At 44.5% G+C, this 72,089-nt stretch overlaps 1 long non-coding RNA gene across 1 annotated transcript; it reads left to right on the forward strand.

Annotated features, from left to right (window-relative positions):
* Positions 1 to 40,327: 40,327 nt before the first annotated feature.
* On the forward strand, positions 40,328 to 59,143 carry LOC143984463 (uncharacterized). The gene is made up of 3 exons (XR_013274873.1): positions 40,328 to 40,382; positions 45,111 to 45,227; positions 58,749 to 59,143. It is a non-coding gene; the product is annotated as an uncharacterized LOC143984463 (long non-coding RNA).
* Positions 59,144 to 72,089: the final 12,946 nt, after the last annotated feature.

Genomic DNA, 72,089 nt, shown 5'->3' on the forward strand with positions numbered 1-72,089 from the left:
GATGGCTGAGCATGGATTGATGGATAGATGAGTATTGCTGAGTATGGATGGATGAGCATGGATGGTTGAGTATTGCTGAGTATGGATGGCTGAGCATGGATTAATGGATGGATGAGTATTGCTGAGTATGAATGGCTGAGCATAGATGGATGGATGAGTATTGCTGAGTATGGATGGCTGAGCATGGATGGATGGATGAGTATTGCTGAGTATGGATGACTCAGCATGGATGAGTATTGCTGAGTATGGATGGCTGAGCATGGATGGATGGATGGATAAGTATTGCTGAGTATGGATGGCTGGATGAGTATGACAGAGGGATGGCTGAGAATAGATGGATGGCTGGATGAGAATGATAGAGGGATGGCTGAGCATGGATGGCTGGCTTGATAAGTATTACAGAGGGATGGCTGAGCATCGATGGCTGGCTGGATGAGTATGACAGAGGGATGGCTGAGCATGGCTGGATGGCTGGATGAGTTTGATAGAGGGATGGCTGAGCATGACTGGATGGCTGGATGAGTTTGATAGAGGGATGGCTGAGCATAGATGGCTGGCTGGATGAGTTTGACAGAGGGATGGCTGAGCATGGATGGCTGGCTGGATGAGTATGACAGAGGGATGGCTGAGCATGGCTGGATGGCTGGATGAGTTTGATAGAGGGATGGCTGAGCATAGATTGCTGGCTGGATGAGTTTGACAGAGGGGTGGCTGAGCATGGATGGATGGATGGATGAGTATGATAGAGGGGTGGCTGAGCATGGATGGATGGATGGCTAGATGAGGCTGCAATGGGCACAAATTAACAATATCTCTCCTCTCTCTACTCACACTGTAACGATCGGTACAAAGGGGAGAAAGGAACTGGACATGACGCAGGTTTGTTTACAAGTGATCGCTCCATCATTTGAGACATTTTACTGAGTCAATTGATGGAACGATCATGTGGTAAACGGCCACTCTCAGCGGCCATTTAATGTGATCCGTAATCAAGGATACTCCCGTGTGCGTGTCCTAGGGGGGCGCGTGGAAGTGCGATTCTGGGAGCACGTCAATGTAGCCGTCATTCAGCTATGGCGCGGTTGTTAAGTGGTTAATATTCTTTCTCACGCCAGAAGACTGGGGGGCATGACTACTATACAGGAGGATTGGAGAATTGTAGTTGGTGGAACTAAGCTATATATTCAGGGAAAGTCAGGCCCTTAACATTAACACCCCTTTCACACTGGGGCGCTTTGCAGGTGATACAGTGCTAAAGATAAAGCCTGCAAAGTGCCCTGAAACAGCCGCTGCTTTCTCTCTAACGTGAAAGCCCTGAGGGCTTTCACACTGGAGTGGTGCGCTGGCAGGACGCTAAAAAAAGTCCTGCTAGCTTCTTTGGAGTGGTGAAGGAGAGGTGTATACGCCGCTCCTAAACCGCTCCTGCCCATTGAAATCAATATAGCCACACTATAGTTTTTTCTACTCTCACTTCTAGTAGAAAACACTAGAGGGGGCTACATGAGTAATAAAGGCACATCTTCTGATGTCTGCTCTTAGGCAGGGTATATCCTTTTTATTTTTTTATTTTTTTTTATTTTTTTTATATATAAAATTTATAAAGGAGTACAGATCACGTTTACACAATTTCCCTATTTCACACTTTTTAAACAAAAAATCCCACTGGTTTTCTTTTCGATATTCATTAAAGCAGAATTGAATTTTCAATATTCTGATTTAGCTGTTATAACAGACCTCAATAACAAGGTGAAACTAAAAATGAAGGGTAAAGAAGAGTATTAATTTTCTGGATAATAAAGATAATAATATGCATCTTGTGGAGAGTCTGATCCTAAGCAAAAATGTTACTTTTAAAACGAAAAAGTGAGTACAGGCTTGGTTCTGGAGGCCTAACGGAAGACTATTCTGTAATACATCAATATCAACACACGGTGGCAGTAAAAGAGAGAAAATGATATGCAGTAACGATGGCTGATGGTGAATGGAAGACAAAAATGTAATACACTAGTACTATATTGCCTAGAAAGGCAGGGCACAGAACAATTCATGAATGTTGGTACTGAAAACACAGAAAACAGCATTTTATTTTTAAAGACAACATTAGTATGCTTTCTGCATAATCTAGTTCACTAGAACTTCAGATAAAAGGACAGTATGGAATGACTATGCATAGTTGTCTTAGGGAATGATAGCAATAAACCCAGATACCCAATACAGTTTACCAATCCTTGGTAATGGATTCCAATAATGTATGTTGCCCATTATAATATAATGTGTCACTTGTTAATTGCTCAATTTTCAGAAATAAAAAATATTATTTTGTTAAAAAAATAAATTCAGTCTTATTAGCAGTGCAAAAGACAATAATGATGTGAAAAAAAAAATGACAGCCATAGAACACTGTAAATAAGACCAAGGAAGCATCAAAGAATTATGAAATAACCCCAAATGTATAAAACTACAAAACAATATCTTCCCTGGGTAGGGTGATGAATAAGCAGACGGTTTTCTGATGAAATTAAAAAATAAGAGGGTTCTATGCAGAAGTATCAGCTTTACAATCAAATCCAATGTATCAGCAGCTTTAAGGCTACATTCACACTGGGGAAGGGGTGCGTTAGCGGTAAAGCGATGCTAGTTTTAGCAGGGCATTTCCATTGTTTTAGTGGCGCTTTTAGACCCCCGCCAGCGGCCGAAGAAAGGGTTAAAAGCGCCCGTGTTGCAGTGATGCCGAAGCGCTTTGTAGGCACTTTGGCAGTGCTGCCCATTCACTTCAATGGGAAGGGCGTTTTGGGAGTGATGTATACACCGCACCCAAACCAACCCAAAGATGCGGCTTGCGGGACTTTTTTTCCCGTCCTGCAAGCGCACCGCCCCAGTGTGAAAGAACTTGGGCTTTCACACTGGGGAGACATGCGAGGCACTTTTCAGGGGCTATTTTTAGCGCTAAAATGCCTGAAAAGCGCCTTAATGTGAAAGGGGTCTAAATGTCGTTATTATTGTAGCCCTTACCCCCACAAGAGTCACTGGTGATGATGAGTCCTCTGTTCTTCCCCAACTCTCAAAACCGTTCATGCCCCAGTGACACACCAACTTACACACCTGTGTAAAACTTAAGCATTAGTACATCACAACTATATAATAATGCACTGGGATTAGACCACAGACTACCAGACAGTAGTAGGTTAGGTAAATGTATTACATAAAGCAAATAACCAGTACAGGACCTGGCTTCATGCAATATCACACTTCTAGATTGCAAAACTAAATAAAGTGAACACTAGATTATAAACTGAAGGATTAATGGTATTATTAAATCAAGCTTTAACTGAAATAACTAATAACCAATGGGATCAGACCCACTTAACGCAATGATAATGTTCTTACGTGTACTCTATACTGATACCACAGATGTGGGGCAGTGTTCCCAAGCGGGGTACCTCAAAATGGTAGCATTTCAAGTCTGGCGCCTTAATATTGGTGTTGGCCGGTTTTGTGGTGGGGCCCTCTGTCGGTGGTGCACAAGATTTCATCTCTTTAAGAGTGGGTAGTGTACAGCTGCTGGCCTGTCACACACATGGCCAATGGCTGCAGAGATCCGCACCCCTGCTGAGGGGGAAGTTTCAGTATAAACACGCGACTGCCGAATCTCCCTCTGTGTGCAGCTCCTAGGGGTGGGGGGCAGTGGGGAGAAACAGAATGACCGAGCCTGCTGACCCGGCTAAATTATTATAACCAAACCAAAGAAAACTACACATAACACCACATGGATTTTTTTTTAATCATTTCTATTACACATTGATAGACAGAATAGGTCAAATTATAATATACATAATTAAAGAGGAACGTCACTCAGTTCAAGTAAATTAATCCACAGATTTGTTTAGAGAGAGAAAACCACAGCTCCAGGCCGGTCCACCAAGGCAAATGCTTATCTTCCAGACAGAGAGCCTCAGGTGCCGGCTAATACATGCACAGGTAGAAGGGAATAAGAAATTGGATGTAGGTTCCCCATATCCAATTCGCATTAGCAGGAGATTTTGACTGGCTCTCTATGGAGCCGGCTCACATATCTCTGCTGCGAATTTGCAAAGGAGCCCCGTGTGTCTTTTGGTCTGTTTCAGGTCCGAATTCAGCCAAAAATTTGGGCTGAAATCAGACCTGAAACGGTGAACGAGCACGCATGCAAAGATGGTGTGAACCCAGCCTTCTTTACCAGCTCACATGATAGGCGCAATGTAAGCTGCATCTTTCTACGTGCAAAACCACATATCACATTTAGATTTGCATATTATATTTTCTATGGGACTAGAAACTTTGACAAAACCATATGCAGTTTTTCTACCATGCTGCACCACAGAAAAATAATGCAAACTAGCTGCATAGCACAATATTTGTTTTAGTGTAGAAAAGAGCTAGGGGTAGTAATAGGTACTAGACCAGGGGTGTCAAACTCCATTTCATCATGGGCCACATCAGCATTATAGATTCGCTCAAATGGGGCTGGTTGTGTCCACGGGCATCCGCAAAACTTTTTTCAAGGGGGGGGGGGCATAGTTTTAGGGTCACCCATGCACCGCCCCTTTTTGACAATGTCATTATGACATTATCATGGTCAGAGACTGCAGACGTAGTACAGTCCCTAGGATAAGTAATGGATAATGGCTGATAGACCCGCTTACCAGACCCAGCAAAACTACAACAGTGATTCCTCTGGCTGCATGATCGCTCACTGTGGGTTCCCCCAGGGGCAACTCTGGTCAGTAGTGTAGTATATCTGTACCCTGGCAGTGGATTAGTCTCTCTCTGGTGGCACTGGGCAGCGCGGCTCTCTCTCTGGTGGCGCTTAGCAGCATGGCGCTTTCTCTCCGGTGGCGCTGGGCAGCGTGGCTCTCTCTTTGTTAACACTGGGCAGTGTGGCTCTCTCTCTCTGGTGGAGCTGGGCAGCGGGGCTTTCTCTCTCTGGTGGCGCTGGGCAGCAGGGCTCTCTCTCTGGTGGCAATGGGCAGCCTGGCTCTCTCTATGGTGGCGATGGGCAGCCTGGCTCTCTCTCTCTCTCTCTGGTTGCGCTGGGCAGCGAGGCTCTCTCTCTCTCTGGTGGCGCTGGGCATCGTGGCTCTCTCTCTAACTTCAGCCCAGCACACTCCTCATTCTTTGTCCTGTAGTACTCTCTCCCTCAGCTTTTTTCCAGGCTGCAGTCTCTCAATCTCTCTCTTGATCGAGCTGTAGCCTCCTCCCTGTGGAAAATGGGGCTGCCAATCTTTGGGACTACATGTCCCATGATGCTCTCCTCTCCTAGTCTCCTTTGATTGGCCCTCAGTTATGGGCAATGGGGAAGGAGCGGAGCAGGCAGGAAGCTGGGCAGGGAACATAGTGAGAGCCACTGTCTCTCCTCCTTGACAGGAGAAAGGGGGGCAAACGGGGGAAACCTCTGACAGCCTAAAGCTCGTCTTTCTCCTGTCACAGCACCAAGCTTTCTGCTGGACTGAGCAGGGAAAAGAGCCCGCAGTCCCACTACACTGATGGGGGGGCTTGACAGCACCTTAATGGTGTTACTCCACTGGCAGGTGGTACTCGGGTGCGGGCTGCCCAGACCCATATAGCGACACCATTGTGCTGAATTTAACAGTGCTGATCCGATCTCTGATTCCGGGGGGGGGGGCACTTGACCCCCCTTGCCCCTACCTGCAGATGCCCATTGTTGTATCTGTAAGACCATATACATTTATTCAGGGCTATTTTTCTCAGAGAATAGGTGCAGGAACTCAACCACAAACCCCACAAAAGTGTACCGAATTGTGGGTGTGGCCAAATAGCACTAACCGTGGGAGGATCCTAAAGGGGCAGCGGGGGTTATTTACTAAAGGCAAATCCACTTTGCACTACAAGTGCAAACTACAACTGCAAAGTGCACTTCAAATTGCACTGAAAGTGCACTTGGAAGTGCAGTCGCTGTAGATCCGAGGGGGGAAATAAAAAACAGAGTTTTAGCTTGCACATGATTTGATGATAAAATGAGCAGAGCTCCCGCTCATTTCAGATCCACCTCTCACATTTACAGTGACTGCACTTCCAAGTGCAATTTCAAGTGCACTTTGCACTTGTAGTTTGCACTTGTAGTGCAAAGTAGATTTGCCTTTCATGAGTATGAGTGCAGAGTTCAGGAATGCGCTACGTGCAGAATTCAGAGGTGCTCAGGTTCAGCTCTCTTTTACAGGCTGTCCTCATCTCCCTACCATCCTTGCCCCTAGGTGCAAGGGCCACATGAAATGACCTGGAGGGCTGGATTCCACCCGCGGGCCTTGTGTTTGACACATGTCTGCTAAACCATGAGCAGACAACTCAAAAAAAAAAAAATCCTTAAAGTGGTGTTGCCACCAAAAAAATAAAAATAAATAAAAAAGCTTAAAATTCATAAATAAAATTAAAAAAAAAAAATTGGAAAAAAAAAATGTACTCACCTCTAAATTCCCGTTGCTAGGGGGTCCCTCGTAGTCTGCCTCGTTCAGTGCCCAGGCTAGTGACATCACTTCCCCTCGGCGCCGCACTGTCATCTGGGACCTGTCACGCGTCCCAGATGACTGTGTGGCGTATCACGGAGAGGGAGACGAGGGGGGGCTTCATTCCCCCGCATCGCTGGACCCTGGGACAGGTAAGTGTCCAATTATTAAAAGTCAGCAGCTGCAGTATTTGTAGCTGCTGACTTTTACATTTTTTTTTTTTTTTAGGGGGCACCCCACTTTAATTCTGTTCAGAGCCCATCAAGAGGCATTGTCTTCAATCTGCAGAAAAACTTTTACATCAGTTTTTAGCACTCATATGGCTTGTTTTATTTTCACAGCATTACTTAAAGCTAAAGAACGACATAAAACCTCAAAACTGCAGTCACTGACACTTTTTTTCTGCCTTGCTAATCTGCTGACCAGCTATCATTCATTACTATGCTGGCTGGATCCAGCTTTAGTGATGGACGAACTTCCGACGGGACGTTTCGCGAACGCGAAACGCGAACGGACACAAACGTTCGCGAAAACGACCGTTCGCCGCGGGCTCCATTGACTTCAATGGGAGGCGAATTTCGCAAACCTTTAGGTCGAATTTGCGGCCACGGGGTAATTATTAGGGGGTAGCACGTAGTCCCACCACCTGGACAATAGCATAATACATGTATGAGGTGAATTTGGGATCGATAACTACAAGCATTTTTTTTTTATTTGGGAAATTGTTCTGACAATTCAGGACTATGGAGCTAATGAAGGCAATGGAGGAGAGGGAAGGTCAGGGACCAGGGTAGGCAAACAAGAGGGTGCAGGAGATACAGAGCACTGACAGCAGCACCGTAATACAGAGCACTGACATCAGCACCGTGACATACAGCGCTGACAGCAGCTCCGTGACATACAGCGCTGACAGCAGCTCCGTGACATACAGCGCTGACAGCAGCTCCGTGACATACAGCGCTGACAGCAGCTCCGTGACATACAGCGCTGACAGCAGCTCCGTGACATACAGCGCTGACAGCAGCACCGTGACATACAGCGCTGACAGCAGCTCCGTGACATACAGCGCTGACAGCAGCTCCGTGACATACAGCGCTGACAGCAGCTCCGTGACATACAGCGCTGACAGCAGCTCCGTGACATACAGCGCTGACAGCAGCTCCGTGACATACAGCGCTGACAGCAGCACCGTGACATACAGCGCTGACAGCAGCTCCGTGACATACAGCGCTGACAGCAGCTCCGTGACATACAGCGCTGACAGCAGCTCCGTGACATACAGCGCTGACAGCAGCTCCGTGACATACAGCGCTGACAGCAGCTCCGTGACATACAGCGCTGACAGCAGCTCCGTGACATACAGCGCTGACAGCAGCTCCGTGACATACAGCGCTGACAGCAGCTCCGTGACATACAGCGCTGACAGCAGCTCCGTGACATACAGCGCTGACAGCAGCACCGTAAGCAGCCCCAGGAGGAAGTCAGCACAGCACAGGGATGGTGTGATCCCCTCATAATAAGAACCCCCAGGAGGAAGTCAGCACAGCACAGGGATGGTGGGAGCCCCTCATAATAAGAACACCCAGGAGGAAGTCAGCACAGCACAGGGATGGTGGGAACCCCTCATAATAAGCAGCCCCAGTAGAAATATGACACCGCTCAACCTCTTCAAAGAGGAGGGTAGGGGCATATAGTACGGTGTGCTTTTTTGGGTCAGGGAAGTGAGCCAAATGAATTAAGAAGGTCTGTGTGCTTGATTCCAAAAATTGTTTATAGACATATACATGGTCTACTGATCACATGTGTTGAATTCCTCCGAGATCCATGCCTCATTCATTTTTAGAAATGTGAGGTAGTTAACACTGTGGTGAGCTAGGCGAGTACGCTTATCGGTCACAATCCCCCCTGCTGCGCTGAACGTCCTTTCGGACAGGACACTGGATGAGGGGCAAGCCAACAGTTCGATTGCAAATTGGGCAAGCTCTGGCCAGAGGTCAAGCCTGCCCACCCAGTAGTCTAGGGGTTCATCACTCCTCAGAGCGTCCACATCGGCCGTTAACCCAATGTAGTCGGACACCTGACGGTCTAGGCGTTCCCTGATGCTGGATCCGGATGACACCTGTCGATGGGTCGGCTGAAAGAATGACCTCATATCCGAAGTCACCAACACATCTTCAAACCGGCCTCTTCTTGCAGGCGCTGTTGGATTGGTACCCGCAAATCCTTCTCTGGGAGTGGGAATTGCTCCTCTGCCAGCGCACGCAAAAGCAGAATGCAGCATTTCTCGAAGCAAGGCCTGGAAGTGCTGCATTCTGACAGCCCTCTGCGACGGCGGTAACATTTCCGCCATTTTGTGTTTGTACCGGGGGTCTAAGTACGTTGCCACCCAGTACTGGTCCTTGACCCTCATGCTTTTTATACGGGGGTCCCTATTAAAACACTGGAGCATGAAGGCCCCCATTTGCACTAAAGTGGAAGCGGTGTGGTGGCCTGGCTCCTGCTCATCATCCAGGATAATGTCGTCCTCTTCATTCTCCTCTCCCCATCCTCGCACAACAGGGATCCCAGAAAGGTTTAAAGCATGCTCTTCTTGCTCCTGCTCATCCGCCCCGGCACCATCCTCCTCTGACTCCTCATCAGACTCCTGTTGTTGACTTGTCTCAGATAGAGTAGCCCCCCCTGGGAATTCATCCAGCATTGCGACTTCCTCATCTTCCCGCTCCTGCTCCTCCACAGCCTGATCAATGACACGACGCAATGCACGCTCCAGAAAGAAGGCATAAGGTACCATGTCACTGATGGCGCCATGGCTGCGACTGACCAGTTTGGTGATCTCCTCAAATGGCCGCAGAAGTCTGCATGTGTCGCGCATGAGCAGCCACTGGCGCGGTGAAAAAAAACCCAGCTCCCCAGAACCGTTTCTTTCGCAGAGTTCATACAGGTAGACGTTAACTGCACGTTTCTGCTGGAGCAGCCTATCAAGCATATAGAAGGTTGAGTTCCATCGCGTCGGGCAATCGCAAATAAGACGTCTGACCGGCAGATGGTGTCGCCGCTGAATGTCAGCAAGGCGAGCCATGGCCGTGTAAGATCTTCTGAAATGGGCCGAGATTTTCCTTGCCTGCCGCAAGATGTCCTGGACCCCAGGGTATTTGACAAGGAATCGCTGCACGACCAAGTTTAAGACGTGTGCCATGCACGGCACGTGCGTGATTTTGCCCTGTTTCAATGCGCTAAGCAGATTGGCACCGTTGTCACACACCACTTTACCAACTGTCAAATTGAGCGGTGTTAGCCACTCATCTGCCTGTGAACGCAAAGCTGAAAGGAGTGCCGGGCCAGTGTGGCTCTTTGCTTCCAGGCACAACAGACGCAGCACGGCATGGCAACGTCTCACCTGGCATGTGGAATAGGTTCTGGGGAGCTTGGGCGGTGCAGTGGAAGAGACGCTAGCAGCGGAAAAGGAGGAGGCAGCTGAGGAGGAGAGGGAGGAGGATGGAGTAGGAGGAGGAGAAGAAGAGTCAGGCCTGCATGCAATCCGTGGCGGTAAAACCAAATCTACACGGGTGCCACGGGTTACATGCTTGACGGCCGTCAGAAGGTTCACCCAGTGGGCAGTAAAACTGATATACCTTCCCTGCCCGTGTTTGCTAGACCACGTGTCTGTGGTCAGATGTATCTTGGCACCGACACTGTGTGCCAGAGATACATTCACTTGCCGCTGAACATGGCCATATAGCTCTGGGATGCCCTTCTCTGAGAAATACTTCCTTCCTGGGACCTTCCATTGTGGTGTTCCAATGGCCACAAATTTGCGAAAGGCCTCCGAGTCCACCAGTTTATATGGCAGTAGTTGGCGGGCTATGAGTTCTGACAAGCCAGCCGCCAACCGTTGGGCAAGAGGGTTATCCGGCGTCATCATTTTTTTACGCTCAAACATTAGGCCCACGGAAGCCTGCCTTTTTGCAGAAAAATGTGAGCTTGGCGTGATGGAAGGTGGAGTGGAGGACAATTGTGAGGAGAGAGGAGAAGGAGAAGTAGAAGACGAGGCTGGACGGTGAGAGCCTGCAGTGTGGCTTTGTGTGTTCCGTTGCTCCCACTGGGCTCGGTGATGGCTGCTCATGTGCCTTCTTAAGGCGGTCGTCCCTAGGTGAGTATTGGGCTTACCGCGACTAACGCGTTGACTGCAAAGATTGCAGATGGCAACGCTATTGTCAGCAGCGGACACGTTAAAAAAAGCCCACACTGCGGAGCCATGTGCCGGTGTCCTGGGAGCGCCAGATGTGACCGTACATGGTCGATGACTCGCTCCTGATACATTTGCAGTCTGCTTTGTCCCTGCTGTGCAATGTAAGTCATTGCTGCTTCTCCTCCCTATCTGCTGGTCCATATCTCCCTCTGAACTCCCCTCCTCTTCCTCTCTTGTGGGCACCCACGTGACATCACTAGACACGTCATCATCAACGTCACCTTCCCCACCGCTATAAGTAGAGTAGGCAGCAACACCGGGGACCAACCTCCTCCTTGGGCTGATCTGGGTACTGGCGTCAGACTGCTGAGTAGCGCTTGTTGCTACCTCCTCTTCCTGATCCAATACCAAGAGTGGCTGCGCATCAGAAATGTCCTCTTGATATGGATCGGAAAATAATTCCAGTGACTCAAGCGGAAGGTATGTGGTGGTGGTGGTGGTGGTCGTGTTGTTGGTGGTAGTGTCTTTGGGGGTGCACATAGCAGAGAGTGAAGAAGAGGGTGCAGATCGAGAGGATGAGGAGGGTGCAGAAGAGTAAGGCTGAGCGAGCCACTCAACCAAGTCTGGTGCATCCTTTAAAGTAATTGAACGCACCTTCTGCAACTTCCCACTTTGGCTCAAGCCTGTTGCTCCTGCCCTACCCCTACCACCCCTGCGGAAGGGCCTGCCTCTTCCTCTGCATGTCATTTTTTAAATGACCCTGTGACAAAACTCTTAGTCCCTATACCGCTGAAGGACTGCTGCAGTATAGGTGAGCGGTCAGCAGTGGTGCACGTCAACCCTATCTATTGTGGACCTATAGCGGTCCTTACAGAACAGCAGACTGTACCGCACTCAAGCCTATGTACCGTAGCACCCTATACCAAGTTACCAGTCCTTATAAGAACTTTTGTGGACCAAGCAGGTTGTGTATTAGTGTTTAGCAGACTGTACGTCAGTCCCTATACCGCTGAAGGACTGCTGCAGTATAGGGCAGCGGTCAGCAGTGGTGCACGTCAACCCTATCTATTGTGGACCGATAGCGGTCCTTACAGAACAGCAGACTGTACCGCACTCAAGCCTATGTACCGTAGCACCCTATACCAAGTTACCAGTCCTTATAAGAACTTTTGTGGACCAAGCAGGTTGTGTATTAGTGTTTAGCAGACTGTACGTCAGTCCCTATACCGCTGAAGGACTGCTGCAGTATAGGGCAGCGGTCAGCAGTGGTGCACGTCAACCCTATCTATTGTGGACCGATAGCGGTCCTTACAGAACAGCAGACTGTACCGCACTCAAGCCTATGTACCGTAGCACCCTATACCAAGTTACCAGTCCTTATAAGAACTTTTGTGGAACAAGCAGGTTGTGTGTTAGTGATTAGCAGACTGTACGTCAGTCCCTATACCGCTGAAGGACTGCTGCAGTATAGGTGAGCGGTCAGCAGTGGTGCACGTCAACCCTATCTATTGTGGACCGATAGCGGTCCTTACAGAACAGCAGACTGTACCGCACTCAAGCCTATGTACCGTAGCACCCTATACCAAGTTACCAGTCCTTATAAGAACTTTTGTGGACCAAGCAGGTTGTGTATTAGTGTTTAGCAGACTGTACGTCAGTCCCTATACCGCTGAAGGACTGCTGCAGTATAGGGCAGCGGTCAGCAGTGGTGCACGTCAACCCTATCTATTGTGGACCGATAGCGGTCCTTACAGAACAGCAGACTGTACCGCACTCAAGCCTATGTACCGTAGCACCCTATACCAAGTTACCAGTCCTTATAAGAACTTTTGTGGACCAAGCAGGTTGTGTATTAGTGTTTAGCAGACTGTACGTCAGTCCCTATACCGCTGAAGGACTGCTGCAGTATAGGGCAGCGGTCAGCAGTGGTGCACGTCAACCCTATCTATTGTGGACCGATAGCGGTCCTTACAGAACAGCAGACTGTACCGCACTCAAGCCTATGTACCGTAGCACCCTATACCAAGTTACCAGTCCTTATAAGAACTTTTGTGGAACAAGCAGGTTGTGTGTTAGTGATTAGCAGACTGTACGTCAGTCCCTATACCAATGAAGGACTGCTGCAGTATAGGGCAGCGGTCAGCAGTAGTGCACGGCAACCCTATGTATTGTGGACCGATAGCGGTCCTTACAGAACAGCAGACTGTAACGCACTCAGGCCTATGTACCGTAGCACCCTATACCAAGTTACCAGTCCTTATAAGAACTTTTGTGGACCAAGCAGGTTGTGTGTTAGTGATTAGCAGACTGTACGTCAGTCCCTATACCAATGAAGGACTGCTGCAGTATAGGGCAGCGGTCAGCAGTAGTGCACGGCAACCCTATGTATTGTGGACCGATAGCGGTCCTTACAGAACAGCAGACTGTAACGCACTCAGGCCTATGTACCGTAGCACCCTATACCAAGTTACCAGTCCTTATAAGAACTTTTGTGGACCAAGCAGGTTGTGTGTTAGTGATTAGCAGACTGTACGTCAGTCCCTATACCAATGAAGGACTGCTGCAGTATAGGGCAGCGGTCAGCAGTAGTGCACGGCAACCCTATGTATTGTGGACCGATAGCGGTCCTTACAGAACAGCAGACTGTACTGCACTCAGGCCTATGTACCGTAGCACCCTATACCAAGTTACCAGTCCTTATAAAAACTTTTGTGGACCAAGCAGGTTGTGTGTTAGTGTTTAGCAGACTGTGCGTCAGTCCCTATACCGCTGAAGGACTGCTGCAGTATAGGGCAGCGGTCAGCAGTAGTGCACGGCAACCCTATGTATTGTGGACCGATAGCGGTCCTTACAGAACAGCAGACTGTAACGCACTCAGGCCTATGTACCGTAGCACCCTATACCAAGTTACCAGTCCTTATAAGAACTTTTGTGGACCAAGCAGGTTGTGTGTTAGTGATTAGCAGACTGTACGTCAGTCCCTATACCAATGAAGGACTGCTGCAGTATAGGGCAGCGGTCAGCAGTAGTGCACGGCAACCCTATGTATTGTGGACCGATAGCGGTCCTTACAGAACAGCAGACTGTAACGCACTCAGGCCTATGTACCGTAGCACCCTATACCAAGTTACCAGTCCTTATAAAAACTTTTGTGGACCAAGCAGGTTGTGTGTTAGTGTTTAGCAGACTGTGCGTCAGTCCCTATACCGCTGAAGGACTGCTGCAGTATAGGGCAGCGGTCAGCAGTAGTGCACGGCAACCCTATGTATTGTGGACCGATAGCGGTCCTTACAGAACAGCAGACTGTAACGCACTCAGGCCTATGTACCGTAGCACCCTATACCAAGTTACCAGTCCTTATAAGAACTTTTGTGGACCAAGCAGGTTGTGTGTTAGTGATTAGCAGACTGTACGTCAGTCCCTATACCAATGAAGGACTGCTGCAGTATAGGGCAGCGGTCAGCAGTAGTGCACGGCAACCCTATGTATTGTGGACCGATAGCGGTCCTTACAGAACAGCAGACTGTAACGCACTCAGGCCTATGTACCGTAGCACCCTATACCAAGTTACCAGTCCTTATAAGAACTTTTGTGGACCAAGCAGGTTGTGTGTTAGTGATTAGCAGACTGTACGTCAGTCCCTATACCAATGAAGGACTGCTGCAGTATAGGGCAGCGGTCAGCAGTAGTGCACGGCAACCCTATGTATTGTGGACCGATAGCGGTCCTTACAGAACAGCAGACTGTAACGCACTCAGGCCTATGTACCGTAGCACCCTATACCAAGTTACCAGTCCTTATAAGAACTTTTGTGGACCAAGCAGGTTGTGTGTTAGTGATTAGCAGACTGTACGTCAGTCCCTATACCAATGAAGGACTGCTGCAGTATAGGGCAGCGGTCAGCAGTAGTGCACGGCAACCCTATGTATTGTGGACCGATAGCGGTCCTTACAGAACAGCAGACTGTACTGCACTCAGGCCTATGTACCGTAGCACCCTATACCAAGTTACCAGTCCTTATAAAAACTTTTGTGGACCAAGCAGGTTGTGTGTTAGTGTTTAGCAGACTGTGCGTCAGTCCCTATACCGCTGAAGGACTGCTGCAGTATAGGGCAGCGGTCAGCAGTAGTGCACGGCAACCCTATGTATTGTGGACCGATAGCGGTCCTTACAGAACAGCAGACTGTAACGCACTCAGGCCTATGTACCGTAGCACCCTATACCAAGTTACCAGTCCTTATAAGAACTTTTGTGGACCAAGCAGGTTGTGTGTTAGTGATTAGCAGACTGTACGTCAGTCCCTATACCAATGAAGGACTGCTGCAGTATAGGGCAGCGGTCAGCAGTAGTGCACGGCAACCCTATGTATTGTGGACCGATAGCGGTCCTTACAGAACAGCAGACTGTACTGCACTCAGGCCTATGTACCGTAGCACCCTATACCAAGTTACCAGTCCTTATAAGAACTTTTGTGGACCAAGCAGGTTGTGTGTTAGTGATTAGCAGACTGTACGTCAGTCCCTATACCAATGAAGGACTGCTGCAGTATAGGGCAGCGGTCAGCAGTAGTGCACGGCAACCCTATGTATTGTGGACCGATAGCGGTCCTTACAGAACAGCAGACTGTACTGCACTCAGGCCTATGTACCGTAGCACCCTATACCAAGTTACCAGTCCTTATAAGAACTTTTGTGGACCAAGCAGGTTGTGTATTAGTGTTTAGCAGACTGTGCGTCAGTCCCTATACCGCTGAAGGACTGCTGCAGTATAGGGCAGCGGTCAGCAGTAGTGCACGGCAACCCTATGTATTGTGGACCGATAGCGGTCCTTACAGAACAGCAGACTGTACCGCACCCAAGCCTATGTACCGTAGCACCCTAGACAGACCAAGTTACCAGTCCTGATAAAGAGCTTTGTGGAACAAGTGAGTTGTGAATGATTAGCAGACTGCAGCAGAAGGGCAGCAGTCAAGTATAATATTCTTTCTATATTTGGAAGAAAGAATATTATACGTGTACAAGCCTATTACCGTACCACTGATACCAGTCCTGAAAAGAACCTTTGTGGAACTAATAGTAACAGCAAGTCTTTAAAATTATCCTCACTGCCTGACACACTGCTTCCTGCCTGTCCCTATACAAATTGGCAAAAAAGAGTAGGCTGGAACGATTAGCTGGAACAGCTCTTTTGTGGACCTGATAGTAACAGCTAATGATGATGATGATGATGATGATGAAGAAAGACTAATCTGGCTGAGCTGTCCCTAAAATAGCAGCATACAGCGCTCTGTCCCTTTATCTAAACTGACAAAAGAAACTCAGGCTGCTGACCTAACACCTATACCAGTCCTGAAAAGAACTTTTGTGTACCAAATAGCTAGCGTTTTCTCTGTCCCTACTCCACACAGGATCCTTTCCCTACAGTGACAGAAGAAAGAATGTAAAATGGCCACCGGATCGGGTGTATTTATAGGTTAGGGGGAATGTCCAAGTGTCCATGAGCTGTCATGTCTCAATTGGTTGTCCTGTAACACATGATAAACGTGTCACGAAAGGTTAAAGTTCTTGTATACATTAAACACGTAAGTCCGCCGGGGCGAACGACGGAAAAAGGCGTTCGAACCCGCGGACGGCGAAAGTCGGAAATTCGCCGCGAAACGACCGCCGGGCGAACCGTTCGGCCATCACTATCCAGCTTGTCTCTCTCTTGCTGTATCACTCATACTTTCTCTAACAGGGACCACACCTATATTTTTTCACAGTTCTTGTTGACTAGCTGCTCTCTTGTCTCCCGTGTCCCTCGCACACCTGGCTGAAACCATGATTTGCCCTTACAGAAATGTGACATTGCCCCAACACTGTCTCTGCAACTAACCATCTGTGACCTGGCTTGAACCAGGCACAAAGCTGCATTGACATAATCCACAACATTTTTCTAAAAAAAAAAAATGGATAAATACTTTCCTGCTATAGGTAAAAGCAACAGTATGCTGCCTGCCTATGAGAATCAATGAGAACTGCAAAATATAAGTCTCGCCTGCACAAAGTGGGACATTGTGACACTTTTCTTCAGCTGCTGACATCCTAGATCTCAAACGCTGACCAATTAATCCTGCAAAGTTCTAGACCTGATGAACACAAAAACAAAAAGTTTGTGTTGCTCAAAGCAATTAATCAGCTTTTACCTGTCAATTTTACAGTCCAGGTTTAAAAGAAAAAAAAAAAAGGAATGTCAATTGCTTAAAGTTAGCAAGAAGAAATGTTGCCTTTAGGACACTTTTCATACATCAGGGCCTCTGCTTGCCAACCGCCTAACTGTAAACGTACGTCATTAATTTATGGCTGCAGCTAGATGCCATAGCCACACTATATTTTTTCCTTAATCGGTCGGCTTTCTGATTGGGCTGCGTTCACACTTATGCAAATTGGATGGTTTCTCCGCATTCAATTCGCATGACAGGAGACTGTGACCGGCTCTCAATGGAGTCGGTTCACATAACTCTGAAGCGGCCACGGTCCGCACAGGAAAAGGGTCCTGTGCATCTTTAAAGTGGAAGTAAACCCATTGATTTAAGCAGTTAAAAAAAAAAAAAAGGCATGACGGGAATGCTAACTGCCCATTGGCTGTGCTCTCAGCCAAACTATCAAACCATCCAATGGCTGGTGTCATAATGAATCACATGTGCAGCACCATAGCAGTTGAAGATTAAACAGAGGCAAAGATGGCAGCTTCCTTGGCTGAAAACGATAGGGGAGTTTACTTCCACTTTAACTCAGTTTTAGGTCCGAATTCAGTCAAAAATTCAAACCTGATTCGCCCCTGAAGCGGAGAACAGGGATGCACCGGACCGCCTGCTGCAAGCTTTGACCTCAGCGAACCCAGCAGCAGATTCGCCGTGAGATCCGGTGCAGTCGAAGGCTAGGCAGGAAGTTGAGTGAGGGCAAGATAGCCCCCCACTTGGCTCTATGCCCTTAGAGGACTGGAGTGACTTTTGACGTCACTTCCTGTTCTCAGGCAGACATAAAAAGGATTATTATTTTTATTTTTATTTTTTTAAGGCAACATTTTTTATTTTTTTTTGCTCTTAAAAGGTATATGAGAAGAATGTTTACATTCCTTGTAATAGGAATAAAAGTGATAAAAAAAAAAAAATTAAAAGGGACATTGTAAAAATAAAAAGTAAAATGTATAAGAATTTTTTTTTTAAAGCTCCCCATCCCTTTGAGCTCACGCGCAGAAGCTAACGTATACATAAGTTGCACCCACATATGTAAACAGTGTTCAAACCACACATGTAAGTTATCGCCCCAATTGTTACAGTGAGAAAATTAATTCTAGTGCAAGACCTCCTCTGTAAGACCCCTTTCACACCGCTCAGCCTATAGTGTCGGCGGTAAAACGCCGCTTTTTTTAGGGTTTTGCAGAGCATTTCAGCCGCTAGCGGGGCGCTTTTACCCCCCGCTAGCAGACGAGAAAGGGTTAAAACCGCCCGCAATACACCACAATAGCGGCGTTTTGTCGGCGGTAATACAGCGCTGCCCTTTTGATTTCAATGGGGAGCAGCGGTGGAGGAGCAGTAAACACACCGCTCCTTCACCCTTCACCGCTCCAAAGAAGCTGCTGGCAGGACTTTTCCTGATGTCCTGCCAGCGCAACGCTCTGGTGTGAAAGCCCTCGGGGCTTTCACACTGGAGACAAAGGAACAGCAGTTTGAGGATGGATTGCAGGCGCTATTTCTAACGCTATAGCGCCTGCAAAACGCCCTCAGTGTGAAAGGGGTCTAACTCTAAACAGGTAACCTGTAACATTTTTGAAAGTGTCACCTATAGAGATTTTCAAGTACTGTCGTTTGTCGCCATTCCACGAGCGTGTGCAATTTTAAAGCATGACATGTTAAATATTTACTCTGCGTAATATCATCTTTCACATTATACAATAAAATTGGGCTAACTTTACTGTTTTTTTTTTTTTTTTATTATTTATTAAAGTATATTTTTTCCAAAAATATTGCGTTTGAAAGACATAAAATATTGTGACATAAAATATTTCAACAACCACCATTTTATTCTCTAGGATCTCTGCTAAAGAAAAAAAAAAAAAACATAATGTTCTGGGTTCTAAGTAATTTTCCTCCAAAAAAATACAGATTTTTACTTGTAAACAACAAATGTCAGAAAAGGGCCCAGTCAGCAATTGGTTAATTAATGTATGAGAGACATATGGGTTGCCCTCACTGACTTCTCCTTCTGCAATTACTTTGGCTATAAAACTTTGAGCCACCACCCTAAAACCATTAATGTACACATTAGGGATTCTAACTTTTATAAAACTGCCGCCCTGCAATGACAGTCTTCTTTTGTCTTTCATAACAGGTAAACTTTAGAGCTGAACTACGGTATAAACAAATGTTGTCTAAATACAATTGTAGCAAGGTCCTAGGCCTACTTTAGTCTAATGAGAACCTCAAGAGCCAGGGACAGCTGACATCCTTCTGCATAGAGTGGGTTACAAGGCATAATGGATGTAATGTAAGGTAGATTCAGGGGCGCCAGACGCTTCTTGAATGCAAAGAGATTTTTTTTCTCTTAAACAGAACGGTGGGGGAGAGGGTCTAAGGCCAGGACACCCTTTGGTAGTTGCAACGTCAATTTGCAGACTCCGAGACTTCTACAGGTAGACAGCCATGCAGGGAAAGGCATCCAGCAAGACACCACATCTGCATGTGTAGGAGAGCTGTTGTCCTATGGCAACAGTCTTAGAACAGTTCCTAACACAAACTGTATCAAACTCCTTTACTTTTATAGATCACTTCTTGTAGATTCTCAGCCCACTGAGCTCTCAGTCTCTCTCACTAGACTTGCTGATTCACTGCCACTGAATCCTGTGAGCTCTTCTAATCTTCTTACTTTAGTATGTTCCTCACCCCTGCTTCCCTGCTGGGTCCCTGGCTTGGTACTCCAGATATTCCTGAAGCATCACCCCACTGGCTGGGTCCCTGGCTGGGTCCCTGGCTTGGCACCTGCTGAAGTTTCCTGATTCTTCACCGTCTCCAGTTGGTGAGAATACTGCTCCAGTACTTGCCTCAGCTACTCACTGTGGTCCCTAGTAACAAGGTGGTTGGTCCCTTAGTGGTGACAGCCTCCCCTCTACCTCCGACCACGATAGGTTCTCCGGCTGGCAGAACCATCACTTCTGGTTGGACTGCAAGCCACAATCCCAACCCTACACTGCTCTCTTGCTTCTGGATAGGCCCTCAGACAGCCTCAGCCTAGCAGCCAGATATGCAGCAGTCTAGGTGGCACAGAACACCGATTACTTGACCCCACCCAAATATATAGGTTCTCCAGGCAGGCCACGTGATTTGTCCTTGCTTTGCCCTTTTCTTATCTAATGTCACTAGGTACCTGGCCACCTAGCGGGAGAAGAGAGAAGTGCAGCAATTCCCAACTTAAGGTAAACTCAAGTGATCCCTAACAATTGGACAAGGCCAATACACCTGGCAGGTAAATTTAGGAGTAACCCTGGCTAGACATCAGGGTGCTACACAAGGGGCATTTGTATTCTTCCTCGACTCTTGATGCGCTTTAATTATTCCTTCCAGATTTGTGCATCAATCCAGTGTGACACTTTGGGGTTGATTTATTAAAAGTGGAGAGGACAGTCAGAGACCTGTCAGAGCGCCGCTCTCCTCTATGCAGGATCGGATGAAGAGAGACCGTAGAGTTCGTAGTCACCCAATCCGATGACGAATGGAAAAATAGTTTTTTCCGCTGTCACGCTTTTTTGGATCGGAGCAGGTCGGATGTCAGCGGACATGTGACCGCTGACATCCGTCCCTCCATAGACCTCTATGGAATGTCCATTCAGGTCTGCCTAAAAAATTGGCAGACGGACCTGAGCGGATTGTCCGTGTAAAAGGGGCTTAAGTCATTAATTGGGAAAATATCAGCTGCAGGGGTCCCACAGACGATACTGGTGACTAGGACTTTTCCCTCTGCCTGTCTTTTTGCACATCTACCACAGTACAGGTCCTCTTTAAGTAGATTGACTACCACAGCATCAGAGGGACAACTGTGAAGAGGAGATGGCGGCAAACAGATGGCAGTTGGGTCCTGAGAATGAATGCAGGGTGACACTGATCCATGTACATCAGTTTGATCATGTTTAATGTGTAATGAATTTATGCATTGATAGTAAAATAAGTCATGTTAGCTCTTGATCTTTGCTATGTTATGTGAAAAGCCCTCAGGAAGATATACATGCTTATTCGATAAGGTAGTATAAAGCACAGCATCCTCCAGCCACCAATCTGATTTCATTGAACTTAGAAATCTGATTGTACACTACTATTTGCACATAGCTATGGAAAATTAGAATGGTCAATTCTAACTTGCATGCTCCAGGGACGTCATCCTTATCCTTGCTACAAGAGTGAATCACTGGTGTGGAATAAGCAAAGTGTACAGTACATGTTTGTTCCAGGCTAGCTACTCCTCAAGTAGTAATGAAATTACATGACAATCCCAGAGCTTAAACCTTTAAAAGATGGCAATGGTAGCTCCCATATTTCTATTACATTTTAAATGCCTTTCTCCCAGAAAGGCTCACAGATTAGGCATAATAAAGCAAATTAAAGCATTCGATTGGATGAGGTAGAGATTGTGACATCACCACCCCGCCTCTCCACCTCATCCAAGTGGAGAATGCCTTGCATGCATTGAGAACATGCAAAGTGTTCTCTGAATGGATCTCCTGGAAAATTGAGAGGGGTGCTCTCATCTGAAATGACCCTAAGTTAGGTTATTTCCAAAGTTCCATATCCATTGTAAACCAAAAATGGACTAATACTTCAAACTCTTTCCTATGGTCACATTACGGAACAGCCAGGGCCGTCTTTAAAGTGGTTGTATACCCACTTTTTTAACTTTTACCTACAGGAAAGCCTATAATAAGGCTTACCTGTAGGTAAAAAAAATATCTCCTAAACCTGTACGGTTTAGGAGATATTCCCCTCGGTATGCGCCGCTGACTGCAGCGGCGCATGCGCACAAGGGGGTTCTCTCCGTGAAAATCCGGCAGCGCTCGTCCGGCCGGATTTAAATCTCCCGCGCGCATGCGCGGGAGTGACGATATCGCGGCTCCGGCCACTCACAGCGCCGGAGCCGCGATACCCGGAAGAGACGCCGAGGGAGCATGTCGGCTCCCTCGGCGTGGATCGGGCGAGATGTCGGGGCCTCGTTCTAAGGTAAGTATTTCATAATGAGCTAGTATGCGGTGCATACTAGCTCATTATGCCTTTTGCTTTGCAGGTTTAAAAAAAAAAATAAAAAATTGCGGGTTTACTACCGCTTTAATATTGATTGGGCCATGGGCAAAAATTTGCTTAGGGCCCCCCTCCCCCCACGCAATTTCGCTCTCCACCTTCTCTGAGACATACAATAAATAGCAGCTAGACTTAAAATCAGTTTACTGTAGCAGATCAGGCAGCGATTGCGATTGGTTGCCAGAGGTTACAGCATATCATTACTGCTTACTGACTGGTTACTAGAGGTTACAGCACTCCTTAAGGCTCACTGATTAGTTGCTAGAGGTTACAGCACATGATTTCGGCTTGTTGATTGGCTGCTAGAGATTACTGTACAGTAATACTGCTCACTGTTGGCTGTAGGTTACAGCACATCATCTCCTCACTGCAGGAGGCATGATATATATATGAATGCTGCCTTATTTACATAACAATGCAGTTGGCCTCAGCTATTTACATATGCATGTCACTGCTATTTACATATGAATGCTGGTTATTTACATGTAAACACAGGGTCTGCAGGTGAGTTGTCTGTACACAACAACAGGACTAAAACCTCAAGGGACAAGGGAATGTAAACTGGGATAGTTGGCAAGTATGAGGCAGCTGCTTTGGGCCCCACAACAATGACAGGGCGCAGGGCAGCTGCCCCTTTTGCCCTGCCTTAAAGACGGCCCTGGGAACAGAAAAAAAAAAGCCGATCACCGGCGGCCGTGATCGGGACATCAGTCCCGATCACGCCCAGCCCTGTCAGTGCCCACCTGCCCCCTGCTTTGCCTGCCTGAATAAAAAATGTGTCCCCCCTGTCAGTGCCACCCAGCAGTGCCCATAGTGCCACCCAGCAGTGCCCACAGTGCCACCCAGCAGTGCCCACAGTGCCACCCAGCAGTGCCACCCAGCAGTGCCACCCAGCAGTGCCCACAGTCTGCCTTAACAAAGGTGCTGCACCCCAGTGCCACATATCCATGCCCAGCAGTGCCCATCAGTGCCCAGCAGTGCCACCTATCAGAGCCACCTATCAGTGCCACCTATCAGTGCCCATCAGTCCCATCTATCAGTGCCCCTTAGTGCCACCCATCTGTGCCACCCATCCGTGCCATCTTATCTGTGCCCGTCTTTGCCCATCAGTGCCGCCTTATCTGTGCCCATCGGTGCCGCCTTATCTGTGCCCATCGGTGCCGCCTTAACTATGCCTATCAGTGCCCACCAGTGCAGCCTATCAGTGCCCACCAGTGCAGCCTATCAGTGCCCACCAGTGCAGCCTATCAGTGCCGCCTCATCAGCACACTTCAATGAAGGAGAAAAATGACCTGTTTGCAAAATTTTATAACAAACTATTAAACATGATTTTATTTATTTTTTATTTTTTTTGCATCTTTTTTTGTTTGTTTAGCAAAAAATAAAACTCCCAGCTGTGATTAAATACCACCAAAAGAAAGCTCTATTTGTGGGAAAAAAATGATAAAAATTTCATTTGGGTACAGTGTTGTATGCCCGCGCAATTGTCATTCAAAGTGCATCAGCGCTGAAAGCTGAAAATTGGTCTGGGACTGAAGGGGGTTTAAGTGCCCAGTAAGCAAGTGGTTAATGCATCCTATGCATTAAGGTGAAAAAACTTCTGTCACTGAGCAGCCCCCCCAGCCCGCCTGTTTTACTCACCTGAGCCTGTTCGTTCCCATGCCGGAGACTAGGGATGAGCCGAACCAACCCCGGTTCGGTTTGCACCAGAACCTTCGAACGGACCAAAAATACGTATTTTAGAACCCTATTAAAGTCTATGGGACTCGAACGTTCAAAATCAAAAGTGCTAATTTTAAAAGCTAATATGCAAGATATGCAACAGAACAACACCAGAAATAAGGGGTATCTTCAGGTGTATACTGTGCAGGAGGCACACAACACCCACTCTAACTGCTGCAGATGCCTGTATTACAGAAACAGAACACCACCAGCAATAATGGGTAGCGTCAGGTGTATACTGTGCAGGAGGCACACAACACCCACTGTAGCAGCGCTAGGTTCCCAAGCAAAAAGACACTGTCCCTGCCTATCTTGCTCTTTCCCTGCACGCCAACACACTACACAAGGCCACCACGCTGGTGGCCTTATATAGTGTGGGGAATGTACCAAATCCCCCTGAGCCTGCCTGTGGCCAATTATGGCTCTCCTCGCTGCCGGGGATGTGATTGGCCAAGCATGCGGGGTCACAGTGCATGCTTGGTCAATCATGAGCCAACAATGCACTGCGATGGCGTAGTGCATTGTGGGCCGTTTGCGTCACATGAATTTGGTGCGAACGGTCCACAAATTCTGAATTTACCAAACAGGCCCATGTTCGAGTTGAACACCGAGCTCATCCCTACCGGAGACACGCATACCCTCTCTGGCCGGGGTCTTGGCTCTTGATTGAATAGATTGATAGCAGCGCAGCCATTGGCTCCCGCTGCTGTCAATCAAATCCAATGACACAGGTGCTGGGGGGGCGGGGCCGAGTCCATCTTTCTGTGTCTATGGACGCAAAAGCCAGGCTCGGGAGCGTGCCCGCATGGGTACTCCCAAGGGGAATGCTTCTCCTAGGTGGTTTCCCGATGCAGGAGAAGCTACTAGCGCTTCCGGGGGACCCCAGACGAGGAGGACCTAGGCCACTCTGTACGAAACAAACTGCACAGAGGAGGTAAGTATGACATGTTTGTTATTTAAAAAAAAAAAACACAAGGGTTTAGTAACCCTTTAAGCATCAATCGATTATAGGTGATGATGAAAGCCTTAAGTTGGCCATACACATATGGATTTCTTTTTTTCAACTTATGAAGTGAATGGAAGAATTTGGACAGATTTCTCTTTCTATGCCAACAGCATGGATGAAAGAATCTCCCCCAGAGGTTGTTAGAACACCCAGTTTGTACATCTGCACACTATACAATTTTCTTTAGATTTTTTTCCTTTAGGATTTCCTGAAAGCCGTACAATATGTGGTCAAACCTAAACACTTTCAATTTGTATGCAATCAGAAAGGCCCTTGCACTACATGATTGAATGTAAATCTAAAGGAAATCGAATAACAAAAGTTGTAAAGTGTGTATCCAGCTTTGCTCCGTTGACTTTTCTCAATATGGGCGTTGCCAACAGGGACACCCATGGAGCAAATTTTGCCTGATTCACTATGAATCAGCTGATGCTTTAAACAACTGACTCTTCAATGAAAAAAGTGAGATATCCCATGTAGGTTTTGTGATGCTGTCTGAAGTTTGTGACACCTACTGTTGCTCATTACAGAATGGACAGATGTCTCTATGTTAATTATTAATGTGTTTGTCCATGTGTGTGTGTGCATACAGGATTTTAAATCAAAGCTTAGCATTCTCTTGTACAGTATAGATGATTTTGCAGTGTTAACGATATGCAAGAAGGGAAAAAAGCAGTTCACTCTTAAAGTCTTAAAATGGCCCTGTACACTGTAATCATCATTAAAATTTGTTCTTGTACATGGGCTGTACTGCTGGGGCGTAACTAATAACGATGAGATCTCAGTGAGTACATAAAATACATTATAATTATTTAAATTCTCAGTCTGGTGTCACTGGTAATGCCTAAATTGATTTTACTGGCTCATTGAACAAGAAATAACAACGTGCAGTAGTCATTTGGAAATGAGTGTTCACTGCCTTAGCGCATAACCCCCCCCCCCCCCCCCCCCCCAGAGCATCTTTAAGTGGGATCTTGTATTTGTGATATGTTGGAGGGAAAATAGAGTGTTGCAAGTCTTATGAATGAAGCTTGCTGATTGGAGGAGAGAGCACAATTTGTGACAAACTGATTCTTTACTATTCAGTTACAGTCATGACCTAAATATATTGCTTTGTCTGGATCCGCCAGGTGCCTGGACTGATACCCATCTCAGGCTCTCAGTGAACCATTGAGAGCCTTAGCCCTTGTACACACAGTCGGACATTCTGACAACCAAATTCGTTGGATTTTGTCCGACGGATTTTGTCTGAAACTGTTGCATACACACGGTCGGACAAAGTTGTCAGAAAATCCGATTGTACATAACGTGATGACGTTATTTCGTTACGTCGGGACTACGTTCAGGCTAGTAGCCAATAGCTTTGGTCTAGGAATTTGATCTGAGCATGCATGGCACTTTGTCCATTGGAGTAGACTACACATGATCGGAGTATGTCCGATCGGAGCATTTTGTCGGAAAATTTTACGAACAAGTTGGAAAACTTGGTCCGTCGTATACTCCGACAGAAACAGTCCGATGGAGACCACACACAGTCGGATTATCTGACAAAATGGTCCGATCGGACACATTCCGTCGGAATCTCCGACCGTGTGTACAAGGGCTTAGAGTTAAATGACAATTGAACGGTCATGAAACACTGTACCCATATGACATTTTTTCACACAAATAGAGCTTTTTTTCTGGTGGTACTTAATCCACACTGGGTTTTATAATTTTTGCTAAACAAACTAAAAAAATACTGATAATTTTGAAAAAATGGTGGGCACTGATGGTAAGGCCATGATGAGAACTGATATGCTGCACTCATGGGACTCATGGCGTCATATGGCATCCAGGCAGGATGGCAAAAACCCCTGCCCAGCCATCATTCTGTTGTAGGCCCGGGCAGAAATGTGTTAAAGTTAGGTTTATTTCACATCACAGAAATAGAAAATAAGTGGGACCCGCATTTACAGATTGATAAAGGGGCCATAGTGTCCCCAAAATGTTGAATGTTGGCCCTGTTTATTTTGAATTTGTATGCTGTGAAGTAAACCTTGCTTCAAAATGTCTACTGGATTGCTGGCTGTCCATTTCCAAGGGTCATATATTAACACTATAGAAGCCCAGGGCCCAGTTTGCAGCCTATGGGCCCCTGCAGACAGTAGTCTGTGTTTCCCCATTGCTCTCTAATAGCAGAGTCTCATGTAATGGGTCTCCTGAAGCATGTCTCCAGTCTCCCACCGCATATGACCATCTCTTGCAGCATGTCAGTGGTGTTTGATCATGTTCAGTTGTATGTCTGCCATCTCTCATAGCGCTTTCATGCATTACATTCACTGAATATTATGTGTGGCCCTTTGGTGATTTCAGGGGCTGCACTTGAGGCCTCCTATATGAAGAAAGTTGACCCCTACCGCTGTAGATAATATCTCTTATGGGCCAAGTGATAAAATGCTAGAGCCATGGGACATAAATCGACAGGGAAACACGCAAGACATACCAGGAGTGACACCTCCTCCTTCATAAAATTCAAGTATGAGCTGGATTGACTTTGTAGTTTCCTGTGCTAAATACAATGGCTTCATGTTTCTGTATGGCTTCCAAGCAGAAAAGCCTCAGGCATTTGACTCCACCCAAGGTGAGCAGTCCAGACAGCACCTTGTGTGTAGAAACTGGCAGAGCTATCGCTCACACTGAGCTGCCTTGTTTTATATAACCACAGAGGCTTGGGAAAGGTGTGGCACAGGAACACTCAAAAGATACTACATTTGTGCCCCTCACATGCTGCTTCACTCATGGATACTTCATTTTGTTTTATATTTGCCATACACCAAAGCAGTGGGAATTTGCAAAAATGCAAAAGGTATCTCAGTTTTAGTTAAACTGAAATTCCCTTTTATCAATAATCTATAGACCTTGGTTGAATGGGGTATGGCAGGCCTTGACAGATTGTAGTACAGGCATAATAGAATAAAATAGGTTAATACTAAAAATGGCAAAGTTGATTGTGACAAGATTTACAACTTTAGATTTGTCAGAAAACTGGTTTAGTGGCACAAAATTACATTGCCTCTTTTTTGTAATGTAAGCTTTATTGTATATAGCAATATATTCAGGAACTACAAATCATCATGGGTATGCTCCTGCAAGCTGAGACTGTCATCTAGAAGAGAGGTGTGCAATCAGATACATTGCACATAATACTGCTGCTTGGGGTACCAAACCTATGGAACAAATAGGAGCCCCATTTTAACAATATCAGACTTGTTCCCAGCAATGGACTCTGTTGGAGGGATGATGTTTTTGTAATATGCTTGTAGCAAGGTCTTTTACCTCTTTTGGTCTAATGAGGACCTCCAAGGCCAAAGATAGCTGACATCCTTCAATATGTGGTGGGTGTAAGGCATAGTGGGTGTAAAGATAGGGAAAGTCATTGGGTGCCAGACACTTCTTAGATGTAAAAGAGGTTTTATTTCTTTTGACAATCCTTTTTATATATTTACACATGGCAGACTCCGGAGACTTCAAGAGGAGAACAGCCGTACAGGGAAAGGCCCCAGCAAGGCGCCACTTCTGCACGTGCAGGAGTGCTGTCTCCCATGGTAACAGTCCTTTAACAGTTCCTAATTTAAACATAACAGTTCCCTCAGCTTTACTACAACTTCTACAGTAGTTCTTCAGCCCCCCCCCCCAAGCTCCTGGTCTCTCACTGAACCCTCTGATTCACTGACACGGAATCCCGTGAGCTCCTCAAGGCATTTGGGGTGGTATCTCCCTCAAGTACCACCCACGCTTCCCTTCTGGGCCCCTAGCTTGGCACTTCGGATACCTTCCAGCTTCACCCCCGTTGACCAGCTCAATCCCTAGCTTGGCACACAAGGCTGCTCTGCAAGCGCCACCTCCCCTGGTTGGGTCCCCGACTTGATCACCGCCTGAAGTTTCCCGATTCTCCACCGTGCCCTTCGGTGAGAATATGGTTCCGGTACTTGCTTCAGTTACTCACTGTGGTCCCTGGTAATGGCAATTGGCCCCTTTGTGGCGACAGCTACCCTCCTACCTTCAACCACTAACAGGTTCTCCGGCCTGTAGAACCGTCATTTTTGGTTGGACTGCAAGCCGCAGTCTTAACCCTGCGCTGCCTTCCTACCTCTGGTAAGGCCCCCACACAGCCTGGCAGCCAGATGCCCCGAGGTAGGCCCAATCTCTGGCCTAGTAGCCTGGGGCAGACGACACATTTCCACTCAGACGGCAGTCCGGGTGGCACAGAACACAGATCACCTGACCTCACCCAAATAGATAGGCTCTCCCAGCAGGCCAAGGGATTAAAGAAAACCCCTGCCCATTGGCCGGGACACCCACTGCCCATAACCGACCTTTGGTTGCCCTTCTTGTATCTAATACTACCAACTGCCCAGCCACCTAGTGGTAGACAAGGAAAGTTCAACAAATCCAAACTTAGGGAGAAATCAATGGATCTCTAACAAATTAACTATAGTAACTACCCCTGACAAGGAATTTGGCGAGGAGCTCCTTGACTAAACCCCAAGGCACTATATGCTGATAAACATGGGATGCCAGATGGAGGAACCATCTTCCATATGATTATCCTGTTCATGTTTGGTGCAAAAAAATGAACTCTTGTATTCACCAAACATTTAGGTTTATTCACTGTGTAGGAAAACCTGCACTACAGTCTTATTTTGATTAGTATCAATTGTCAAGCAAACATCAGCAAAGCTCATTGCCCAAGGGGTGTAGTTTTAGGGTACCTACCTATTGTCATTCAGACATCACCTAATGAGATGAGAATGTGCAGTGATCATCATCTCGATTGATTCTTTTACAGTAAACCTGTGCTCATTTACAGCAGTGAAAGTACTTTAAGCACACAAAGCTGCGGGAATGAAGCAAGGTGAGTTCAGCTGAACTTCTACGATTTCATTCCTGCATGTCACTCCTGATTTTGGCTGCAATTTCAGACACATCCGTGTAGGTTTCTGTACAGATGTCAATGTAAATCGCAGCCCAGAATCGCAAACAGTAGTACAGAAACGACTTTTTGTAATCGGTGCAGCAACACAAATGCATCGTTGCCGTCACACCCGTTAGGATGGTGCCATTGCTGGCAATTGCGGCCAATTTGACATGTCACTTCGCATGTCAAATCGTACCAGCGTGAACCAGGGCTGAAACACGTTTATTTATCTTTGTATCAATAGGCATTGTGGAGTCATCTAAACAGTTAGTGAACACATCTACCTAATGAAAATATGTTAAATCTATTTTTCTGTCATTGATATTCTTCACAAATCTAGATTGGTCATCTTATCTATCACTGACAAAAAGATCTATAGGGGCACGCTACACCCTATGTGAATATGGAAAGCTTAAAAAATAGGTGTGATTTTAGGTACAGTGACTTTTTACTGTCCAAGCTGGGCAGTATTTGGGTGTTGAAATTCGAGGCTGGTATCCTGCAGTACAGACAGTATCTTTTTGACTTTTTGAGTATCTTTTATTCCCCACAGTTGCTGCCATAGAATATAATGGGCTGGCAATTAGCCTACTCTGAGCAGGTAGATTGACAGACCATTTTTACTGTATATGCTATAGGAATTACTTTTAAATTTCCAGTAATTGAGTTTATTTCAGCAGCCATTCAACAAGTACAAGAGACAGCGACATCCTGCAAGTTAGTATATAAAATATGATATAATACAATTACAAAAAAAGGTATATTTATGAAAGTATACTTTAGTTTGTAATTAAATTGGTATGTAGTCACTGAGGCAAAGCTGGGCCTCTTTTTGCCTTGTAGTTGCATGAATACAGATTGGGAGGGTGAGCATTCATTTTTATTATTTAAATGTATTCATAGGACAATAAATATACTATTGCACAATAATCTGCAGAATAATACATGCTAATAACTTTCCTGCGAGCCATCCCAAGTAGACAGATTAGTATCAGCTGAAATGAGCAATTGTTCTGCTCATCAATCTGCTGCATCTGTGACCTGTCTGCTTTGTCCCTACAATTCGGGTTCTGGCTTGACTATCTAACACCACTTTTTAATGGGCTCTCTTGGAGAAATTTAGAGAAAGATGTTCCTATTAAGTTTCCAGACATCACCCGTTTGGAAAGCTGTACATACATCTAGGTTAATATGAAAATATCACAACATGTATTGCAGTGGAGACACTGGCATGTATGGAGATGATGATAAACGGGTTTTCTTCTCTTTTTTTGGACAGGCAGAATAGCATTGGCAGCAGTAAGAAAGGTGCTGAATAATTTAATACATTTAGGTGTGACATTCTCATCAGCCCCGCTGAAGCCTTTTTTTAAAGCAGTCCATTGGGGGAATTTATATAAATACCTGATAAAGGTACTTGAGTCACCTACCCAGTTTTCACATACAGTAATTTAGGAATCAGTACTTATTGCTCCTGGGGCCGCATAGCAGTCCCAGTGCGCGCTGATCTTTTTCAGATCCATCATGTAGAGGAGGGGTCTTCAAACTATGGCCCTCCAGTTGTTCAGGAACTACAATTCCCATCATGCCTAGTCATGTCTGTGAATGTCAGAGTTTTACAATGCCTCATGGGATGCGTAGTTCCGCAACAGCTGGAGGGCCGTAGTTTGAGGATCCCTGATGTAGAGCACTGCTGGTGCTCTTTGAGGCGCCTAACTTGGATTAGGATCAATAGCTGTTAATGTAACGTATACCTATGATGAGTTGAGGTCACTGAAGGCTATGTCAGGGCTGTACATTAGTGGACCATTGATGTGCTGGTAGTTGTATGCATTTTTGGTCCACCTAGGTACAGACCTGGGCTCACTAGTGATGGGGAGTTTAACATAGAGGTACACTGATTGCCCCTAATGGTTGTCAAAGTCAGCACGGCCCACCTGAGATCTTCATGCCTGTATAAGATATTCTTTATAGAACACAGTGTGAAAGCACATCTGGTAAATAAGATGAAGAAGTAGGCGTGCTAGCATCGTCTTTACCCCCTACAGTTAGACCCTTTGTTTTTGCAAAGCTTCATTACGATCCTTCATTCCATCAAAGAACATTTAATTGCATGTCATCACCTATAATTCACAGCTTTTGTTTCTTTCTGCAACAAATGACTTAAATCAAATAAATATGCTTAGTAGTAAAGCTCCAGCAGACCTCATTATCTGATAACTCGTTCCCTGAGATTTTGAATCTGCTGACAGTGTCTATGACAGGAATGTCACTGCAGTTCAAGGTGTGGCTCTGACTGATTCAATAGCAAAGCAAACTCCATACACGCAAGGAAGCCCAGCTTCATTTTCACAGGGCTCTTCAGTAAGATTTAAAGTGATCTCATTGTCAATAAAGGCTGAATATGCACTTTATTGCAGAGTAATGTAGATCTGGTTGGGTCTGCTTCTCCTCCACCAATCAACTTCAATGTATCAGTTTCAATGGGACCACTACTGCTCTTGCTGTTGGTAGCAGACTGACAACTCATGGGGCCCCCGGGCAATAGGAGATTAGGGGGCCCCCGGGCAATAGGAGATTATGGGGCCCCCGGGCAATCGGAGATTATGGGGCCACACAGTATACACAGACATGTTTCTATTGGCCGAGAAGGTACTGGAAAGGTGGGGAAGCTATAATCTCTGGATTTTTACATACTATCCCTGGTTTTACTGAGGCTGGCAACCCTAATGGGGCCCCCGGCAGTGCCCGGGTGGCCGAATGGTCAGTCCGCCGCTGGTTGGTAGCATTCCTTTTACTAATAAAATAAATAAATCATCAAATCTGACTTATCCCAAGAATCATTGAAACCCAGGATGATGGAAGCTTGTGGATCCCAAACGTTGCTTGGGTCTGGGCTTTCAGCTGGAAAAGTGGTGGGAGGAAGGTGAGCGTAGTCAATACACTACCTTCACCAACAATTGCTTCATACATTCGTACTTATTGTTTCATTGCTTAGTTCAACAACAGATTCAGTTATGCAATAAAAATTGTGGTGTGTAACAACTAAATTAATATGGCATGCTTAAACATTAAGAGGAAACCATTTTTCTAATTTATTAACATCAGAATTGAAAGCATTTATGTTTAACATTGTGATTATTTCAATAGGCATTTATCTTTGGTTGTCTTGGGTGAAGTTTAGACTACTCTCTCAATTGAGAGGAAAAAAAGAAAAAAAAAAGAAAAAAAAAAAAAGAAGAGAAATAAATCTCCATAAAGGCTTATAAAACTTGCAGCGTCCAATATATAAGTTATGCCATTGATCAGTTTAGTTGGACTATATAAAATGTCTCAAGTGGTTCCATATTTTGCTCATTCAAATGAATGAAAGAAATACATATTGGGTGCAAGCTGTCAAGACAAAATCAATCAATAAAAAAAAGCTGTATGGAAACAAACAAAAATGTATAGTATGAAAGCTGGATTAATCAGAAAAAAAGAAAACTAGTAGCTCCAGACTGACCTCACAGACACTCTTAGATGCAGGAGACAGCAAGATCTCATGTTTTAGTGCATTCAAACTAACATCCTTATTGTCCCGATCTGAACTTTGGTATTGTTTGTTTACAAAGACACCACTACACCGCAAGATATATTAGAAGAAGGGATGAGTCAAGCTATCCAAGCTCGATTTGCAAACTGTTTTTATAAATCTTGCTTGCATATTCACAGCTTTTGGGCAAACCCCTCATGGCATCCAAACACACAAGCTGGATGACCAGTGTACATAAGATGCACCTCCTCGTTTCACTCACTGCAGCCCGTCGTTACACCCCCCAACCTGTACCCATTTTCTTACCTATAAAAATGAGACCACACCTTTTGTATGGGGTATAACCGGCCACAACAGCCTTTTATTTATAAATATATAAACAATTAACCATTTTAACCCTTAATCAAACATAACTCTGAAACCTCATCAGTTTTTCAACCGTGGCTTGTATGGCACTTTCCCAACACCGTCTCACTTAGTTACACTGCGGGCAGGCTACCGTACTAGGCCTCCGGCCGTGAAAGCATCAGCCCGGAGACACCTCCCTACCCGCAGCGTCCACCATCCCATACTCAGCTAACCCGCGTTAGCTGTAACCAAGGGAGCCCATGTCCCTAATGGGTCCCCCCACACTTCCATTTCCTGGGTCCGTTACCACCATACAAGCCACCACCACCGCCGCCAACCTTGTAGCTGCCATGACGAAACAACCTCCACCACCTGAAAACCAAGAATATATTAGTTCCTTCCTCAACCACTAATCTAGTGAGGGTGGGCGGGAAACTCCTTACTCCTCGTGCTCTACTAGATAGTGCCCCTCCTCTTCCTGCCTGTGCTATTTAAAGGCTCCCCTCCCCTTCCTATCTAGCCACCCCTTCACACACATCGCTCACATATTAACCCTTTCCTGTGCCCTTCTCACAGTCATGCCGGCCCTCCACTACCACTTGTTGCCCTCTTTCTCGTTCCCGGGCCTTTCTCTTTGCAGTGTTTTCTTGCTTTTTGGGTATAATGCCCTATTGGTGTCAGACAGGACTACCACTCTGGCACATTTCACATGACACTTTGGGGGTTATTTACTAAAGGAAAATCCACTTTGCACTGCAAGCGCGCTTGAAAGTAATGTCGCTGTAGATCCGAGGGGGACATGCAAGGAAAATTAAAAAAAAATGCATTTTAGCTTGCACATGATTGGATGATAAAGTCAGCAGAGCTTCCACTCATTTCAGATCTTCCCCTTAGACGGCTTTCACACTGCCGCGCTAGTAACATATATTTTTAGCGGCGTTTTACCATCAGATTTGCGGCGCATTTCGGCCGCTAGCGGGGTGCTTTATCCCCCCCGCTAGCAGCAGAGAAAGGGTTAAAACGGCCCGCAATACGCCACAAAAGCGGCGTTTTGCCAGCGGTATAGCCGCGCTGCCCCATTGATTTCAATGGGGAGGAGCGGTAAACACACCGCTCCAAAGAAGCAGCTGGCAGGACTTTTCCTGATGTCCTGCCAGCGCAACGCTCCAGTGTGAAAGCCCTCTGCCTTTCACACTGGAGACAACGGAGCAGCAGTTTGAGGGTGGATTGCAGGCGCTATTTCTAACACTATAACGCCTGCAAAACGCCCTCAGTGTGAAAGGGGTCTTAGATTTAGGCTGCTTTCACACTGGGGCGGGAGCAGCGTCGGCGGTAAAGCGCCGCTATTTTTAGCGGCGCTTTACCGTCGTTTTAGCGGCGGTGTGCGGGCGCTAGCGGGGTGCTTTTAACCCCCGCTAGCGGCCGAAAAGGGGTTAAACCCGCCCGCTTTGCCGGCGGTATTGCCGCGGTGTCCCATTGATTTCAATGGGTAGGAGCGGTTTAGGAGCGGTGAATACACCGCTCCTTCACCGCTGCAAAGATGCGGCTGGCAGGACTTTTTTCACCGTCCTGCCAGCGCATCGCTCCAGTGTGAAAGCCCTCCGGCTTTCACACTGGAGTTAAAGGGGCCGTTTTTTTTCAGGCGTTACACATTTAGCGCTGTAACGCCTGAATACCGCCCCAGTGTGAAAGCAGCCTTAGAGTGACTGCACTTCCAAGTGCACTTGCAGTGCAAAGTGGATTTGCCTTTTGTAAATAACCCTCATTTAATCTTACAAGGAAAACCACCTTGAAGTCTATGGAGAGTAAAACATGCCATTCAAATGTAGCTATTTTTAGAGCTAATAAACAAGTTATAGTCAAATAAAGGGAATAGGAAGCTGTATATGTACCAATGCCAGCGTTAAGGCTGGATTCACATCTATGCATTTTTAGTGCTTTTTGCATTTTGCAGATTTGCACTACAATCCATATAACATGGTTTCCTATGGAACATGTTCTGTAGTGCAAATCTGCAAAAAGCACTAAAAATGCATAGGTGTGAATCCAGCCTTAAGCATGATGTTACACCCTATATAAAATCGTCAAATGTCCTTAACCCTTTTAGGACCAAGGGACATATTTGTCCCATGTTTTTAATTGCATGTATCATCTGATTAAGAACTTGAAAAACTTTTTTTTTGGTTTGAGTCAAAATATTAGTTCTTATCAACAAATGGTTGTCATAAGTTCTCCCCCAAAAATAACACAAGTGTGTGGTTTTATTTATTGTTCAAATACATTCTTAAAGGGGAAAAAAAAAAAAAAGTTATATTGATGACAGTAATCTTATGGTCCTCGAGGGGTTTTTAACAACAAACACTGACAATATGGCTGCTGTGAGCCCACCCTTTTATAGTAGGTAGCTTGGTCATATATCCCCTCTTTCGACTTAGCTGACCATGCATTATTCCTTAGGCTGGATTCACACCTATGCATTTTTACTGCTTTTTGCAGATTTACACTACAGAACATGTTCCATAGGGAACCATGCTAAATGGACTGTAGTGCAAATCTGCAAAATGCAAAAAGCACTAAAACTGCATAGGTGTGAATCCAGCCTTAGGCACCTATACAGTTTTAGTGCATTTTGCAGATTTGATTATAGTCCATATAACATGGTTTCCTATGGAACATGTTCTGTAGTGCAAATCTGCAAAAAGCACTAAAACTGCATAGGCATGAATCAGGCCTTAGGCTTGATTCACACCTATGCAGTTTTAGTGCTTTTTGCATTTTGCAGATTTGCACTACAGAACGTGTTCCATAGGAAACCATGTTAAATGGACTGTATTGCAAATCTGCAAAAAGCACAAAATATGCATAGGTGTGAATCCAGCCTTAGAAGGGAACCTGCATTGGTTTTTGGCTAAAATGTTTGCAATTCAAAAACCTGAACCTCATTACTAGTAAAAGGCATTGTGCATTCGATTCTCAGAAGCCTCTGTATAGTCAACTTCCCTACCAAGATATAAAAGTCTGAACTGTAAGGAACACGCCTACTCCAATTGAACCGTGCTGATATTTAACAAAACACATTGTATTTCACTAAAATGGTAAACGCTGTAGTTTGGGGGACCAAGATTTAGGTTCTTCATCCCCCTAACTGCATGATAATTTATCCAGCCAACAACAGCATAATAATAAAACAACGAGAAAATAAAGATTATCATTATTCAGATCTTTCATCAGGTTGGTTTTGGACTACCTAGAGTTCCATAGAATTTAGTTATTCTTCACAAACCTGGACTGGTTTCCCTATCGAAATTTTAAAAAGACGTGCCTTTTTTGATACCGTGCTTTTAATGTTGGCATTGGTACAATCTCAAAAAGCCCACATGCTCCTCAGATGACCCCAACCCCACTGACCACCTTGAGACACCCAGTATTTCTCTATGGTCAGCAGATGCCCGGCTATCCTCACTCCTGTGCAGCATGGCAGACACCCTAATATTTCTCAAATACCAGCTGGACTGTAGTGACCTGGATCTACTTCCAACTTATGATGAAAACCACCACAGACAATTGGGAGCATGAATGGGAGAACACCGCCTCATGTTGTCTAAACAACAACAGAGTTACCAGTTTGTGGTGCCATTTACGTAGAGATTGACCTTGGTCAGTTATTTTTGTTTGGGCCCAGTTTGAACATTTTTACTTAATATGGGAGAGAGCCAAAGATATATAAATAAGGGAAGGACCCTGGGTGTGGGAACACAGTACATTCCCTTGCACACAGGCTTGTGTGTGGTTAATAGGGCTAGGGATTTGTAATTGTATTTGGAACTCGGCCATTGGGAATGATGAATTGAAAAAAAAACTAATTGCCAAGCTAAGGTGTTTTTTTTTTCCCTTTTCCTCAAACATGTAAATGCATGTACTCTTGCATCTTGCAAATTGTTCTGATATTTGGATCTCAAAAGTAGCAGTGATGTTAAAGAAAGAGTGTTCTGTCCAGATCTGGTCCATTTTTTAGACAGATGCGGGGCAGGTCATGTGAGCTTATGATATGTTTTAATTTTGTAAACTTAAAAATTATTAAGGCTTCTTGTACACTAGCAACATGCGTTTAGGAGCTTCTGTCTTTTTTTTTTTTTTTTTGCCTATAGGCTTTTAGCAGAGTTTAAGAGCTGCTGTAGTTTGGTAAGGTTCAACCTCAATCAATCCCCTTCTCCTGAACGCGGAAGAATAGTGTTCAGGAGAGGAACGTTTTGATGGTAAAATGCAAAACCGTTGCAAATTCATGGCAGGTTTTGCGTTTTACCAAATCCACAATAAATGATGGCCAAGTGTGCATGAAGCCTTAGAGCCCATTCACACCAGAAACTGCACATAACTAACTGCATATTTACATGCATTTGAAGCACACTTGACATGCGCTTGAATGCATTTTGCATGCGCTTTGTGCTGCATTATAGTGCATTTTGCCATACATTTTTGGGCTTTGATTTCTTGACTTAAAGGGGTGCGGTGCAGTGCATTTGAAGTGCATTCCCTGCATTTGCGGTGCAGAAGAATGCAGCATGCTCTACTTATTTAACTCCACAGTAATGATGTGAACTATACCCATAGGATTACCTTGATCTTGGGCTGTCTATGCAGTTGGAGTGCTGTTCAAAATGCATCCAACTGCGTTCGGTGTGAAAGGGCCATTAAAGAGGCACGGTGCGGATGCAGTAAATTTGAAGCACGTTTGTAGCACATTCCCTGAATTTGCGGTGATCAAAAATGCAGCATGCGCTACCTTTTTTTTTTTAACTGTGCTGAACTGCACTGCAAGGATGCGAACTATGCCCACAGGATTACCTTGGTTTTGGGCTGTCTATGCAGCTGAAGTACAGTTCAAAATGCATCCAACTGCACTCAGTGTGAAAGTGCCCTTATAGTGGTGTAACCAGGACTGATGCAAGGTTTTTTGACACCCTAGGTGAAACCTAATTTTGCCACCCCCCCCCCCCCCGACTCCACCCCCTTTGCTCTGCCCATGTATACCCCATCTTTTTAATGAAGCGCCCATCAAATGCAGCCTTACCAGCACTCATCAAAGGCAGGCTCACCAGAGCCCATCAATGCAGCCTCACCAGAGCTCATCAAATGCAGCCTCACCAGCACTCATCAACTGCAGCTTCACCAGCGCTCATCAACTGCAGCTTCACCAGTGCTCATCAATGCAGCCTACCAGCGCCCATCAATGAATGTTTGCTTGCTTCTATTCATTCGGGAGAAAGACATAGTCCTCCACCACCGATGCGCCTCTGACACTATGTGCAAATGGAGCCTGCTGATGCTGAGACTTAGTTGCTTGCTGCAGAGAGAAGAGAGTAGGAACACCAGTGGCAGGGCACCCTAGGCAGAAGTGTGCCCGAGGCGTCTGCCTAGCACCGGCCCTGGTTGTAACCAGAGTTTATGTTGTGTAAATACGCAACAAAGTAGCTTGCTGCTTTATTATGGAAATGGCTTGTTTTATGCTTATATTTATAAGTATGGATGAGCTCAGACTGTTTGCAGTCGGCACTGCACAGGGCTAATCACAGGCATTGTGGGTTATTTACTAAAGGAAAATCCACTTTGCACTGCAAGAACACTTGGAAGTAAAGTCGCTATAGATCCGAGGGGGACATGCAAGGAAAATAAAAAACAGCATTTTAGCTTGCACATGATTGGATGATAAAATCAGCAGAGCTTCCCCTCATTTCAGATCTATTCCTTAGATTTAGAGCGACTGCACTTCCAAGTGCACTTGCAATGCAAAGTGGATTTACCTTTTGTAAATAACCCCCTTTGTCCCGATGCATGGCTGCAGAGATCCAGAAATGTCTCACTGCCTGTTATTGGTGCTCCACAGTGCCAACTTCCTGGTGGGCTCTGCACATGCTGTTTGCGAACACGCCTGAGCTCATCCTTATTTATAAGTATATTATATGATGGGGCAGCACAGTGGTGTAGTGGTTAGCACTTTCGCCTAGCAGCAAAAAGGGCCGCTGGTTCAAATTCCAACCGCAACACCATCTGCCTGGAGTTTGCATGTCCTCTTTGTGCCTGTGTGGGTTTCCTCCCATACTCTAAAGACATGCTGGTGGGTTAATCAGATCCTGTCTAAATTGGTCCTAATATGTATAAATGTAGGGACCTTGGGCTGTAAGTTCCTTGGGGTAGGGACTGATGTGAATGTACAATGCATGTGTAAAGCGCTGCAAAAATTGACAGCGCTACATAAGGACCTGAAGTAAATATTATTGTCCAGGGCCTTACATTCTCTAAAACTAGACCCAACAATGGCCATTTAGAGCTTTTGGAACGCTAAGGTTTTCCAACAAAAATTTTCAGTGATCCCAGTTATGCTGTATATACTAATATACTTGGCTGAATAGTATTCTTGTGCAAAAGAAGCAACATTATAGCCCTAAATTGCGACAAGTGAAGCCATATTCATATTTGATATCTCATGGTTATACAGTTTGTGAATGCTTGCTAGTTTTTGCATTTTTGCAAGTGGGAGATCACCATGGCAGTGGGGGCAGACCTGACTCATAAGATTCCTGCAGAGTATTATAGGTGTGGACTCTGGCACTGAGCTAAAAGACAGCAAAACTCCGTCCAGAATTCCAGGTGCTCAGATGTCTGAGTCATACACTGGAGGGGAGGGAGGGGTTCTTCAGTGAAAGGCTTTAAAAGCTCAACAATTCAAGGACAGCCTGCAGGCAAGTCATAATAACTAGTGCTGACTTGTAGAGATTCAGGCATGCAGAGATGTGTGCAGGTATGTCAGTCCTGAGCACGAACCAAAAGCCTGGGACCACCTAAATCTCTGCTATCTATAGAAATATATATGATATATTCAATAATGCAATGCAAAGAGCAATGAAGTAGTGCAAACTGCAATAACTAGCGATGAGTGAACCAGCAAATTGCAAACATTTTGATTATATATATCGGTATATACATGTAGATTTGTCTGCAGAGATGCTTAGAATTTATAAATCAAGATTGCACAGTTCTCCACAAAGTGCACAGTAAATATTTATTGATCAGCAATGCGATTCTGATTCTCTCGATTTGATTGTTGTGTGCAATAACCTATAATACACAATCCGAAAACATATCTTGCGCACTTCAGTATTCATAAGTGCTCCTACTACTAATTTGTAGAAAGCCTCATAGTACTCACCGCTGACATCCAACACTTCATAAAGATCTATGGAGCATCCGTTCAGGTCCGCCGAAAAAACTGACAGGCAGACCTGAACGGATCGTTTGTGTGAAAGAGGACCTACACAGGTTCTGTGGCTGATTAAGGTGGTAATTAAACTCACTTGGTGCCTTATCAACGTTAAATTGGCCTCAGAACCTGTGCAATCAATATGTGTTTGGGTTTAAAGGGATGAGGTGGCAACCCTAGTCACCAGAGATGAGCTTGGGTGTGCAGCTCTTAGGCCAAACTCATCTGAGCAGCGGGCATGCGCCCATTGTACACATGGGTCTGCAGGGCTGGGTCACTCAGGTGGGTTTGGACTAGGATCCGAGCTCAGCACTGGTGGCCACTTCAGCTGCACTAAACTGCAGAGGGGATATCTTACCTTCTCTGCTTACATTCCTACGTTTCAACTGTAAACAAAGCTCTTTAGATAAAGGAAGAAGCACATAGGAGCTGATAGAAGCATGCCAAAAAACATGTTTTCTATAGCTGGGTAGGATGCTTTTTAATAAGTACAGTAAAAAAAAGAAATTTGGAGGCTATTTGGTTTATATGAGTAAAAGCAAATGTTTTGCATACCACATTTTTATATAAAAGCCACAAAGTCATTATTTAAGGCTGGGTTCACACCTGTGCAAATTGGATGCAGGTTTCCACGCATCCAATTCGCATAGCAGGAGATTGTGACGGCTCTCTATGGAACTGGTTCACACATCTCCGCAGCAGCTCCGGTGATAATTGCACAGGAATCCTGTGCTTCTTTTGGTCCATTTCAGATCCGAGTTCAGCCAAAAATGGGCTGAAATAGAACCTGAAACTGTGAATGGAGACACACCAGGGGTGGGCTGCGGTGTAAACCCAGCCTAAAGGACAAATTCACTAAATACAATTAAAGCAATAGCGAAAAGCTAATGTAACATGTAAAGAATACCCACCTATGCCCCCGTTCTGCTGATCAGCTGGGCATAGAAGGCTTATGCTGGCCATACATTATACAATTTTCTTGTACAGTTTTCCTTTAGAGAAGCACTTTTCATTTGTATGCAATCAGGCAGGCCCTTAGGCCGCGTACACACGCGCGGACTGTTCGCCCAACTTTGTCCGTCCAACAGTTTCGGCAAACAGTCCGCTCAAACTTAGCATGGACGGACATGGCCACACACGACGGACGAACAGTTTGCTGAAACCGTGCGCGATGACGGCACGTACGACGGGACGAAAAATACGACGTCCTATACACTGCATTATAGCTTTCGGCGTGAAAATCCTTTCTGAGCATGCGCGCAACTTTGTTTGACGAACAAGCCTACACACGAGCGGACTGTTCGCTGAAACAAGGTTTCAGCGGACAGTTTTACGGAATTTCCGAAAAACCTTGTCCGTCAAACTGTCCGCTGAAACTGTCCGCTGAAAGCTCACACACGAGCGGACTGTCCGCCCAAACACTGTTCAGCGGACAAAGTTGGGCGAACAGTCCGCCCGTGTGTACGCGGCCTTACACTACATAGTTGAAGGTAAATCTAAAAGAAAATTGAATAAGAACATGGAAAATCCACTTTGCACTTGAAGTGCAGTTGCTGTAGATCTGAGGGGGACATACAAGGAAAATAAAAAACAGCATTATAGCTTGCACATGATTGGATTATAAAATCAGCAGAGCTTCCCCTCAGATCTACAGTGACTGCAATTACAAGTTGTAGTGTTGAGTGGATTTGCCCTTAGTAAATCAACCCCATTGTATAATGTATGGCCAGCTTGAGGGTGGCCATACACACATAGAGGTTGATTTGCAGTTGCACTCTGCAAGTGCAATTGCTCCAGAGCTTAGAGTAAATGAGGGAGAGCTGTGCTGAAGTCCACCATCATCCAATCATGTGCAAGCAAACATGCTGTTTTTTTTACCTTGCACGTGATTGGCTATTCTTTGAGAAGTGAAGCTTTACCTCATTTGCTACAATCTGGAGCAACTGCACTTTGTAAAGTGCACGATGTATTTTTGCCTTTAGTAAATCAAGCTCATAGATTCAGTCGTCCATGCGAAGCACCATGGATAGACAAATCTCCCTTGGAAGCTGTCAGGAATACTGGAACAGTGGCCGCATCTTTGAGGATGCAGTCGATGTTTGTTCAGCAATCTTCCACCTGGCCCCTTCCAAATAAAGTCAATTTAACTTTTGAATTTTGTCAAGCTGGTTGGTGCTGATGGGGAATGAATATGGGCATTTACTAAAGGCAAATCCACTTTGCACTACAAGTGCAGTCGCTGTAGATCCGAGGGGGGAATGCAAGGAAAATAAAAAAACTGCATTTTAGCTTGCACATGATTGGATGATAAAATCAGTAGAGCTTCCCCTCATTTCAGATCTACCCCCCAGATTTACAGCGACTGCATTTGCATGTGCACTTCTAGTGCAAAGTGGATTTGCCTTTCGTAAATAACCCCCACAGTTTGCATAGAGGGACTTCCCAAGCTGAGATGTAAAGTTGATTATTTTAATGTATCACAGTTATTAATGTCTGTGAGAGCTAATACAATAAAATGTTTTAGCAGAACACCTATGTTATGTTTGGGATTTGCCCTGCTGTCGCGTAGACTGCAGAAAGTGTCGCGTCTGGGTGGGGTGAGAATGCTCTCCGCTCTCTGTGATGTGCAGGGAAGCCGCCCCACCCAAAGCTACAGAGAAACAACATTGACAGAATCAGAGCAGGGAGGAATCCCTACCACACCCAGACCAGACAACGCTCCTGTTTAATGTGCTCTCCCAGCTCAGGCCTCCTGAAAACTAACCTATGTATCTTCTATGTGAATATTACCACTTACCTCACTACCCCCATAATTTGGTAAGGAAAGCACATCCCTAAGTAAACAGACCAAGGTGATCTGTGAATGAATGCTAGGAGCATTATCATCAATAGGTCTCTGTAATATATATATTAATATCCTCATTTCTAAAACTTGGAATCTTTAGTTATTCTAGAATCTGGAGTAACATTGCTGACCAGCAGTAAATTGACCGTTTGTAAAAATCTGTTTTTTTTTTTTTTTTTTTAATTGCCAGTAAATATCTGAGGCTGATAATTTCATGCTGTGTTGGCTTTTTAAGTGTAAATAAAGTAAATGACTTTGTTATAGGCAGGGTTTTTTTCAGCTGGAACTTGGCGGAGCTCAGTTCCACCACCTCTGGCTCAGGCCCTCTGCTCCCTGCTCACCACTATTACTTGTAAACATTGAAGTCCGGCTTCTGTGTTTACAAGGGATAGCTTGTCTCTCAATGGTTCCCACAGATCTGATCTCCTGAATGGACAAGGAAGATGAAGGTGCAGAACAGATCTCAACTCCCCCACTGGATCATCTCCCTACAAATGAGAGAGGGGCCACCTATAGTGTGTGGGGAGGTTCTAGAGCAGGGATATGCAATTAGCGGACCTCCAGCTGTTGCAAAACTACAAGTCCCATCATGACTCTGCCTCTGGGTGTCATGCTTGTGGCTGTCACAGTCTTGCTATGCCTCATGGGATTTGTAGTTCTGCAACAGCTGGAGGTCCACTAATTGCATATCCCTGTTCTAGAGCCAATAGGTTGCTTCAGTTTAATACAGCAACACAAGTAAGACATGTGGGAAATGGTGGCGGGAGAAGATGAGGGTAGTGGAAGGGGTGTTGCATGCATAGAGTGGTTAGAGCCGCAGAGGGATGAAAGTGAGATGGGGGATGCAGAGGTAAGCAGCTGCGGAAGAAGGCTGAACTCTGCACTCTGAGTGTAGTACACCCCTGAACTCTGCACTCTGTGTGTAGTACACCCCTGGACTTTGCACTCTGAGTGTAGTACACCCCTGAACTCTGCACTCTGTGTGTAGTACACCCCTGAACTTTGCACTGTGTGTAGTACACCCTTGAACTCTGCACACTCCTGAACTATGCACTGTGTACATAGCACAACTGCAAACTCTGCACATAGCACACCCTGAAACTCTGCACTCTGTGTATAGTGCTCCCCTGGAACTCCGTACTCTGTGTGTAACATCCCCCTCCCCCCAAACTCTGCAATCTGTAATTTAATATTCTTCAAATGTACTTTAATACCCTTGCACTGTTAGTGAAATTTGACTACACCCACTATTTGATGGCGTTTGGAAGGTGTGTGTGTGTGTGGGGGGGGGCTTGGCTTTGGGGGGATCGTGGTTGAGTTCCTGCAACTATTTTCAGAGAAAAAAAGCCCTGGTTATAGATATTGTCAGTGTTTCCATATCATGTTTATACTGTTAAAATATTCACTGTGTTATTTTTCAACAGGAGTTCTGTAATTTCTCAAGTTGCCAGAAAAAAATGTGCTCCACCAGTAAAATGTCCATGTTTTGTCAGTAAAAAATGCTGCGGGAGGTTGGCAACCCTGGTAACATTTTAAACGACGTAAGTTATTATGTCCACTTGGCTACACATGCGATAATCCTTGGCCGCTGTATTAATCCTTAGGCAATTGTGGATGTGGTCTGCTGAGGATGTTTAACTGATGTATTCTTTGAAGATAACACTCATCATTGAATAAAACTGTCTTAATCATATTTTCAGTCAATAGTCCAGCATGATCAATCAGATAAAATTGTTTAGGGAATGGTAGATGAAAGATCATGTACATCAAAACGGATATGCCAGCATCATTCAACACTAGCTTTTCAAACAGTGGGGCTAAATTTAGTTGTGCAACACAGCAATTTGTACATGTAATAGATACAATTGTGCAAGAATTACTAGGTGGTGCAGATACACCCACTGCGAGTCTTGGTACTGGAACCGCATATATGTGTGAACAAGGGAGATACCGTATGTCAAGACCCGTGCGTCTCGCAAAAGCAGTGTGATTTGGCTGCAGGTGGTTATGACCAGAACACACAGTGTGAAAGGTTTCATGTACACTAGCATACAGTACATTTACCATGGCCGCAGAAAAACATGGCCAGATCGCACTGTGATTTTTTAATTTTACTGTATTTTGAATTTTCCCATGGGCAGCGTTTAAGCTGGGTTCACACCTATGCAAATTGAATGTGGGGGTTTCTCCACATCCAATTCGCATAGCAGGAGAATATGAGCGTCTCTCTTTGGAGCCGGTTCACATATCTCCAGGGCGGCTGTGGAGCGCACTGCACAGAAACGCTGTGCGTCTTTGGCTGCATTTCAGGGACAAATCTTTGCCTGAATTTGGCCCTGAAACGTTTCTGTGTGATTCGCAGCCTGTTTAGGTTTGAATCGAGCCTTAAACCATTCCTATCCTGAATAGGGATGCGCTCTGGCGTGTTCGCACACTCCATGTGCAGAGCCCGCCAGGAAGTCGGGATAAAAAGTGCATTTTATATACAACTATATGGATCAGACCAAAATGAGGGACAAATGAAGAGGAATGAAGGACAGAGGGACATTGCTCCAAATCGGGAACAGTCACACAAAATCAGGGACAGTTGGGAGCTAAACTCAAGTTTAGGGCCTGCCAGTGTAGGCAAGTGTACTTGAAGCCTTCGTCACACTCAGAAACCAGTATAGGGAAAAAATAATACAGAAACAAGTGGTACTATAAAACAACAACTCATAAAGATTGTTTTGCACCACAGACAAAAAATAAATAAATCACACAATGTTATTCATATGGGCATTTCTTTTACACTGAATAGAATCCACAATAATATCTGCAATAAACTGCACACAATGCACAAGTGTAACATGATCAGCAGAGGTGTAGCTTGAAGCTTGTGGGCCCTGATGCAAAAGTTGATATGGCCCCCTCCCCCCCACCCCCTACCACTTCATACGTGCGTGCAAATACATCCACCGCACGCCAAGATACTCAAAGTGGCTTAAGAGATTTAAATTCCTAGAGTTCCTCCTTACATTAGAGAATCAAAGAACAGGGATCACCACCGGAGAATCAGAGGACAGGGACGCCTGGCAGGTCACTTGGCAGATCTCCTTTCCCATCTCAGCACTTACTATATACAGCTCCCCCTACACTATACAGGGCGGAAATCACATTCCTTTACACACAGTCTGTCATCTTCACAGGGTGTATCTGGCTTTTTCCGTTGCCCTTCTGGCCTGTGAAATTCTCTGGTCCGAACGGCAGTGTAGTTACAGTAGGCAGATCCACTCTGTGTAGATCATGGCTGACTGGCTGTGTTGTAAAGGAATGTGATTATAGCCCTGCAGAGGAGCAACAGTATAGAGTGCTGTAATGGGAAAGGAGCTCAATAGCCGGGCATAGCATGCAGGGTGGAGGGGGTGGTCAGGGGGCTTTGGGGGGGGGGGCAACTTAGATTTGTGAGGGCAAAGCCCTGTGACACAACATCTGGAGCCTGCATACCTTCACCCCCCCCCCCAAAAAAAAACCTCCCCCCCCCCGGAGGAGGTGTTAAGGGATTTGTTTTAGCAATTTCTGAAGGTTTCTCTGTCAGTGTTGACAGGTGTTGGGAAAAGTCACCTCCTGGAGGTGTGTGTCTTTTCCCCAGTTCCCAGGGAAGTAGGGTAAGTAGACATCCCCAGGTGGGGGGTACAGAGAATCCCAGCTGGTGACTAGGAGACACTGAGCAGTGTCATACCTCACCAGTGACATCAGTCCCATCATGGCTACAGGACGGCACTCTCCTCCTCTGGCCTCGCTGAGCTCGGTTGCCAGCACAAAGCACAGACACTTCCCTATCCTATGCTGTTCTCACCTCATGCTCCTCTCCATTCAGGAAATGGCTCACAGCTTCTTCCCAGCCAATGGGAACAGAGGGGTTGTGGACTGTGGAAGGCAAAGTAGAGCCCTAGGGCCACTGGAGCATGGCTGTGGGCCCCTAGGGCAGACCAGAGCTGGATTTTATGGAGGATATTATAATATGACAGGGAGGCTGCAGTGCCCCCCTGGAGCTAGGGACAGGGTTACGATTGTGACCCCTGCAACCCCTTATGTTACGCCCATGAGTATCAGTCTGTGTTCTGTACAGAATTGTAGTGGTACCCATCAAAAAAAAAGTAACCTTGTTCTCTCTTTCAGGCTTATCAATAAAACAGATCTAATCCTAAGTACAAAAATATAATATATTGCAGTTTACCAGTCCTTAGATGTGGTGAGGTGTCATTGTACAACAGGAAACGTGTAAAGCTAGCCATGCCGTGCATTGAATTTTGGACAATTATTGGTGAATCAGCTGAAATTCATTCTATGGGTGGTCCCGTTGGCAACATCTGGCTTCACAAAAGTCAATTATTTCATTGATTTTAGTTGAAAGAGCTAGCTGGAAAATTGTCGGCCAGAGCCCGACAGTTGGAGGCTTTCGGTTTTATCTCATATTTTTCTTATTTTTAAATAAAAAACTTGTAATACTTGCCTGTTCTGTGTAATGGTTTTGCACAGAGCAGCCCCAATACTACCCTTCTAAGCTCCCCTACTGGGCTTCTCCTCTTCTCCATGTGCCACCATAGAAAGCAGCTTCCTATGGTGGCACATGTGCAGGCTCGATCCCGACATTGACACACACAGTACGGGCCGGCACCCCCCACCCCTCTCCCTCTTTATTGGATTTTATTGACAGCGTTGTCTCCCACTGCTCTCACTAAGTCCAGTGAGGCGGGAGAGCGAGCAGAGCCAAGCTGCTGCTCTCGGGCATGTCCATGGGCATCCTCCAAGAACTGAAGAGCTGCGCTGTAGCAGTTAATGTAAAGAATGCATTAAGGTAAAAAAAAAAAAAAAAAGCCTTCAGCCTTTACAACCTCTTTAAACATATAGTAACCATAGTGAGCCATTATAACCTATATTGTGCTAATGTGCCTTCACACCCTATGCTTGCTGTGAGTTGGTGATTCTCATAGTCATTCTTATCAACTGATGCTTCTTGGACATGGCGCTCTTCCCTGACATCCCTGTTACCACAACAATGCAATGTTTTCATAGTGATGCAATAGTCCTCTAGTCAATGTGTGTTGCAAGTTTAATGTTATTATTAAGGATGAACTGAGTTGCTAGAGTTAGGGATGTGTTTGTCCCTTGCCATCAATTTCTTTATTATTTGTTTTGTAAAAAGGTGGCTGATTAAGTAGCGAGTAAACAAGCAGAGGGCTGTATCCGACATACTCCCTTCCTGCAAGTTTAAAGTCAGAGTCCAGTTTTCCTTTCAGTTTAAAATAGTTGGTTTGGGCAAAGCTGGCCCACACCAACTATTTCCATAGCGAAGTTATTCTGGCACTGTGTGCTCTGTATCATACTGTAGTAGCATTAGTCAAGCATGACTTCTGCTGCTGGAACAATATCGAGTCAGACTGAGTGGTTCTAAGCCATTCATAGGAGGCTTTGTATTTTTATCCAATAATACAAGGCCTCCTCCTCTGATTGGATGATGTGCAGGAGCAGGCAAATTATGCCATGATTTCCACTTCAGCCAATCAGAGGAAGCCTTGTATTCACTGATAACAATACAAGGTTCCCCTGAGTGACTGAGACGCACTTGGCCTGACTCTGTTTTGCTCCAGTAATAGACGGGAAGTCACCTGAGATGCTGCCAGAACAAAACATTGCACACTGTGTGTAGCTGATGCTAAAACAGTATGATAAGGCACGGACAGCAGCAGAATACCTTAGTAGGCCCAAACTATTAATAGTAAAAGGAAACCTGCACTTGGGCTTTAAGGGAACTTCTGCTGGTAGAAATACGGGAGCTGCCATGTTGACTTCATTTTAGGAATACGGTTACCTGGTGGCTGTGGCTTTAGAACTTTCTGAGTCATATAAGTATGCTCTTTAAAAAATCAGAATGTAGTCAAATCTCAATTCTTTTAATGAATCAATCCAGGTCTTTATGATTTTCAGAAGCATGTCTGAGCGTTTTTAGAAGGAGAGGTTGGCAATGGTAGCCTTCATGTTCTGTCAGTACAGGTTAACTACTTGCCTTCTACCCACAGTACATTTACTGTGGGTGGGCGGCAGCCCCGGGCTAAGTGGAACATGGATACATTGCGGCTTACTTACTGGTTCTCTCGCATGCTGCGTGCGCCCCCTGCTGATTTGTGCTGTGATTGGCCACAGTATGAGTCTGTCAGCAGATTACAGCCAATTATTTTGGTTGTATACCTGCTGTAGCCACACAGGATTTGGCCAGTTTCTCCCTCCCTGAGCTCTTTTTGTTCAGGGAGAAGAGCCAGACAGATTCTGTGTAAATAAAATCAGATCATATACACTGGTTAGGCGCATTAAACCCCTTTATTGCCCTCCACAGTTAACCATGTGATTGCCTTGTTACCAGCCAATGCCATTTGTACAGTGACAGTGTACAGTATTATCACTGATTGCGGAATTAGTATCACTAGCAATGTCCGTGTCAGTTAGTGTTCCTCCCAGCCAGTGTCAGGTAGCCAGATTGGCCACCACAGTATCACAGTCACATTATAAGTCCCTGATTACCACCAGTATAGTGTCTGTACGGATCAGTGTCCCCATTATTGCAGTTTGGTTTTTACCAAACACATGTAGCAGAATACATTTTGGGCTGAATTCCTAAATTTATGAAGACATTTGATCTTTTTTGAATATGTTTTATAACAGAAAATTGTTATTTTTCACAATTTTAAGTCTTTTTTCATTTATATAATAAAAAAAAACTCAGTGGCGAACAAATACCACCAAAAGCAAACTATTTGTGTTTGCTGACTGAGCAATTGTCAGATAAAGTAGCACAGTGCTGAATAGCAAAAAATGCCCCAGACACAAAGATTCTGGTGGTCAAGTGGTTAAAGCACCCATCACACAACTTAAAGGCTCATTTATAAAAGAAAGGCAATATCGCTATTTGCTGGACACTGCAGTGTTTACTCCATACTTCACATACATAAAATGCAAGTTATGATGAAAGGTTGCGATGAATGAATGAATGAATGAAATACTTATATAGCGCACAACTGAACTTATTCTCTCTGGAGAAGAGACGTTTGAGAGGGGATATGATTTCAGTTTACAAATACCATACTGGTGACCCCACAATAGGGATAAAAAAAATTCGCGAAAGGGAGTTTAGCAAAAATTTTCGCGAAAGGGAGTTTAGAAGAAAAGAGGTTTAACCTTAAACTACGTAGAGTGTTCTTTACTGTAAGAGCAACTGTAACATACAGGGATATACAATGTAACACTGACATAATCACACACATAGGTTGGACTTGATGGACTTGTGTCTTTTTTCAACCTCACCTACTATGTAACTATGTTGTTTTCCAAGCATAACTCTACAGAGAGCATTCTGGCTCTATATAGGCTAGCTATTGAGAACTTATTACCAGCAGTAGAGGTTACAATAATATATCTTCAGATTGCTTTGGATCGATTGCAGCTCTTCCTTTTATTGCTATCCTCACTCTCATAGCAAGACATGAGGGGAATTCATCCTAACAAAGACATAAACAGTCATAAAAAGTTTGCAAAGTTTTTTTATCCTCACTTCATGAAAACTTTTGAGTTTAGGTCATGCACGCTAAGTTCAGATATGGAATAGCTGAGATTCTCATTTTGTTTAACCACTTGAGACCCGCGCTATAGCCGAATGATGGCTACAGCGCGGATCTCCTTTTCCGGGACTACGTCTATTGACGTAGTCCCGTGTACGAGCAGCCTGCGCGCCCCCTGTGATCGGCGAGTCTACGAGACTCGCCTGATCACCGATCCGTGCAAGGGGTCGATCCCGACCCCTTATCACGTGATCAGCTGTCAGCCAATGACAGCTGATCATGTGATATAACGGAGCCGGTAATCGGCTATTATTCCTCCTCGCGCTGACAGCGCGAGGAGAAAAAAAAAAGCCGATCACCGGCGGCCGTGATCGGGACATCAGTCCCGATCACGGCCAGCCCTGCCAGTGCCCACCTGCCCCCTGCTTTGCCTACCTAAATAAAAAATGTGTCCCCCCTGACAGTGCCACCCAGCAGTGCCCACAGTGCCACCCAGCAGTGCCACCCAGCAGTGCCCACAGTGCCACCCAGCAGTGCCCACAGTCTGCCTAAACAAAGGTGCTGCACCCCAGTGCCACATATCCGTGCCCAGCAGTGTCGCCCATCAGTGCCCATCAGTGCCCAGCAGTGCCACCTATCAGAGCCATCTATCAGTGCCCAGCAGTCCCATCTATCAGTGGTACCTATCAGTGCCCCTTAGTGCCACCCATCCGTGCCACCCATCCGTGCCATCTTATCTGTGCCCGTCTTTGCCCATCAGTGCCGCCTTATCTGTACCCATCGGTGCCGCCTTATCTGTGCCTATTAGTGCCGCCTTAACTATGCCTATCAGTGCCCACCAGTGCAGCCTATCAGTGCCCACCAATGCAGCCTATCAGTGCCCACCAGTGCAGCCTATCAGTGCCGCCTCATCAGCGCACTTCAATGAAGGAGAAAAATGACATGTTTGCAAAATTTTATAACAAACTATTAACCACTTCAGCCTCGGACCAATAAATACCTTAAGGACCAGAGGTCTTTTTGCAATTTCGCACTGCGCTGCTTTAACTGGTAATTGCGCGGTCATGCAATATTGCACCCAAACGAAATTTGCGTCCTTTTCTTCCCACAAATAGAGCTTTCTTTTGATGGTATTTGATTGCCTCTGCGATTTTTTTTTTTTTGCGATATAAATGGAAAAAGAGCGAAAATTTTGAAAAAAATAGATATTTTCTTCTTTTTGTTATAAGAAAAATCGAATAAACTAAATTTTAGTCATACATTGAGGGCAAAATTTATTCAGCCACATGTCTTTAGTAAAAAAAATGTCAATAAGCGAATATTTTTTGGTTTGCGCAAAAGTTATAGCGTCTACAAACTAGAGTACATTTTCTGGAATTTACACAGCTTTTAATTTATGACTGCCGATCTCATTTCTTGAGGTGCTAAAATGGCAGGGCAGTACAAATCCCCCCCAAATGACCCCATTTTGGAAAGTAGACACCCCAAGGAAATTGCTGATGGGTATGTTGAGCCCATTGAATATTTATTTTTTTTGTCCTAAGGGATTGAATAATGACAAAAAAAAAAAAAAAAAATTTTTTTTACAAAAAGTTGTCACTAAATGATATATTGCTCACACATGCCATGGTTATATGTGGAATTGCACCCCAAAATACATTCTGCTGCTTCTCCCGAGTACGGGGATACCACATGTGTGGGACTTTTTGGGAGTCTAGTCGCGCACGGCACCCCGAAAACCAATCACCACCTTCAGGATTTCTAAGGGTGCAAATTTTTGATTTAACTCCTCACTACCTATCACAGTTTCGAAGGCCATAAAATGCCAAAATAGCACAAAACCCCCCCAAATGACCCCATTTTGGAAAGTAGACACCCCAAGCTATTTACTGAGAGGCATGTTGAGTCCATGGAATATTTTATATTTTGCCAAAAGTTGCCGGAATATTACAAACTTTTTTTTTTTGCACAAAGTTGTCACTAAATGATATATTGCTCACACATGCTATGGGCAGAAGTCAAATTACACCCCAAAATAAATTCTGCTGCTTCTCCCGAGTACGGGGATACCACATGTGGGGGACTTTTTGGGAGCCTAGCCACGTACGGGACCCCGAAAACCAAGCACTGCCTTCCGGATTTGAATATAAAATGCTATAAAAAACAAACTAACCAGAGTCACCCGTAACACTTATACGGTGATCAGTGGTGAAAGGGTTAACTAGGGGCAATCAGGTGGTTCAAATTTTTATTAGGTAGTATATGGGGGTCCCTGGCGCTATATAAAAACCTGACGGGGAACCTAAATAACTAACTGGCTAACCAGCGTCACCAGTGACACTTATACTGTGATCGCTGGTGAAAGGGGGTGAAAGGGTTAACTAGCAGCAATCAGGGGGTTAAAACCATTATTGGGTAGTATATCGGGGTACCTAGCGCTATAAAAACCTGGCGGTGAACCTAAAAAAATAACTAGCTACCTAGCGACACTAGCGACACTGATGCAGCGTTCAGAAAAATGATCGCTTAGTGACACTGGCAAAAGGGGGTGAAAGGGTTAACTAGCGGAAATCAGGGGGTTAAAACCATTATTGGGTAGTATATCGGGGTACCTAGCGCTATAAAAACCTGGCGGTGAACCTAAAAAAATAACTAGCTACCTAGCGACTGTAGCGACACTAATGCAGCGATCAGAAAAACGATTGCTTAGTGACACTGGCAAAAGGGGGTGAAAGGGTTAACTAGCGGCAATCAGGGGGTTAAAAACATTATTGGGTAGTATATCGGGGTACCTAGCGATATAAAAACCTGGCGGTGAACCTAAAAAAATAACTAGCTACCTAGCGACACATGCAGCGATCAGAAAAATGATCGCTTAGTGACACTGGCAAAAGGGGGTGAAAGGGTTAACTAGCGGCAATCAGGGGGTTAAAAACATTATTGGGTAGTATATCGGGGTACCTAGCGCTATAAAAACCTGGCGGTGAACCTAAAAAAATAACTAGCTACCTAGCGACTGTAGCGACACTAATGCAGCGATCAGAAAAACGATCGCTTAGTGACACTGGCAAAAGGGGGTGAAAGGGTTAACTAGCGGCAATCAGGGGGTTAAAAACATTATTGGGTAGTATATCGGGGTACCTAGCGATATAAAAACCTGGCGGTGAACCTAAAAAAATAACTAGCTACCTAGCGACACTAGCGACACATGCAGCGATCAGAAAAATGATCGCTTAGTGACACTGGCAAAAGGGGGTGAAAGGGTTAACTCTAGGGGCAATCAGGGGGTTAAATCTTTATTGGGGGGTGATAGGGGGCTACCCTGGACCTAACACTAACTGTCCTGACAGTTTTTACTGTCACAACTGACACTGAATGCATTGATCAGTAAAGAAATGATCAATGCAATCAGTGACACTGTGACTGGGGGGGAAGGGGGGGCGGGGGGGGATCGGGGGGCGATCGGGGGGGGGATCGGGGGGGGTTTGTGTGCCTGTGTGTACCTACATGTCAGTGTAGTGTTGGTGCACACTTACTTTTACTGTTCTCCTCGTAGTCCGGTCAAAAAGACCGCCCCGAGGAGAATGACATCACTTCCTCCTTCCTGCGTAAACAATACACAGGGGAGGAAGCTTCTCATTGGCCAGGAGCAATCCAGAGGGGGTGGCCGAAAACCAACGGCCATCCCCTCATCACGGAGCGCTCCTGGACCGAATCGGACCGCCGTAACCAGCGGGAGGGGGTCCGATCGGACCCCCCACCCGCTGGAAGGCAATCACGTAGATGTACGTGATTATGCCTGCCTGTGCCATTGTGCTGACGTACAATGGCAATACGGCGGTCCTCAAGTGGTTAAACATGATTTTTTTTTTTTTTGCATCTTTTTTTGTTTGTTTAGCAAAAAATAAAACTCCCAGCTGTGATTAAATACCACCAAAAGAAAGCTCTATTTGTGGGAAAAAAATGATAAAAATTTCATTTGGGTACAGTGTTGTATGACCACGCAATTGTCATTCAAAGTGCATCAGCGCTGAAAGCTGAAAATTGGTCTGGGACTGAGGGGGGGGGTTTAAATGCCCAGTAAGCAAGTGGTTAATGTAGTTGTGCCACCGCTATCCAACAGTTTCTACTGTTTCTCAAAGGCAGGTTCACTTTAAAAGGATAGTTCACCTTTTCAAAAAGTGCCTATGCAGGTAAGGGAAGTTGGTGGACTAAAGATGAATAATACCCTTGCCATAGGTGTAGGCCATTTACATACCTTATGAAGCCTGACTGGAATACTCCCAGGACGTTGCTAAGTGAGGCCTAGTCATCACTGCTCATTGCCACAATCACAGGAGTGAACTCTTTCTCTGATTCTAACCCCCTCACATACTCTTTCTCTGATTCTAACCCCCTCACATACTCTTTCTCTGATTCTAACCCCTTCACATACTCTTTCTCTGATTCTAACCCCTTCACATACTCTTTCTCTGATTCTAACCCCCTCACATACTCTTTCTCTGATTCTAACCCCCTCACATACTCTTTCTCTCCCCTGATACAGTAGCTCTGAGCTCAGCATTTGAGCGCTCGCTCCTGTGATGGTGGAGGTTAGCAGTGATGACTAGGCCTCACTTAGCAATGTCCTGGGAGTATTTCAGTCAGGTTTCATAAGTTATGTAAATGTCCTACACCTATAGCAAGGGCTTTATTTAACTTTAGTCAGTGCTGCAGTTTGTTTTTATCTACAGATACCTCTTATCTGCATAGGAATTTTTGTGGTAAAGGTGAACTATCCCTTTAAGGAAACTACGATTAAAAACTTGACTTTTTAAAGCAAAAATCTGAATCCTATATTGCAAAAGATTGGATCTTGAGTTGACAGTTAGCAGGAGACGATCACTTCAGATATTCAAGTCTTTGCTCTAATGCATACATGAGTGATACCTGACCATTATGGTAATGGTATGTTACCCGCAGTTTATTGCTGCTGGCTGAAAAATGTAGTTCAGCATAGCACAGGTGGTAGAGACCATTCATTAGAAGGGAAGGTATACAACTTAATGCAATAAGGGTACCTGGTAGAAAAATGTTTTACACATTCTTTTAAGCATAGTGCAAAACAAATTATTCTATCTTTGCTGAAGTTATCTGTCTAGGACACCTGTAATAGCAGCAATCCTGTCATGTCTCTGCTAGGTGTGGAGCGGCTTGCTGGGCGGGGAGCAGTTTGCCGGGTGGGGCTGGTTAAAGCTCAGTGTGAAATGCTGGATTTTGCTTGCATGTCATTTTTTCTCTAGTAATTAAAGTTCATTCAATAGCATTCTGCATCCACCCAAAGCTTGGCTGCGATTTCACACAAGCACACACCTCATTCCTTGCTGGGCTCATGCCTAGGTTTGTTCATTAACCCTACAAACACATGTGTTCTCATTTTTAGATGGGTGATGTGTTAGGACCTAATATGGCCAGATTTTTACGTTAATACCCATGCATACATTTATTCTTCATCAGCAATGCAGTGCCAGCTATGGTGATATCTAAAGAAGTATAGCAACTACTCAAATTTTTGTTTATTGTAGATAGATCAATGAAAGGTGAAATGTTAGTGGTCGCTAAGAGTTTCAGCTAATAACTAATATAATCAGTGAATAAAAACTTTACTTGAGTCTCCCCCAGGACCCAGTTATTCCTTACTGGATGCCACCATATTGCTTCTTACATACAGCCCAGAGTTCAGGAAGCCATTACAGTCCAGATATCAAATTCTTGCCGTTCCTATGGCAATCCCATGTCACTAGTCTACACTACTCTACAAACATTAGCGGCCAGGGAGGTGATAATTGAGTGATTAGGGATGGAATTAATAAAGGAGGGTGGAATTATTATAGTGCACCCTTTTGAGGGATTGCAGAGGCCACTTTAGGCTCCATTCACATTTGTGTGACTTGTCATGCAACTTTTGGACATCAAAGTTGCATGAAAAGCCGTTCCCCATGATAACCACTTCATGCACTATTTTGTTCTGCAACTTGAGGGCCATAGACTTCAATGTTAACCCTCAAAAGTTGCATGAAAGTCTTACCTGAATATTATACAATGCAACAGTTGTCCATTATCACTGGTCAAAGCCAAAGTTGTATCCAAGTTGCACCCATCCAAAGTTGCACTCCAAAATCAGCACAATTTTCTTTTAGGGTACCCCAAGGCTTCGTCCTTGGGCCTCTCCTATTCTCACTCTATCCCTCTTCCCTGGGCCAGCTGATAACCTCCCATGGCTTCCAATACCACCTCTATCCCGACGACACCCAGATCTACCTCTCCACACCTCAACTCATCCCCTTGATCTCCTCACGGATCTCAAACTTACTGAATGACATATCGATATGGATGTCACACCACTTCCTCAAACTCAGTCTTTCTAAAACTGAGCTTGTTAAATTTCCTCCTTCGTGCCCCCCCCCGTGACTTCACCATTAATATCAACAACACAACCATTGGTCCCTCCACACATGCCAGGGTCCTTGGTGTAATCCTTGACTCTGACCTCTCCTTCAACCCCCATATCCATCTATCACTGGCTAAATCCTGCTGCCTTAACCTCCGCCACATCTCCAGAATTGGACCCTTCGTGACTAATGACACTACAAAGCAACTTATTCACTCCTTGATTATTTCCCGCCTTGATTACTGCAACTCTCTCCATAATGGCCTACCCTTAAGCAGGCTATCCCCCTGCAGTCTATTATGAATTCTGCTGCTAGACTAATACACCTCACTAACCGATCCGTGACTGCGGTTCCTCTCTGCCAATCCCTTCACTGGTTCCCCCTACTCCACCGTGTAAAATTCAAAATGCTAACCATAACATACAAAGCCATTCACAACATCACCCCCATCTAGATCACCAACCTCATCTGCAGATATTGCCCAAACCGTCCCCTCCGCTCCTCCCAGGACCGCCTGCTCTCTTGTTACCTCCCTTGTTACCTCCTCCCATGCTTGCCTTCAAGACTTCTCCAGAGCCTCTCCCATCCTCTGGAACTCCCTGCCCCAGTAGATCCAATCAGCCCCTACCCTGTCCACCTTTAGAAGATCCCTGAAAACTCATTTGTTCAGGGAAGCCTATCCCACACACAACAAACTGTCCCAGAGCCACCCCCATCAAATCATTCTCTGCAGCTATTACCTTATTTACCACCACCCCCTGCCTTTAGAATGTAAGCTCTACGACCAGGGCCCTCCTGTACCTTTTGTATTGAACTGTACTGTAATTGTGTCGTCCCCCCATACATTCTAAAGTGCTGCGTAAACTGTTGGCACTATATAAATTGTGTATAATAATAATAATAATCACCATCATAATAATAATGTCCTGGCTGCTGTTTTGCGCCTTTTGCTCCGTTTATTTTGCAAAGTCACTTGAGGAAGGAGTCTTGTGTTGTTATACTCATGTCTGCAATGGTTTCTTCATTTTCATATCTGCAGGGTAAATAAATAAATGAACTGGCGCAAGAGCTTCTTCTTTTGGGACCGAATGCAATCAGCAAGCTACCAAGCCTCCCTCCCTATCTGTTTATGCTACAGCATTTCTGTGCTTTTGTCACTTATTCCAAATTGGAGACTTTTCATTTATGTTTAAGGCTGGGTTCACACTTGAGAATGCAGCAGCTCACAGCAGGAGTCCGGTGCGTCTCCATTCACCGTCTCAGGCATAGGATGCATTAAGGTGAAAAAACACAAACCTTTACAACCCCTTTAAGGTGATGTTTGTTTGAGTTGTATGGCTGAGCAATATATCTTATTGTTTTTTATCTTGGTTGGTTAATAATTTATTCCTTATGCTTATCCAATAAAGGGCTGTGCCATTATTATCCACATAATTTGATGTGCTTGCTTATTTATTGTTTTATTCTATTTATGGTTCTGGATGGTGCCATTTGCAATCCCATGTGGGTGTAGCTGTGCATAGGCCTCCATGTCACCGAGCACACCTCCCAACTTTTTGAGATGGGAACAAGGGACATCTAGCAAAAGTATGTAGGCATAGGACTCACCCACTGTCACGCCCCATAAAGGTGAATTATACAAAAAATATTAGTTAAACCCACAAGTGTTTTTTTTCTTGAAATTTACATATGTAGACATTTAGAATTTGGATGAAAGGTTTAGCACTGGGAAACACTTTTTTTGAAAGCTAGAAATGTGCATTTTATATACAACTATATAGAGCAGATCACAATGAGGGACAAATGAGGAGGAAAGAGGGACAGAGGGACTTTATTCCAAATCAGGGACAATCCCTCAAAATCAGGGACAGTTGGGACTCAGAGCTATGACTGAGTGTTGTGGGGGACACAAGAGATTGGAAGTATTGTTTTTACAATGGACATCAGGGGACAATTCCTTAGCAACAGAGCAGCATTCAGCAATGTGGGTGGCAAGAGAGGTAACTATTCTGTTTTTTCTTTACAGATACGTGCTTGGTTGATACTTCTTACTTATGTGATAGGGTCACTTTGAAGGGTAAGTGCAATTTAAAACAAAGTGCACTTAAAGTGGTTTGGTACCTGAAAATGAAACTTCATGTTATTAAAATCAACAGATAGCATACTTACCTAAACGAACCCTGAAAAAAAAAAATATTATTTACTTACCTTTTATTTCTGATGTTTCAGCTGACTTCCGGGTTGTCCTCCCGTGGGAGTAGGCGTGGCTATCGTCCTCGCAATGGTCCCTGGGAAATTTGTAAGCTATTTCCCAAGAATCCATGGGGGACAATGAAATTGCGAAATCTCGCGAGATTCCGTTAGGACGCCGGTCACGTGACGAGGGCGTGTACGAATTTGCCATTTTTAAAGTGGGCAGGCAGCTGTATCTGCCATTACCACTATTGCACACTGAGCATGTGCAAGATGGAGCGGAGCATGCTGGGAGCCAGATGTCATCATATACCAGGAAGTAAATGCCTGTGGGCTTCAGACGCCCACAGTTAAAATGGAAAACGCCAGAGCAGGTTTTTATAAGTCATCCTGAGGAAAAGATTTGTCGCGCCGGGGGTCAAATAAACGCCGGACATGGATGCCAATCGAAGGTAGCACTCGCCCACCTGTGACACAGGTAAGAAAAAAAAAAAAAAAGAGCGGAATCCCGCTTTAACCTTTTTACCCCTTTTCCTGACCCAAACCAGCCAAAACACTTATTCCCAATGCCTGCTTACCTCTATCTGACAGCTGCAGCCTCTGGTGTTTGTTTACATTCTGCATTCAGCAAGTCTTCAGTGCCCTGGGCGTGTCTGCAAATTGGATCCCCATATACCCATCAGGGTTTACTTCCTCTTTAACCTACATGTAGGCCTATAATAAGGTTTACCGGTAGGTACTGGAAATATCTCCTAAACCTACACAGTTTAGGAGATATTTACCATATATACGCTTTTTCTGATGTCATCAGCATATGCGCACTGGAGAAAGAGGACGGTCCTAAAGGGCCTGTGCCTTGACTGGCAGCTCCCGCGCGCAAGTATGGGATATATATATATTAATATATATATTTATATTAACAAAAACGATGTGATAGTATGGTTGCCATCTGGGTGGTTAAAATTAAATCTAATTGGTGGATATGCTTTATGATTTTAGCACCACTTGTTTTTTTTTGTTTTTTTTTGCACTGCAATTTTGAATAATACCATAGCCATTAAAGCTTTGCTCAATACTTGAATACATGAATAATTTATTTTCATCATATGACATCTTCCTATGATCGCGCTGCCCCGCGCCCCCTGCGACAGACTCGGCTGATCACATATCGGGGTAAAGGGCCAGTTACAGCAGCCTTTTACAAAGTGATCAGCTGTGTCCAATGACAGCTGGTCACAATGTAAACACAAGCCAGATATCCGCTTTCCTTTCCTCAAGCTGACAGCGTGAGGATGGGAGAAGAGAGCCGATAACCAGCTTGTGTTAGAGAGACATTGGAGGTTATTTACAACAGGCAAATCCACTTTGCACTGCAAGTGCACTAAAAATGAACTTGGAAGTGCAGTCGCTCTAAATCTAAGGGGTGGATCTGAAATGAGTGGAAGCTCTGCTGATTTTATCATCCAATCATGTGCAAGCTAAAATTATGTTTTTTATTTTCCTTGCATGTCTCCCTCGGATCTACAGCGACTTTACTTTCAAGTGCACTTGCAGTGCAAAGCGGATTTTCCTTTAGTAAATAACCTCCATAGTTACATAGGTTGAAAAAAGACACATCCAGTCCACCCAAAAAAATAAATACAATCCCATATACACAATCCTATACTCATGGTTGATGCAGAGGAAGGTGAAAAACCCCAGCAAAGCATGATCCAATTTGCTATAGCAGCGAAAAAAATGTCTTCCTGATCCCCTGAGAGGCAATCAGATTATCCCTGCATCAACTTTACCTATAAATGTCAGTACCCAGTTATATTATGTACACTTAGGAAAGAATCCAGGCTTTTTTTAAAGCAATCTACTGAGCTGGCCGGAACCACCTCTGGAGGGAGTCTATTCCACATTTTCACAGGTCTTACTGAGAAGAAACCTTTTTGTATTTGGAGATGAAATCTTTTTTTCTTCTAGACATAAAGAGTGGCCCCTTGTCCTCTGTGATGACCTGAAAGTGAATAACTCAACACCAAGTTCATTATATAGACCACTTATGTATTTACACATGTTGATCATATCCCCCTTAATCTACTTTTCCCGAGAGGGAAGAAATTCAGTTTCTCTAATCTTTCCTCATAGCTGAGTTCCTTCATGCCTCTTATCAGTTTGGTTGCCCTTCACTGCACTTTCTCCAGTCCCCCTGATATCCTTTTTGAGAACTGGTACCCAAAACTGAATTGTATATTCCAGATGAGGTCTTACTAATGATTTGTACAGGGGCAAAATGATATCTCTCTCTCTGGAGTCCACACCTCTCTTAATAGAAGAGAGGACTTTGCTCGCGTTGGAAACCGCAGTTTGGCATTGCATGCTATTATTGAGCTTATGATCTACCAAAACCCCCAGATCCTTCTCCACCATTGATTCCCCCCGTAATTATGATGCATGCATATTCTAAGCCTCCAAGTGCATAACTTTTATCAACATTAAACTTAATTTGCCACTTAGTTGCCCTATTAGACAGTGCATTGAGGTTGGCTTGTAAATTGGAGACATCCTGTAAGGATGTTATTCCACTGCATAGTTTAGTTTCATCTACAAAGACAGAAATGTTACTTTTAATCCCAGACCAAATATCATTTATTAAGATATTAAAAAGTAAGGGTCCCAGCACTGAACCTTGGGGTACATCACTGATAACCTTAGACCATTCAGAGTATGAATCATTAACCACTACTCTCTGAATCCTTTTAGCCAGTTTTCTATCCATTTACAAATTGATCTTTCCAAGCCTGTAGACTTTACCTTACACGTGTGTGCGGAACTGTGTCAAATGCTTTCACAAAATCCAAGTAGATCACGTCCACCGCCACCCCTCTGTCCAAGATTTTACTTACCTCCTCATAAAAATAAATCTATATATAATAAAGGGTTTATTTGGCAACTTCTGTCTTTAATGAATCCATACTGTCTGTTGCTTCAAAATATTTTTTTCCAGCAAGAATTTGTCTATGTGGTCTTTTATTAAACTCTCCAGTATCTTCCCGACTATAAAAGTTAAACTAACAGGTCTATAGTCATTTGACAAAGAATTTGATCCTTTTTTAAATATAGCACCAAATTAGCCCTGCGCCAATCCAGTCGTACCATTCCAGTCATTAATGAGTCCCTAAATATTAGAAACAATGACCTTGAAATGACAGAGCTCAATTCTTTTAGGATCCGTGGGTGGATGCCATCTGGTCCAGGTGCTTTATCCACCTTTATTCTGTCTAAATATTTCTGGACTATATCACTTTTGAGCCATTGTGGATCATTTGGGGTTATGTCACTACCACCCCCATTATGGACATGAGCTCTCCCATACTCATTTGTATACACAGAGCTGAAGAAAATATATTTAATAAATTTGTCTTCTCTTTGTCCCCAGTCACCCACTCTAGATTATTTTGTAATGGGCCTACATGCTCAGACCTGACCTTTTTACTATTAATAAATTTGAAGAATTTTCTGGGGTTTGTCCTACTATCTTTTGCAATCTGTTGTTTGTTTTGAATTTTTGCATCCTTGGTTTTCTTTTTACATATTCTGTTATATTCTTTGTAACATTTAAACGATAATAGCATTCCTTCATTTTTATATTTTTTTAAAGTTCTTTTCTTATTATCTATAACCATTTTAATTTTGGCCCTGAGCCACATAGGTTATATTTTTAGCCTTTTAAACGTATTACCCATGGGCATATATACTTTTCAGTGAGTTCACATACAGTTGTTTTAAAGAATTACCATCTCTTTTCTGTGTCCATTGATGCCAATATTCCCTCCCAGTCTAAGTCCTGGAGAGCAGCCCTCATCCTTGGAAAATTTTCTCTCCTAAAGTTAAGTGTTTTTATCTTTCCTGTATGTGTTTGTTGCTTACAGCTTACATTAAATTAATTGGTCATCTATACTACTAATCAGGTCCCTGATTATAAATGCAGTTCCATCAGTGCCAACAACCAGTACCTTCTTATCAGTGTCACTCATCAGTGCTGCCTATCAGTGCCTCCTCATCAGTGCCCATTAGTGCAGCCTCATCAGCGCACATCAGGGAAGGAGAAAAATTATCCATTTGCAATATTTTATAACAAACTATGAAAAACTCAACAGTGCCATCCATCAGTGCCCACCAGTGCCGCCTTATCAGTGTCCATCAGCACCAGCAGCGTCCGCCTCATCAGTGTCCATCAGCACCACCTATCAGTGCCACCTTTTAGTGCCTATCAGTGCAGCCTCATCAGCGCAAATCAGTGAAGGAGAAAAATTACCTGTTTGCAAAATTGTATAACAAACTATGAAAACTCTCTTTTTTTTCAGTCTTTTTTTGTTTGTTTAACAAAAAATAAAAAAAACTCAATGGTGATTAAATACCACCAAAAGAAAGCTCTATTTGTGTGAAGAAAATTATAAAAATGTCATATGGGTACAGTGTTGCATGACCGCGCAATTGTCATTCAAAGTGTGACAGCTCTGAAAGCTGAAAATTGAGCTGGGTAGGAAGGGGGTAAAAGTGCCTAGTAGGCAAGTGGTTAAGAGATACATGACTAATTACATATAGTAATATGAGGTAAATAGCTCTTTAGGAGAACTAATTACCCATCTATAAAAAATCCCCTCAATGGGAAATAATTCCACAAAGCTAGGGACAAGCCCTTGACTCCACACTATAAAATGGATACACCAGTATATAAAGAGCTTTTGGTATCTCTAAAAGCTATTCTTTGAGGTACACCTAAAGCTCTTTTATTGTTGTGTAGCACCCTGGTTTTTAGGCAGGGTTGCTAACAAATTTTGTTTGCCAGGTAGTATTTTTCCTGGCTAATTGTTTGGAGATCCACTGATTTCCCCTAATTCTGGAATTGCTGCACTTCTGTCTTCTATCACTAGGTGGCATTATAGCTGGTGACATTAGATAGACAAGGGCATAGCAAGGACAGAAAAAGGAAAAGGGTTAAAACCGCGGCGCTTTGCAGGCAGGCTTGCAGCACTGCCCCATTGTTTTCTATGGGAAGGGACGCCTTAGGAGCAGTAAATACACCACTTCTACAGTGCACAAAAGATGCGGCTTGCAGGACTTTTTTGACCGCCCTGCAAGCGCACAGCTCCAGTGTGAAAGCCCCCCGGGACCTTGCTACAGAAAACATGCAAACATTCTGGCTGAAAAAAGAGGTTTAAAGGTAGCAAACTTTTATAAAAACTCTTCAATCCATCGCTCATTTAAATAGTGGCTGATTTTAAGAAAAACAAAGAGTTATTCCTTCTAATAAGTGACAGACTGTATAAAATGCAGCATTCTCAGCTGATGAAATCAGGAGAATCTGTGATTTGAAGGATAAGTTCACTTTTTAGAAATGAAGAATAAATGCACATTTTTGCAGGTAATTTATTATTTTTTGGAGACTGTAAAGCATTGCACCGACAATTAGCAGATTGGTGGTGTCATGCAGGTCTCCAGCAGATCTGCAATTTTATCTGTGTGCCCGTATATCCCAAGTAGATACAGTCTGTCTTAAAAGGGAGAATGAACTACCACAGCGCGCCACAGTGCCGTGGTAGTTCATTGAAATCTACAAGCCAACAGCCGCAAACGCTGACAGACCTAGTAGTTTTCCATTCACAGGACACTGTGAAAAATTATGACAGCAGGCGGGGGGTTTGAAATCCCTGCTAGCTGTCAGATCAGGGAATCAGGGAGTTGCAGGGGCCCGACCGTTTGTAACATGTTACAAAGGGTGAACTTATCCTTTTTGATTATCCTAAAATGTATGTGTGCAGAGCTGTCTGATCCATATGAAATAGGTAATTCTCAAATCTCAGCAACAGAGAGTAATGACTTTTTGGATTATTTGTACACTGGACATGGGCTCATGTATGTATTCAGGCAAAAAACAAATGTCGACTTATGCAGCCATGAATTCTAGACCCTGTTTCTTTCCAGCACTATTTCAGGCCTAACGTTACATAGTGCAGGAAAGGCTTTGGCTCAGATCTGGTACACAGTCCTGGACCACTCCGGGGACTTCCCCTTATTTCTCTGTCATTGTAACTTGTTCACTTTTAACTTTGAGTACTTCTTCAGGTTTTTTTTTTTTTTTTTTCATTGCCATTATTGCTTCTCCACAGTTCGTTTGACAGCGTTATACGTGTGTGTGCCACTCCTAGCCAGATCAGTGCTTCTTTGTATGTCTCATGTCTCTGACTTACTCGTACGTGTGTGTTTGTGCCTGTCTATGAGTCTCTGCCAGTATACAGCTGGGTGTGTCAGTACATTGTAAGTGCACATTATCCATTCATCAGACGCCAACCTGCCAGATAGCTGAGACCACAGTTTACACAGCTATTTAGCAGATGTATACGCTAGCAGTGGGGTGATCTGTAAGAGATTATGCATGGCACAACTTGTGGCTTGCTCTTGTAATGAAAATGTACATCAATTCACAATCTTTGTAATGTAAGTAGTGATTGCCATCAAGTTATTATGGTGACACTGCCAATGTGTTTTCAGAGCTTATACATTTATATTGTTAATGTATCCTTTGTCCTTTCTAAACCCAAGTGTGCAGTTGATGAAACAGGAGTGATCCTACAGAGAACGTTACATGTGGTTACCCTTATCTTTGTTTGTCAGGGGCAATGCCAACAAAATAAAGGGATTAAGGCAAATTTGAAAAGTGCAACCCAAATGCAAACCTCAAAGATGGCTGCCAAAGCCTATAACCTCAATACTAACTACTGTTCCCATTAAAAAAAACTGCACGGGCCATTCCAACCACTGGTTAATAAATTGTGACAAACAATATGTGCACAGTGAGGCTTTGGTCCCTAAAGTTTCCTCTGCACATTCATCGTCTACACACCTGTATCCATTAAAGTGGATGTAAACCTCAGACATGAAATATGAACAAAGCATATCCCTCTATAGTGTGTACTTGTCTCAATTAGGAGCACTGAGGGGTTTATTTACTAGAGCTAGAGAGGGCAAAATTATTCCAAATTCTGCAGAGAAACCAATCAGCTTCCAGGTTTTATTGCTAAAGCTTAATTAAACAAGCTGAGGTTAGAAGATGATTGGTTTCTCTGCAGAACTGTGACATATTTTTCGATCATTAGCTTTAGTAAATAAACCCCTAAGTGTAATTTCCGTCTGATGCTTTGTTCCTCTACTATCAGCATAAATCACTTCTGACAATTTTTCCTGACACCAAAAGAAAAGTGGTGACAGGAGAGGGACCTCCAGCAGATTGGCAGCCTCAGCTCTGTTCCTGTGTACTGTGTGAAGGGGGGCATGTCTCTTCCCTCCAATCAGCTCTCAGACCTCCCCTTAATGAGCTCTGCGGAGTGCAACTTCTGCTCCTGGTCCCCGTTTTTTTCCAGATTAAAATTATAATATATAATTATATTGGGGTGCTTAAAGCCACGCTAATTGTAAAAAATAAATTCCACGGCCATATACAGTATGTGCTGCCTTTTCTGACAGCAGGTTGACTTTTGGTACTAAAAATGGCTGGCATTATTATTATTATTATTCATGATTTATATAGCGCCAACAGTTTACACAGTGCTTTACAAAGTATAGGGGAGGGGGAACACAATTACAGTACAGTTCGATACAAATGGTACAGGAGGGCCCTGCTTGTAGAGCTTACATTCTAAAGGGAGGGGTGGTGGTACAAAAATGAATAGCTGCAGAGAATGATTTACAGGCATTGGCCCTTATTGACTTCACTGAGATGCAAAGCTAGGTTTGGATTTACTAAATATCAAACCAGATTAGCTAAACCTGTGGCAAATCAGTTCAAGGGAGATTTGCTAATCCCTATTGCATATTTGTAGCCAGGTGCTGGCTAAATTTGCCTGTGTCATAGTGGGACATTCTGTAACATCAGCTGCAGTGAGTTTGTTCCCCTCTAATGCTCAGCATGGACACTGTGTCATTATCTCCTAAATGCAGAGCAAGCAGAGATCACAACTGAGAGCAACATATCTTGGGATATGTGGTATGGGGAGCCAGACTTTGCACTGGAGTCAGACCACTGCAAACTACAAGTTCCAGCTGGCTTTGAGAGAGAACAGAATGTCAGGTGAGCACATATATAGCCTGGTCTGGGGAGGAACCTTCATTTTGGGACCACGGCCTTCAGCTGAGAACAGGGACCTGGACACATGAAGGGTTGTGAGCAGACACCGTAGCCTAGGAAGCGTGGAGAGCCTCTGATGGGTATGCAAGCAGATCCACCATTGCCAGCTCCCCGTCGGCCGAGTGACTGTCAGGGGTCACTCTCATCATTATCAGTACAGACCCCGCTGAATCCCCATTTCACAAAGGTGTGCAGCTAGCCAGCCAGCCTTCTCTGGCTGCAAATCTAATTGTCTGGCTTCTGTCGGACTGGCTGCCATAAACACGGTCCGATTGCTGGTCGGTTTCTATTGAACCCGCTGATGCCAGCCAACATTTGGCCCTGTGTACTAGGCTTAAGTCTGTAATGTAAAGGATCAGCTAGCATGGAACCTACATATAATACTTGTGACTAGCCTTTTGCCTTCTGCTTACCCTTTTTGAGTAAATGTTGCAAAGTTTATTCCCTCAAAAAATGTTTTCTTCTGACAGAAATTCAATATATAGAAAAAATGCACACCAAACTGCAAAAAAAGCATTAAGATGAATATCTTAAGCATTACCAAATAACACTTATTCTGCTACAGGCACATTGTTCAAGCTAAAAATGCCTGCAGATCTGATGGAAATAATGTTCCCATTTCTATTATAATATTTTATGAGGTACAGACTATAGCTTGGTGTGCATCTATAAATTACAGGGTGTATACCTTGAGTCATTTCTAAGAGTTCCTGTTGTACTACATCCAAATCACCCCACTTAATTAACGTCTATCCAACCAAGGATGTACTGAGTTAAAGCAAACCTTTAGCAGAAAGCTGGAAATAAATTTAGTTTAGGTTAACTACAGTAGGTGCCCAAAGTGCCACATGGTACTTTTTTTTTAAATGTACCCTGCAGCTCTCTGAAAAAACTGAAATTAATATGGGGCAAACATAAAATATTCACAGGGTTTTACTAAAGCCAAATAGACTGTGCAGTTGCACTCAATTTCTTCAGAGCTTAGAGAATGTGGTGAAGCTTCACTTTGTAAAGAATACCTGCCTAAAGGGGATAATGCCACAATAATAGCGCAGCAATCTATATTAACCCCCCCCCTCTCTGGCCAGCAGGTTGGTGCCCAAATCTGGTGTTGGAGTTCTCTGAATAAAGTTCCTCCTAACCCGGGTGAAGGTGCCTGCACTGTAACCAACATTGGAAACCCTGTTCCTCTTTGGCATGGCGTAGAGGGGATTGGCCAGTGGTCTCTCACCACCTCCTGGGGATGATGGTTGATCTTTCTCTGTTCATAGTTAGTGGCTGCAGCTTTTATATTGACATTCAGGCAGTAGGCTCGGACTGCAACAGTGGTGTTTTTAGATACTAGAGAATGTCCGCTGCTGTATCTCTTGTCATCCCCGATGCCATGTTAAGTGTTTAGTGACCAAATGCACACATTGTCCTCCTTGCCTCTCCCTGAGTCTGGGTACAATCCCTCCTTCTTCTTTCCTTATTTAGCTCCATGGAACCTTGGATATGCAAATGTGCAATAGGTTGCACCACCTGTTATGCTACAAGCGCAGTGACTTCAGGGTAAAGCATTATATTACCCAGCAATCACAAAAACGTATTTTTTGGGCTCTACCATGTTGCATTTGAAACTCTGAAACACCCTTCACCATCTTGGCTTTAGCTGCTATGCCTCCAAAAAAAATAGACATCCAGACGAGTGGTATTTATAGAAACAGTCTATGTATTTCTCTCATGAACGATTTTTCTTTATTGCCACTATATATATATATATTTTCTTATTAATTAAAGCTAAATATATTGATGATTTGTGGGTTTTTTTTCTCATTACTTTATTTACCTTGGCACAAGGGCTCAGTCTTTTTATTGAATTACTTCAGTTTTCATTGTTCAGTAATAAGTATGTAGGCAGGTGCAGTCTGTATTCCCTACTGTAGGTGGCACTCCACTGAAGCAGCAATGCAGAAGGGGAAGAAGCCAGGAGACAGCTGTCTGATTGAACACCAGTGCCCCACATGACTTCAGTGACCATCTTGGGTTAGGGCAGAGTTTATTTAAGACTCCAGCTCCCAGGTTTGGCACGCTTTATGCGAGTAGCTAGTGTAGGGACAGATTCCCTGTCTGGCAGGGGCAGGTTTCTGAGGAGTAGGGAAAGTGCAGGCACTACGCTATCTCCTCTTGAGTGTGGGTCGGCCTGACCACATTCCCACTCCCTGCTGTAGAAGCTGTCGGCATCATTCCAAGATCTCGATCCTCTACTATTGTTTGTAAGTGCTTCCAATTGGCTGTGCCTCCCCTCCGGGCCTGCTTATACTTTATTGGATGTCTCACAATATACAATTCTCAAACACCTTAGCCTCTAAGTGTATTCTTTGCCACTGGCACAGCACGCTGCACTCTACCCACAAGTAAATATATAATCTGTTAAGAATTATAAACATATGAATCAGGCATTGTTTTGATAAAGGTGTCACAGTTTGAAGAAATACTCATAAATACCACTTAAGATAAGAGATAGAGGTACCTGTAGGTGTCAAAGAGCACAAATCGACTTGATATGGGACAGCAGGCCACACTTTGCCCATTACCTTAGTTTCCCCGGAAACAACAATAAAGCTAATAAAACACACACACATATTTTGGCAAAAATTGGCCATGGTAGTATTAGGCCCCTTTCACACGGGACGGATCAGTAATGATCCGCCCCGTGATGATCCGCTTGCTCAGCGGGGATCATTCCGTTGTCCCCGCTGAGCCAGCGGATAACAGGGCGCTCCCTGCACACTGTGCAGGGACCGCCCTGTCAGCTCTCCATTCTCCTCTATGGGGGATCGGATGAGCAGGGACCGTCTGTCCGTGTTCATCCGATCCGCTCTGCGGACGGATAGAAAAATAGGATTTTCCTCCATCTGCAGAATCGGACAATTGCGGAGGCGGAAGATAGCGGGTGTCTGCGCATGTTCATTCGCAGACACCCGCTATCCCATAGGAATGCATGTATGTCCGTATTTCATCCGCAAACGAATGGATGAAATACGGACATAATGTCCGCATGTGTGAAAGGGGCCTTATTGGTTTAAAATATGCATATATATATATATATATATATATATATATATATATATATATATATATATATATATATATATATATATATATATATAAACATATTAATTCAAATATTCTGATGAAAACAAATATATACAGCAAACCTTTGCCCAATTTTCAGAACACGGGCTACTCAACCTTTATTTAACAAAGAAATAAGTCCCCTCGGATTCCGGGGTGACCCAACCACATAAAATACACTGCGACATTGAGAGGGGGAACTTCTTCTCCTTCAGGTCTGGCCGCTGCAAGAGGAAGTAGAGACCCTCAGCAGCCCCTTTTTTTAACACTTCCCCAGGGACTTCCAGAAAATTCCCTGGATTCCCATTGGACCATCTAGAACTTAATATAAATAATTTAAAGAGACAGTACACCCACCAATCCTAAACACACTAAACCTATGCAGCTAACCTGCATCTTACCCTTAACCAGGCCTGGGTGGCCGTCGTCCCAGGAAAGTGGGCTCAGAAGGTGAGCCCCCTTTTTACATTCTTTACATACTTTATACTATGCAATGAGATACTATTGCAATTATTTACTAAGTGTGTGTGTGTGTGTGTGTGTGTGTGTGTATATATATATATATATATATATATATATATATATATATATATATATAACCAGCCAACAAGTAGCTCTGATTATGAGGCAGAGTAGCACATTGAACATGTAAGGTTTGTTTTATATATTTTTTGGAGTTTTTGGCATTGCGCTTTTCCTTCATCAGTTAAAAAACACAAATAATCAAACTATTTACTGTTTACAAAGTGTTGGTGGAAAGAACGGTATAGTCTCTGATTTATGGTTAAAAACAGATGTAAATGTTAAAGCTCAACTCAAAAAGCATTTTTGTTTGTACACTGTAGTGCTACTGATTTGTTTTTTAATTTCTAAAAGTGCAGTTGGGCTTTATAGGCA

The sequence above is a fragment of the Lithobates pipiens genome, unplaced genomic scaffold, assembly GCF_037356315.1.
Source record: "Lithobates pipiens isolate NorthernLeopardFrog02 unplaced genomic scaffold, aLitPip1_a1.2 Scaffold_16, whole genome shotgun sequence".
Taxonomy (NCBI): domain Eukaryota; kingdom Metazoa; phylum Chordata; class Amphibia; order Anura; family Ranidae; genus Lithobates; species Lithobates pipiens.